This window comes from Lissotriton vulgaris, chromosome 12, assembly GCF_964263255.1.
Source record: "Lissotriton vulgaris chromosome 12, aLisVul1.2, whole genome shotgun sequence".
Taxonomy (NCBI): domain Eukaryota; kingdom Metazoa; phylum Chordata; class Amphibia; order Caudata; family Salamandridae; genus Lissotriton; species Lissotriton vulgaris.
The window spans coordinates 270,502,513-270,574,601 of record NC_141700.1 but is presented as its reverse complement, the minus strand read 5'-3'; positions in this window follow the sequence as shown (position 1 = coordinate 270,574,601).

The window sequence follows — 72,089 nt, the reverse complement described above, 5'->3', positions numbered from 1 at the left end:
AAAGATTTTTCACTGTTAATGTGAAATCTGGGGGTGCAGGTGACAATAGTTAGTTTACTGATGCAGCTTCATTCAGAAGCGTCAACCAGGGTCTGTTTTGGAACTCATGTGATTGCAATAATTCTTTTAAAATGAATAGGGGAATTGGGCGAGGATGCATACTTGCACCTTTTCGGTTTACGTTGTATATAAATGTGCTGGAGTCCTTTCTATCCTCTATGGGTTGCTGTATAAGCAAAATAAGGACTATCTTTAACTAGGAACATCCCGTTAGACTGTTTGTCATTAAATGGCTTGTTAAAAATGTTGTGTCTGTCTCATCTCGAGGTTTTGGCTGAGATTGGTATAAGTCACATTTTTGTAAATCCAGGTGTAATGGAAGCATATCTACAGGTTGTAACAAACTCATAACAAAGATTTTATTTAACTTGCTTTAGGTTAAACACTGTACACTTGTTGCTTTCCCTATGAATGTTTCATGGGTTGAGGAACTCCTTTGTTGCCCATGTGACAATTTGCCATCACAAAGCACACAATTGTCCATGTTTTTGTAAATGCCATACCATCCCGGGCAAATATATTTTTTGCCTATACTATATACCTCAAATCTGAGGTAATGTAGACCAGGTATTATGCATATTCAACAATTGCTCTCATAGCCATTTGTTTGACTGTTATGAATTATACTCAGACTGCCAGTAGGATAAAAATGATAGATGCTTGTGTTAGAGAACATTATGAGACAACTTTTTTACAGTGCTTCTGGTATGTAAATAGTATGTATTTTACCGATTTTATAATGATTGCTTGTGTCTATATTGTATTGATATCAGTGCACTTTTATGGCCTTTGTAGGCAAATACAGTAGATTGATAGATTTTTTTAATTAGTTTTCTTTTTTAATGGTCTTTGATTGGACTTAGGCTACTACATGTTACTGTACTGGAATCTGTAAAGAGGTTTTAGAGAATATTAATTTTTATGCATCTTATAACAAATTTTATTTAGTTGCATCAGATTTTTATATTTTTATTTCTATTTTTGATATGTGTTTTAGTGTTATAAAAATATTGCATTTTGTTACATATTTTAAAATCATTTATAGTGATACAATAACTTTAAATATGTTTTTATATTTCTTAAATGTACTAATAGTTACACAAGTTTATATTGTGTTTTTGATTTAAAATATTTTTATTTGCATACTAACATTATAGGGTATAATGTATACTTATATTTTTATATTAATTACCAAATACTTTAGAGATATATGTATTTTTCGTTTGTTAATTAATAAATTCATATTTATATTAATTTTCTGTTATATATTTCTGTAAAGTACAATGGGGTCTCTTAGTATGGCGGGCGGATCGCCACCGCCCAAACTGTGGTGGCGATCCGCCCGCCATAACACACAACCTGCATGCCATTTACCCTCCGCCATATTATGATGGCGGGGGTACCGCGGCGGATAGGAAGACCGTCTGCCGCTTTTCCACCCGTCCACGAGTTGAGTGGGCGGCAAAAAGGTTAAATATGGTGGTGGTGTCTGCAAGACACCGCCATCCATATTACACTGCAGGCGAAGAGCAGGCGGTGTTCACAGTTGGGGGCCCGTTCTGGGCCCCCAGGATGTTGGGGGGCACATGGGGGTACATGTTGTACCCCCTGCATTTGCATGCACAAGGTGGCAGGCACCACGCAGTGCCTGCCATGTTGTGCATGTACATGCACAACATGCATTTTTCACATTGCGGCAGGTGCTGCTTACAGCAACGCCTGCCGCAATGTGAAAAATGCAGGATGCGCCCGCCAATATGGCGGGCGCATCCTAATTGGAATTGAGGGACCGCTGCACATATAGCGGGCGGTCCCATTTGTTGTTACGATTGCATCGTAATAGACCCCTATGTTTTTGTAAAAAAATTTAAATTTTATTTTAAACTATAACAATGTTAGGTATACTTAAATACATATACTTACAAGTACCATGCCAATATTTTGGACGACAATATTTTGGTAGTCGATATTTTGCACTTTACATATTAAATATGCAAAATCAATATTTTGGTTATTGATATTTTGACACCAATATTTTTGTACCACCATGTTTTTATGGCCAGTATTCTGTCATACAACCTGCTCTGCATTCCTCTGTCAGTATGTGCAGATAGAGGTGCAGAGTGCTGAGGTGCAAGACTCTGTTATGAAGAGTTAGCTCGTGTATGAAAGTTACTTTTACAAATGCAAATTAGGTTTTGGAAAATGTCAACATTTTCATAATAAGTTCAGCCTAATTTATATATTAAAAATTGAATTTTATTAATTATGAATTATTTTCTTTTATTCTATCTGTTAGTTCAAATTCATATTTACTGACAATACATGGTTGAATTGATAAAACAAATCATGTTTTTGAAGAAAAGCAATAATATGTAACAAGTTAAGTGCAATTTTGCTGAAAGTTGGAAATTTTCACTATGTACTTAAGAGCATCCTAAAGTATTGTATTGTATTGTAATTGCATTTATATAGCGCTTACTAACCCTGACGAGGCGTCAAAGTGCTTTTTTGGCGAGTAGCACGCTACTCCGGGACCCATAGAGGATCAGTGTTGAATCAGTATAGTGAAACATGCAAGTAAGTTTTAAATGGTGGATAGGTTACTCAGTTATTTGGATTCGGAAGGATAGCAGAAGGTTAGAAGAGGAAAAAAAAGGTTTGTATTTATGTAGCGCTTGTTACCACTGATGGGGTGTTGAAGCACGCTACTCCGGAAACCCATAAAGGATTAGTGCTGAATTAATATGGTGAAATATGAAAGTAATTTGAGTGGTGGATATTAGTCAGTTATTTGGAGTGAGAAGGATAGCGAAGGGATAAAAGGGAAGAAAGGTTTTCATTCATTTAGCACCTGTTACCCCTGATGGGTGTTGAAGCGCTTTTCTGGCGAGTAGGACGCTACTCCGGAACCCATAAAAGATTAGTGTTGAAAATTAGTATAGTGAATTATGAAGTAATTTGAGTGGTGGATATGTTATTCAGTTGTTTGGATAGAGAAGGGTAGGTTGCGGGATAGAAGAGAGAAAGAGGTTTGTATTTATATAGTGCTTGCTACCCCTTGATGGGGTTTTGAAGTGCTTTATTGGTGAGTAGCACGCTACTCTGGAACCCATAAGGATTACTGTTGAAGTAGTATGGCGAAACATGAAAGTAATTTGAGTGGTGGATATGTTAGTCAGTTATTTGGATTGAGAAGGGTTGGGGAGGGGTAGAAAAGGGAAAAAGGTTTGCATTTATATAGGGCTGGTAACCCTAATAGGTTGTTGAAACGCTTTATTGGCGAGTAGCACGCTACTTTGGAACCCATAAAGGATTAGTGGTGAATTAGTATTGTGGACTATGGAATTTGAGAAGTGAACATATTAGTCTGTTATTTTGATTGAAAAGGATAGTGGAGGGACAGAAGAGTGAAAGATTTTCTTTTTTTTTTGTTTTGAGGTCATAGCAGTAGGAGGAGGCTTTTGGATGAGTAAAAAGGATTTTTTGAGGGGAAGAGTCAGAAGGAAGAGTTTAGAAAGGTTTGTTTTGGGGGATCGGTATAGTAAAAGATGATGCCAGATGTCAGATGATGCAAGGAGGGGAAGAGTAGGAGAGAGTCTAGAAAGGGTTATGTTGGGGATCATAGTAGTGGTGTGGGGTTTGGGATAAGATAAATGAGAGAGTGGATGTAGAGGATATATTGATAGATGTATATTGTGAGAGATAGGGTAGTGCATTGGAAAGAGTAGTAGAAAGAAATGTGAGATGAGTCAGAAGGTTGGGCTAGAGGATATATTGAGAGAAGTATAGGCTGAGAAATAGGGTAGTGCATTTGAAATATTAAATTAGAAGAAAGTGATAAATATATAGATCCATAAGTACATTGAAAGTATATAGATGCATAAAAGAAGTAAGTATATTTAGATTAAATATATTGATAGAGGCACAGGATGAGAAATAGGGTAGTGCATTGGATATGCTTTTTCAGGAGAAAAAAAACAGACACACAGATCCAAGTACATGGAAGGTACATAGATGTACAATGGAAGTATGTACATGTAGACCAAAAATGATTTTTATTTATTGATGAATATTATTATTATTATTATTATTATTTTTTTCTTCTCTTAACAACATAATTGTTTTGCATGTTTTATAAAGTAATACACAAAGATAGGTACATATCTATAGTGAAAACAAATGCTTATATACAGAGGGATATGCTGTAAATTTCTATTTCCGTATGGTGCTTATGTGGGGAAGAGCCAGATCTTCAGTAGTTTTCTGAAGATAAGGTGGTTGTCGGTGGATCTTGGATCGAAGCATTTCCAGGTTCCTATGGGGGTATCGGAGAGCCAGAAGAGCCCTTAAATGGTGCATTCTGGCAAACCTAAGGGGCGGTCTAGGAGTTCCTTGTTTTCGTCTATACTACTGGGCAGTCATGTTAAAGCAAATGGGTATTCTAATGTTCCCAGATTATAGTTTAGACAATGCCTTGATTCCATCAATTTACGAAATGCTGCTTGGAGCTGAAGCTCGGCAATGGCTGTTCAGGTTAATAGAACCTAGCTATCACAAAAAAACTAAATTTAAAATCATGATTACCGCATCTCAGACCTGGAGGCAAATCAACAGAAGGCTTCATCTTCTGCCAAAATTTAATTACTATACCCCCTTTCTACAGAACCCTATGTTACCTGAGATTTTTAATGACCTTGTTATGCATAAATGGTTTGACTTAAAAATAAATTCATTTGGTTTATTGTACCATGATGGGCAATGTGCTTCCTATTCTCAACTACAAAACTAATTTAGTCTTGATAGAGCTGATTTTTTAAAAATATTTACAGATCCGCAGTTTCTTAATTACGAAGAACTTAATTATATCAGAATCTATGAGCAAAATAGATTTGTTGGAATGCTGTTGGCTGGGAAATAAGATTGGTATAATATATCAAAAATGTTTGGAGAAGATAGAAGATAATTTAGACATTTACGCAAAAAAATGGCAAATAACTTTTGGCTTAGAAACCGTAGACATAGTTAGATCTCTTGAAGTTTGCAGTAAAGTCATTTTCAATGATCCATTCAAAAGCCAACATTATATGTCTACTTTTAATTTGTATTATTCACTATCTAAATTATCAAAATGGAAAGCACAGTAAGGTGTGAACTGTAGCCGCTGTGGTCACCATGCGGCTGATTTGTGTCATATGTTTTTTTATTGCCCGAAACTGACTTTATTTCTAACCCAAGTACAAGGCTTCCTAAGTACCATTTTGGATGTAGGCATTGTTCTAACGCCTGAACTTGTTATACTTGGAATACAAACTGATCAAATCACCAACAGAACAATTGCTGAAGAAGGGTTTATATTCTTTGCAATGTCCTCTTATCGCAATTGTATAACCTCTCGTTGGTTGGATGTTAAACCGCCTGTGTTTTATCAATGGCAATCAAAATTGTTGAATATTTTTCAGCTGGAAAATGCTGTATACAAATTTAAAGGTCTGAGAAGGAAGATGCTAGGCCAAAAAATATGGCTACCCATCACGAATTGGTTATGATTATGTTAATTTTTCTAGCTGTACTTCTTGTTTTCCGATTTTCTCTGTGTTCATTTAATGACTATGTATTTATTGTAGATATTGTATACTTATTTTCTGTTTTGTTTCTCTGTGCAATTTTTCCACTGCCAATAAAAAAAATAAAAAAAAGTATATAGATGCATAAAGGAGGTAAGTATATGTAGATTAAAGATATTGATAGAGGTACAGGATGAGAAATAGAGTGGTGCATTGGATATGCTTTTTCAGGAGAAAAGTAACAGACACATAGATCCATTTACATGGAAGGTACATAAATGCACAATGGAAGTAAATAAATGTAGACCAAAGATGATTTTTATTTATTCATTTATTTCTTTTCAGCAACATAATTATTCTACATGTGTATACAAAGCAATACACAAAGATAGGTACATATCTATAAAGAAAATAAACGCTTATATACATAGGAATGTGCTGTAAATTTCTGTTTGCTTATGGTGCTTATGTGGGGAAGAGACAATTCTTGAGTAGTTTTCTGGAGAAAGGTGGTTGTTGGTGGATCTCTTGTTGGGGGTAAAGTGTTTCATAGTTTTGCTGCTTGAACAGATAAGGATGTGCCACCCATGTTTTTTCTTGTATCTTGGGATTTTGAGGCAAGATGCCCCTTTAGAGCGTAGGTTCCTTTGTTGAATGTGTTTGGTGATTTTATTCCTGATGAAGAGCGGTCTCATTCCATGTATTGCTTTGTGGGTGATACAAAGTAGGTTGAACATGGATCTTCTGGCAACCGGTAACCAATGCAGGGCTTTCAAGGCAGGTGAGATGTGGTCCCATGGTTTGATTTGCAAGAATAGTCTGGCAGCCGAGTTCTGTGTCCGTTATAGTCTTTTCATGGTCGTTAAAGGTGATCCTTAAGGCTATTGGCGTAATCGAGTTTGAACAGAACAAGGGAGATGGTCGCTTGGACCTTGTGTGGAAATCCCAAAAGAGGGAAAATTTGTTTCAGCATTTTTATAGTGACAAAGCTTGATCTTGCTAGTTTGTCCACTTGGGCATTCATCGACAGCTTGGAGTCCATGGTCATTCCGAGGTTTCTTACTTCCTTCGATACTTTAGGCGGTGATCCCACTTTATAAGCCAGGCAGCAAGCGGGCCGTAATGTTTCCAATCGCCGCATATGAGTATTTCCGTTTTTGAAGCATTTAATTTGAGATGGCTCCAAGTCATCCACTGATCCAAGGCTCTGAGACAACTGAAAATTGGGGATTTTCCAATGTCTTTGGGGCATTCCAGTTGAAGGAGTATTTGCGTGTCATCTGCATAGTTATAGCACGTGAGGTGAAATTGATTGATCAGTACCAGTAATTACATCATGTAGATGTTGAAAAGCATTGGCGAGATGATAGAACCTTGAAGGACCCCTGCTTTTGTGGAGTATGGTTTGGACGAGAAGGGTGGGGTATGGATGACATTAGTTCTCTTTGAAGGTAGGACGTGATCCAGTCTAGAGCAGTTCCCTCAATGCCGGCTTTATAGGGCAATAAATTTTGAATATGTAATTAAATGAGTAGTTGCACGTGTATGGAATTTTAAAAGCAATAATATTGTTTATAATAAGATGCATATATCAGTGAACTTTAAAGTTTCATTACGATATATTGCAACAAGTGTCTGTAGTTTGCCAATACTGCTTCCCTCATTCTCTAATACGTGTAGGTTTTCAGCTGCGCCCTGAGCCTAGTCCATTTTGTCCCTTAATGCCACTGGCCACAGCTTTAAGTTTTGACTTTGGCTCTGCCTTTCAATATCAAAATGGCTTTACAAAGGATCACATAGGAAAAAACTGTATTTACACTGGCAGTCAAGAGCTGTCTAAAAGAACAAGCATTTGGGATTTCAGTGAAATAATTGATGATGTCAATAGTTATGTGGCACGTGAGCCACCAGTGATGCACTAAATGAAATTTGTGATGTCATTGGTGACATCATGTATGGGCTTTGAACAGTGGGTTGGGGTGTTATGTTTGTGAAGTTTGCCCTATGGGTGGGTTTCAGTGATTTCTAGATTAAGGACTATAACCATTCCATCCCAGCAATTAAACCTTCTTAGGAAAATTTCATTTTTTTTATATCAGACAATATGTTTTCTTCAAAAGACTATCTCATTTTCCTTCAAGAATATGTTTTTGAGATTTTTTTAATATAGTATACTTTGACTTCTATCCAGAATATCCTGTGGTCATTGTCTTCAGCTTGGGCTTCACCCTTTGCCCACTCAATGTCCTTCTGACATCCGCAGGGTACAACCTTCAGCCAAGACCGAGGATACTGGGTGAATGGTGAGAACTCTGGTCACACCCTGCACCAATGTTCTTTGCCCAAAGAAATCGAATGTACAGGGACATAACTGTGGGTGCCAAGTCTGGCATTCAGTCATGCACTGTACTGTGTTCCCTAGCTCCCAGAGCCTCAAGGATCAGCCTTCGGCATTGTTCCACAAGATCTAGGTTCTGGCTGTGGCCTTTGGCGACACCAGTACCCTATATCCAGAGTACACAGAATAGCCATTGGCCTTTTGGAGGATCTATGATCACAGTGCTTCCTTCGGCCATGCCCTGTTCATAATACCCCTCCCGAATGCAGTGGTACGAGGTGCAGGTTTTGGCAGATGGTGGCTGCAGAGTGTGGCATCTGGCTATGCCCTGGATGCATGCCCATGTGCCCAGTAGTGACTGGGCAACCGTTTTTAACATTGTCACTTAACAATAATTTCCCATGAGAATTTCAATTGTTTCAGTTGCAGATACAAGTAAAACAAGCATTGGAAATGCAATAGGTCTCGCATTAGGAAAGTTTGAGCGATTGGTATTGTAAATGACACTTTTTTATTTATGTGTTGGTTTTGAAAATAGCAAAATTAATAGCTTTGCCAGTTACAATGTCAATAGTTTTAACTTTCGCAAATGTAGCATTTGTAAAGCAATGTGTGTTGTATTTACGTGACTTAGATGTATTGATATTACAAATAACAATGGCTTTTAATTTTGTAAATAATTAATACTTAAATAAAAGTTATTGTAATTTATAATGGCAATACCTTAAACGTTTGTAAATAACTTTGTGAAGATTATGTTCAGTGTATTTTATTGTGACGAAAATCCAAGAACATTGCATTTGCACCTACACACACACAGAAACACACACACAAACACACACACACACACACACACACATATAGATGTAGTGGTGGTGGATCTGGGGGATATGGTGGTGGTGGATGTGGTGGTGGATGCGGTGGTGGATGTGGTGGTGGTCATGGATGTGGTGTTGGTGGATGCAGTGGTGGTGGATGCGTGGTGGATGTGGTGGTGGTGGATGTGGTGGTGGTGGATGCGGTGGTGGTGGAAGTGTTGGTGGATGTGTTGGTGGATGTGTAGTGGATGTGGTGGTGGTGGGTGTGGTGGTGGATGTGGTGGTGGTGGATGTGGTGTTGGTGGATGCGGTGGTGGTGGTGGATGTGGTGGATGCGGTGGTGGATGTGGTGGTGGTGGATGCGGTGGTGGTGGAAGTGGTGGTGAATGTGTTGGGTGTGGTGGTGGATGTGGTGGTGGTGGATGTTGTGAAAGTGGTGGTGGATGTGGTGGTGGTGGTGGATGTGGTGGTGGTGGATGCGGTGGATGTGGATGTGGTGGATGTGGTGGTGGATGGGGCGGTGGATGTCATGGTGGATGTTGAGGCGATGGTGGATGTGGTGGATGCGGTGGTGGGTGTGGTGGTGGTGGATGCAGTGGTGGAAGTGGTGGTGGATGCGGTGGTGGTGGAGGTGGTGGTGGATGTGTTGGATGTGGTGGTGGATGTGGTGGTGGATGTGGTGGTGGTGGGTGTGGTGGTGGATGTGGTGGTGGATGTGGTGGTGGTGGATGCGGTGGATGTAGATGTGGTGGATGTGGTGGTGGTGCATGCGGTGGATGTGGATGTGGTGGATGTGGTGGTGGATGTGGCGGTGATTGTCATGGTGGATGTGGAGGTGATAGTGGATGTGATGGTGGATGTGGTGGTGGATGTGGTGGTGGATGTGGTGGTGATGGTGGATGTGGTGGTGATGGTGGATGTGGTGGTGGATGCGGTGGATGTGGTGGTGGTGGATGCGGTGGTGGTGGTGGATGCAGTGGTGGTGGTGAATGGGGTGGTGGTGGTGGTGGATGGGGTGGTGGATGTAGTGGTGGTGGGTGTGGTGGATGTGGTGGTGGTGGGTGTGGTGGATGTGGCGGTGGATGTGGCTGTGGATGTGGTGGTGGATGTGGATGTGGCAGTGGATGTGATGGTGGATGTGGTGGTGGATGTGCTGGTGCATGTGGAGGTGGATTTGGAGTTAATGGGGGATGTGCTGGTGGTGGATGTGGTGGTGGATGTGGTGATGGTGGATGCGGTGGTGGTGGTGGATGGGGTGGTGGTGGATGGGGTGGTGGTAGTGGTGGTGCGTGTGGTGGATGTGGTGGATGTGGTGGTGGTGGGTGTGGTGGATGTGGTGGTGGATGTGGCTGTGGATGTGGCGGTGGATGTGGCGCTGGATGTGGATGTGATGGTGGATGTGGTGGTGGATGTGGTGGTGGATGTGGTGGTGGATGTGGTGTTGGATGTGGTGGTGGATGTGGTGGTGGAGGTGGATTTGGAGGTGATGGTGGATGGATGCACACATGGATGGATGCAAATGTGAATGGGTGGGTGAATGGATGCATGGATACGTTTATAGTTGAAGACTAAGCCAAGGCTGTGTCACTGAAAACTATCGAAGCCGAATTGTGACGAGCCCATCAGAAGCTATCAGATCATTTTCATCAACACCCGCCGCCCCCCACCTCCAACTGGGCAATGAGGGCGTGTTTGATGATGCAAGCAGGAGGAAAAGGTTCAGCTACCTGCGGAACTGTAAACAACACCCATTTGAACAACAGACTAGACAGAGCCGAACACGAATCAAATACAGCCCACGAAGTCCATATATTACTGTAAAAACACAGTTGAAGGCAAGCAGACATGGGCTGCAGTCTCCAAGGTTGCTTACCCGTAGAATAAACACAGCTCTACACAGGGTAAAATTAGACATTCAGAATAAAAAGAAACAAGACGGAGGGCATTGCTGTGGGGAGGGGGAGGAGAAATGCGTCTCGGCTGCAGCAGGGGGCGGAGCAGGGAGAGCGGCCTTTGAAGTGCACTTTACACGGCCGGCCTCCAACTGGGCAATGAGGGCGTGTTTGGTGATGCAAGCAGGAGGAAAAGGTTCAGCTACCTGCGGAACCTTAAACAACACCCATTTGAACAACAGACTGTCATTATGGAGCACCACGCCACACTTCTTTTGAAATTAAAATTTGATCCGTTTGCGCTAGCAATAACTTTTTAGTTGAAATTTAAAAATGACGCAGAAGGTGGTAGATATTTGGAAAGTGCAGAAATGTGGCTGCAGAATAGCATAATTCCAGTCAAGCTTAACATTGCGTACCATAGCCTATACGCTATTGTCAATTCGCACTTGCAGCATAGCACTATTACTCTTTTCAAGTGTCTCATCTTTCTACAATATCCGACCCACTGAACATGAATATTAAAGAGACCCCGTCTCCCATTCACAAGGCATGCACTAGACATCTGCACCAGAATGAGAAGTACAGAGGCTAAGGACCATGTATTAAATGAAGAGCGGGAGGTGCATATCTGAAAGGGTGCAGTGGCAAAACAGAGGAGAACAACATGCTGCTCTGTGTTTTCTTTCGACGCTCAGCAGCACCCAACAGTGATCAGACTGGTCAATTTAAACGCAGATAGGGACATAGAGACCAATTATTTTCGAAATAGCACTAAATAAATAAATAAACCTGTGCAAACTGGACAATGTATCCGAGGACAGTAGCGGTTGGTGGTGGCAGTAGCTGCCGGGCGGTGACGTGCGGAGGGGAAGGGTGGGGGGTAGTAATTATGGATTACGGAGGATTACAGGTAAGTAAACATATAAATAAATAAAACGAATTTCTTTGCGTGCACTGCATCGCATTTGGGGATGCAGTGTGCACAACGAAATTCGTTTTATTTATGTATATGTTTACTTACATGTAAACCTCCATAATCCATAGATTTCTACCCCCCACCCTGCCCCTCCCCACATCACCGCCCGGTAGCTACTCCCACCACCGACCGCTACTGACCGAGGATAATAGATGAAGATTTCGGTATGCTCTGGGCTGGGACTGCAGAATTGAAAATACTGCAAGTCCGTATATTGCATTGACAGTGAACATGGCCAGTGTTGAAAACTATCAATGACTCATTTTCCCGATAGGTGGGATTCACATGAACACAAAGCGGTACAATAAGTATGTAAAATGTATCAGCTGGTTTGACAAGAACGTTGTTACTTATGAAAAATCGATTTAGGACATGATTTCCCAACACTTGCAGCTCAAATACAGAATGATAAAGGGAAAGGAGACACAGTTTTGCAATCATGCAGAAAAAAAATAACATAGAAACTGAAGTTCTTTATTATCTGAAATAAGGCACAGCAACATCGAACATAAAAACTCGGACGCATGTCTTATTTCCCAAGGTGCCCTATTAGAAGTATATTTTTCAGAGAGCGTGAGTCTATGCTGTCAGGAACACAATAATGTATCTGCCCAGCATGTGGAGGCTCAAAACTAATCAACGTGCGGGTCTTAAACCTGTTCAAAGATTGCACACAGGCTTTGTGAAAAAACGAGTAAAGTGAAAAACTAATAATAAATAATCAATGAGTGGAAAAAAAATCATTTGACTATTTCTTAGGGAATTTACTGGACTTTCTCAATATGTGCATGAAATGCATTTTTCAGTTGATATTATCATAATTTGCAGGCAAAACGGAGTTATGTGGTAATAAAATCTGAGATAAGAATGGGTGCTCTAGATTTTTCGAACAAATGCCCATTATTTTCAGTAAATACACGGAGTATGGAGAGAAAAATTGGTTAGCTTCAGAGGTCAAAATAGGTGAGATCTGTGTGAAAAGATGTTTCACATGCTTTGTTAATTTTATAAAAACAGCCCCCAAGAAATTTGTTTAAAAAACAAGCCTCCCATAATAGTTAAAGCCGACCTTCAGGTGTGTCTGCCTTAAAGCAACAAGGTGGGGGGTCTTTGTGCTGTGAAGCCTAGCAAGGGTCAGAGTATTAAAAATGAAAAACAAGCAGTATAAAAATTGCAACAACAAACAAGGAAGAGGGAAAGAAAGGATGGAGGCTGACGGGCCAAAAGAAGGAAAGGAAAGAACGAAGGAAGAAAGGGAGCAGGGTGAACAGGGCACGCTGAAGGGCGAGGGAGGTGAGGGAGGGAGGAGAAATGCAAAAAACGTGTGAAGCAGGGGGCGGGGGTAGCGGATACCTTTGAAGTGAAGCTAAGCTTCACTTCAAAGGCTTGTTGGCACAGCGCACACTGGGGAATGACTGTGGGAGGGAGGCTGGTGTCTGTGCACGCGCTTTTAATGGCAATGCACATGCGCATTGAGCGAGCTTTCACGGGCACTTCATGGAATCGCCCGATCTCGGTAAGCTCTGTTTAAGCCCTTTTATATCGAGCTCCCGCTCAATGCGCATGCGCATTGAGATAGGTCGCTCGACCTAAAAACAAACCAATAAATGTCTCCCTCTTTGACAAACCTGCATGCGACTTTTCCTAATCACAGTGAATCGCTCATATAAACAGGCCAAAAAAGCTTACCTTAGTCTTCCCAGCAAACTGCCTGCGGCCATACTTGTTTGCAAAAAGCCTTCCCTTCAGTAGGGTAATTTTTCCTGCATAGGCTTCATCCATACTTGAGGAGACGTCTGCTGCCAGTCATCCTGAGGTTGCAATCACCCCTCTCTGCACCACATTGATTAGGAGTCGATGCAATGTCCTTCATGGAAGAAATGTTAGCAGTGTCCCCTAGGTGACTTCAGGAGCACTTCCACCATATTTCCTTTATTGAAGTTATGTTGGGTGCTTCGCAAGCTGCTGTTATGTTGTGATGCTTCACAAGCTACACTGTTCCAAGGGTCGAAACATCGACGTTACTGTCTTAAATAAGTCCCTACCTTAAATTGGAAATCACCACCATGGTTGGGATCCATACATTCATCGTTGGACTTGAAAGATAAACAATTCTCCGTGTTTACTACATACCACATATGTCATTTATGTCAAACTTGTTCAGCACTTTATCACATATCACTACCAGTCACTAAATATATACTGTACTAGTTTGTTTTTTCGCCGTATGTGTTGCATATCATAGACAGCCATTTCATTAATTTACCTATATATATGAACAGAAAGTAAAGACATTCATTGCTTATATAAACAAGTTGTTGTTCTTGGTGTGATATAGAAATGTATGATTAATACATACATACTTCTTCCCCTTATGTATTAAATACTGTGTGAAAACTAGTTGCATACACCCGACAAAACCACCTTTTTTTTCCAGTGTACTTACCCAGGTTCTGAGGGTTACTGGGTTACCCCACTTTTACTAATGGGATACTCTATGAAGGGCTGGATCATCGGAGATATGTGTTCAAGACACCATATAATTGCAAAAAGTGTGTTTTCCCAGAATGCACCTCAAAATTGGAACTCCATGTTTTTCTTCGAAATTCCCAAATGAAAGTTTGACGACAAATGCCTGCAGAGACTTTGGGGTGCCAGTGCAGTAGGACTGGGCGTTGGGAGAGCTCGTTGTATATGGCTGACATTGACAATTCGATGATGGTAGCCAGAGTGAGAGTGATAGATCTCATGCAAACTGTGTGTCCTGCCCATGCTATTATTACTATTACTATTTTTGCATTGAGCAGGATCTTTGGGGCATATTATCAAGCCTGGGCGATAAAATTATCGCCGATTTATCGGCAGGAAACTGCTGATAAAGTGGCGATAATGGGCTTGATAATATGCTCTATGGAATTCCAATCGAAGCTCACGTTAGATGTCCTTCACATTTAACATGAGCTTCGATTGGAATTCCATGGAGCATATTATCAAGCCCATTATCGCCACTTTAGCGTCAGTTTCCTGCTGATAAAGCGGCGATCATTTTATCGCCCAGGCTTGATAATACATATTACCAACAACTAGCGATAATTATCGCTATGTTGGTTTAGCGGCGATATTTTTATCGCCGAGCTGCGGCGATTTTTATTGCTTAGGAACCTTGCTATTATCAAGGTTTATCTCCTAAACGATAAAAATCGGCCGAAATGCATGAATATCGCTGAAAAGTCAGCGATATTCATGCATTACCGAGCTAATGCTCTTAGCCATGTTATCCACCTACCATTGGATAACATGGCAGGTGCTAGCTTTTGGAGATATTCGCGCTTAGCGCGAATATCTCCAAAAGTTGGTAATAGGAGATAGCGATGTTAGCGACTGTTTCCAGTCGCTAACATCTTGGCTCGCCCACTTTGCATGTCATTAGTGATAAATATCACTGACATGCAAAGCGGGGCCCAAGATGGTCGCTATCTCCTGCTAGCTGTCGCTAACTGGCTGAGATAATTTTATCTCCGCTTTCTTGGCTTTTAAAGCCAAAAAAGCGGAGATAAACCCCCTTGATAATATGCCCCTTAGTTTTTCTGTCCATGGTGGATGGTAGGTATGCGTAAACTTCAGAAGCAGCCAGCTGTGATTCTAGCTAGAATTTTCCATGGGAAAGGCAGAGTAGCGAGCCCTAGGAATGCGTCCGTGCCACACGGGTGCCAAGAAGAGAGCCACCCTCTCTCCGTGCCGCACAACAGGTGAATTCTTTGGTTGGTGCAGGTCAGAACTCTGCTTGTCACTATTGTCATATTAAATGTCTCATATCCTGCAATGGAAACCTTATATGGCACGGTTCTGCACAGTGCGGTCGACAACTGTACCGGCGTCTTATGCTACAGCTGCCAATCCTTTCCACCACATAAAAGGGCCATTGTTGGGAGGTAGGAATATTGATTTCCCTCCCTAGTCAGCAGTGGAGCCCTCGTACGGATCTCATTTAATTCACTTTAATTACATTTTCCCGTGGCATATACACCCAGCTCGCCTTCTCTCTCTGCACATCCCTCGCATCCATTGGCCAGCCTGTAGCGACGGTTTTGCTCAACAGTTTTGGCACTAATGGGATGAGGGCTGAGAACCCTCGGTGTCTGCAGCAATGATTTGTGGGAAATGCAATGAAGGGTAATGCTGTTCTGCTAAAACAACATGTAATTGCAGCTCCAATAAATTCCTTCTGAAGTACCATTTGACAGAGGAAGCTTCCTGTGCCAGCCCTGCATCAAAACCTTCAGAGACCTTGTCCATTTGCTTCCCAGCAGCCATTGCGCCAAAAAAGCGCACTGGAGGTCATTTGCTTCATGAGTTTACAGTGTACTCGATTCCGTAAAGAACGTTCCAGAATAGAATGTATTCTATAAATTCGCCTTTAAAAAATTCCTGAGACATGAAGACTTGGATAAAGGAAATATATTATTATTCTAAAGAGATTGCTCGCCTATTTCGCTTGTGTCGGTGCTCCGGTCGCAGATGCTGTGCCTGGCATCCGTTTTGGGGACATTACAGCTAGAAATGGAGCAACAGGCACAGACGGCTCAAAGAGATCGGGAGGCATTACAAGAAGCCCTAAAAGGCCAAGCTGAGCTCATTACTAACAATCAACAGGTTCAAGACACTGCCATCCTGAGGTTAACAGACACCATAGTTAAAGCGAGAGTCAGACCCAATGTCCCAGGAACAGTCTTACAGAAGTACCAAGAGGGGGACGACCCGGACAATTTTTTTAATAAAGTTTGAGCGAGTAGCTACTCCAGCAGCCTGGCTGCCGGAGTATTGGGGCCAGTATACAGCTCCTCTACTGTCTGGGGAGCTGCAAGCCGCCTATCAGGCAGCCAACCCAGCAGGTACTACAGCCTATGACGATATAAAGAAAGCCATATTAGAAAGATTAGGGTGTGACCCGGAATATTACAGGACCAAGTTCAGGAAAAAAAGATGGGTCCCGAGGGTTCATCCGAGAGCCCTTTATTATAGGAATAGGCACCTGGGCAATAGGTTGTTTTCACCCCACACCTCTAGCATAGAAGAATTAACAGAAAACATATATCTAGAACTGTTCCTCAAGGCCTTACCTATCAGTGCACGTAACTGAGTAAAACAACACCCTAATCTTACAGCGGCAGAGCTCGCATGCTCCTTACACAAGTCTCCTGAGTTTAAGGCTAGCTCTGCACATCCCACCTTTACTCTAACCTGGGAATGACTCATACAGAGAATAAACCTCAAGTAACGCCCCGCCCCTCCCCCCACGCCCGACCATACACAGTGGTCAGGGCCCGCAATGTTATCACTGTGCGGAATGGGGGCACATAGCCAGACAGTGTCAGCACAAAACACCAGCTACTGTGTCAATGGAGGTGGAGTATACTAGAGGACGTATATATGTCACAGGGAAACCACCAAGCCAATATAGGAAGAAGGTATACGTAAACGGGAAAACCCAACAATCTCTATTAGATACCGGATGAAGTTTTGTCGACCAAAAGTTAATATCAGGACCTCAAATAAGGGAGAGCGCAGGTGTGTGTCACCTGTGTACATGGAGACTCAAAAATGTACCCAATAGGTGAGTCTTCCTAGATGTAGAGAATGACCCCACCTAAGAAGTGTTGGAGTCTTACCTTCATTACCAGAGTCAGTAATAATAGGCACCGATCATCCCGGGTTCGAACAGTACTTAGAAAGTGCCAAAAGTTCAACCAAAGCATGGTTAAAGGAAGCTCCCTTTAGCGGGAGTGAGATAGAGGAAACAGGAAAAAGTGACAGACGAAAGAAATCAAAACAAGAAAAAAGGCAAGTGAAAAGGGCATATAACCGTGCACAGATGTCACAACCTGCTTTTATCCTCTCAACCCCAGGAAGAAGCGGAACTAACCAGATGAGTTTTAGAGCTGCCCAACAAGATGATGGCACCCTAAAATATGCCTGGGAAAGAGCACAATATCAAGAGCCACAGCAGGTAGGGGTCACTGTTATATTTTGGTCCTGATAGACTATGCCAGTCGATACCAAGAAGACTTCCCTCTGACTAGCTTAACCACTACCAACGTGGCCCAGGCCATGATCTTTTTTTTTCAATAGTTGGGTTTCCAGCAGAAATATTAACAGATCAGGGAACCCCTTTCATATCCCGTCTCATGTCCTACATCTGTTAGGAGTTAGGGATATAACAAAATAGAACCTCTGTATACCACCCCAGACTGATGGTCTAGTGGAGCGGTACAACAAACCATCAACAATATGCTTTGCTGTGGGAATGTCCTAGTGTACAAACATACTGGAAGCAGGTACTCCATGAGATCTCAGAGGTGGGCGAAGCAGAGGTGCGACCAGATCCCGGTTGCTGCCTCCTCAACATTTGGCAGCTTACAGACCTCAGCCGCGCACTACAGACATGGGCCAGACTGGGAATGGCGGTGGCTAAAAGAAACATTGCAAGGAACTGGGGTATAGGTACATTCCCCACACAAACACAATGGGAAAGTGATATGGACAAGGCAATGGTGGCGGAAAGAGCCGTCTACCTGCATAGAGGTTGCCCCACAAAATGGTCCAGGATATGGGGAAAATGGAATGAATCACGCAGTACTCTTTGTGAGCCACCACGAGCAACCACAGACTCTGATAATTGCTCGTAGGCTCATATTATACCTATGTATTTTGCCGATTATGCCTGGGAGGGTCGGTTGGGGCGGGAACTTATGAGCGAGGGAGGCCAGGGGATCGCTAATAGCTTGCATTAATAGTGGGGTGCCATCCTTATAGTTCTGTATGGTTTGATACTATAGGACTAATTGTCACCAGTAGTATTCACTCAGCACCAGGGGGGAGACAGAAGGAGGGGAGGGACAAGGGATGGATAAGGTCGGATAGATCCCATAAAACTGTATTAATTATCATGATGAAACTGTGGAGATCCAGCTTGTATATGTGACACTATAAATGGAGAAGTTATTGTTCATGTTTGAATTGACATCTGACAATTGTAACTTCATATTACAATGCTTAATAAAAATTTCAAAAAAACAAAAACAATTATGCTTTGTAAGGTCATCTCAGAGACAGGGAAGGACTGTGATAGACGGTTACCTGTAATCCTCTTTGCGATACGATCGCATGAACAGCGATCCACTGGCTTCTCCCCTTTTCAACTAGTATTCAAGAGGAAATCACGATCTTTCCTGGAAATGGCGGTAGAGGAGTGGGAAAGTGAGGAGGAGGAGGAGGGAAATATTTTTGTTTGACTATGTAGAAAATCTAAAAAGCACCCTCTCTCAGTTTAGACAGACGATGTACCCCGGCATTCAACAATATTACTACAACATTGATTTTTAAAAATTGAAACACAAGATCTATGTATTCTATTGATCGCTCAAATCACAGGATATGACAATATTTGGATTTGTATAAAGCGGTACTGGGTTGATTCATATGTATTTTCTAAATGTCTCTTAAATCAATTATTCATGATTGCTATTACTATTATTGCAGCCTTGAAGAAGTTATAAATGTTATGAAACATGTGTCGGCTGTCATGTCTCTATTTCACCGTGCTATTCTGTTCTTCCAGCAACAAGAACCGGACCTTGAAAAAAATAACAGTATAAACATAAAATGTTTTTGAAAAAATCTTTTTCTTTTATGAATATATGTACAGTATGTATTGACTAAATGTCACACTGATTATTACATTTGAGAGAACCCCAGTACAAATCCAAATATTGTCATATCATGTGATTTGAGCAATCAATAGAATACATAGATCTTGTGTTTCAATTTTTAAAAATCAATGTTGTAGTAATATTGGTGAGCGCTGGGGTACATCTGTCTGTCTAAAGTTTTGTACGGCAATCTTTTCGAAGAACCTTGCATCAACTCCCAAGGTAGTGGGGTGTTTCTTTTACCCTGATTGGCACCTAAAATAATTCCTTTTCCTACTTGGAATTTGCCAACACACTGCCCAACTTTACACTTCTTTGTACTTCTGATGTGCAACAGTCTGTGCCACCACTACCCCTGTCTATTTTACCCTGTCTCAGTTATGAGGTTTAGCACATGATCATATGGAAGAAGCACAAGAAAACCCTCAAAAATATTATGTTCTTGGAAGTTGTCCAAGAGAGTTTGAAAAGGGGGACAAAGTACTCATACTACACCTATCCAGAGACAGTAAACTCTTGACCCAGTGGCAGGGACCCTTCGTTATATAAAAAAAAGTAACCCCTGTTACCTATCGTGTGGTTCTACCCCTACGTTCGGGAAGTAGACAAATATATCATGTCAGCCTCCTAAAAAATGGGAAGAGCCAATTCCCCCCACAAAGGGACAGGTACCTATACTGCATGTCAATACCTCCACCCCAGTAGATATTCCTCTGCTTTCTAGTCAAGAACCCATGGGTAACGTTGTTAATATAGGGGCAGTTGTGAATCCCTCACAGAAGCAACAACTCCTCAAATTATTAGAGAGGTATCCAGGCCATTTTTCTACCAACCTGGGTCTAACTCCCCTCGTACACCATGACATAGTGTCCTTGGAAAATCAGGTGGTAAGCTGTACCACATACCAGCCACCAGAAGGGAGGTCGTAGAGGCAGAAGTAACTGCCATGCTAAGTCCAATATAATAGAACGATCCCCAAATGACTGTTGTTCTCCGATCGTAATCGTACCCAAACCAGATGGCAGTCCGCATTTTTTGTATTGACTTTCTGATAGTAAATAAGATCAGCAAATTCGACACGTATCTCATGCCGCATGTTGATGAGCTTTTCGAACAGTTAGGAAAGGCTAAGTTCTTGTCCACCATTCACTTGACAAAGTGGCACTGGCAGATACCTCTGACTCCCTAAGCCAAGGAGAACACCATCTTCTCTACCTCTTCAGGTCTATACCACTTTAAAGATCTCCCCTTCGGCCTACATAGAGGCCCGGCTACATTTCAGCGGCTCATGGATAAGATCCTTAAACCCCATAGGAACTAGGCGACTACCTATCAACACAACATAGTTATTTGCAGCCCCACTTGGGAGGAACACCTGTTGCACATCTCTTCTGTTTTTGATGCAATACGAGAAGCAGACTTAACCAGAAACTCAAAAAATCAATGCTGGCTACGGACAAGATCCAATACCTAGGATACACAATACACGCAGGACTCATACAGCCACAAATGGACAACATCCAAGTGATCCAAAAGATCCCTACCCCCACAACCAAAAGGGACATACGTTCCTTTTCAAAGTTTATTGGATATTATCTCATATTAATATCCCCATTTCTCTGCAATTGCAAATCCCCTCACAGAAATCCTCATGGACAAATATCCATCCTGTATATATCTGTGGAGGCAAGACCATGAAAACAATTTCAAATCCTTGAAGGATTACATTTGTAAGGGGCCAGTTCTCCACTGAGCAGACTTCACCAAAACCTTTGTTCCACAGACAGAGGCCTCCAGGCAGGGCCTGGGTGCTGTCCTGTGCCAGTCTGACTTACAGGGTGCTCAAAAACCCATTTAAAACAGCAGTAGAAAACTGTTTCCTGGAGAGAAGCACTACTCAATGATCGAGAAAGAATGTTTAGCAATAAAATGGGTGATAGAAGCTCTCCAATACTATCTTTTAGGACATACATTCCTGGTCCTTACTGATCATGCTTCCTTCACTTGGTTAGCGGAGGATAAAGATTCTAACACCCGCATCCTATGTTGGTTCCTAGTGTTGCAACCATTTTCGTTTCAGACTCTCCATGTCCCAGGAAAAATGCAGACTGGGGCTGACTACCTTTCAGGTGGTGAGTGAGGGCTTTCTTTAAATCAAACCGTTTTTCTACCCCCTTTTTGCTCCCTATATGTGGTTAAGTGTAACCATAGGACACTCTTTACTTGTTTATTGATCATAACCGGGGAATAAGAGTGTCAATCTACTCTCCCTACCTCTCTTTTTGTTTAAAGATACCTTTCAAGACACCCATCTTCTGATTAGCCACAACAGCCATTCCTAGGGGGACAGCTATGTAAGGAAGGATGAAAACCCAACAAGGAAGATACTCTCAACCGAGTCCAGGAGACAGAGAGTGCTCCAGCATTCCCTAGAAAGAGGGCGGATGAGTGGCCATGCCCCTTTGGATGTCAAAGGAAGAGCGAGAAGAACCAGAAGGGATCCTCTTGGGAATTGGACGAGAAGGAGGAGGTGACCAGCGCGAAGGGGAGAAAATGCACGGAGGAACCGAAAGAGGTCGAAGAGTAAAAGGCGAGCGTTCAGAGTCTAGGATGGACGTTAGCAGCACCAGGAGGTGTGGGGATGGACGACTTCCCTGCCGAGCCAACCCATAACTAGAAGGGAGTAACTAACTGACCCTGAGACGCTGTAGCAGGGGGCCGAGGGACGAGACAAACGCTACAGATCCCGATACCACTACCCAGGAGATGGGTCGTGGTCAGAAGCAAGTACCGACAGCTAAACAGTGCTTTTCTTTGGGCTGGTGGGGTGCAACAAAGTAAGGGCACACCTGTTAATAAAGACGCATGTGGGAGTTGCATGTGTGTATATCGTGGTGCCCTAATCACCACCAACTTCCCACCGCGCATATACACCCCTGACTGGTGAAGGTGGCAGTAAGGTGGGCGTCCAATAAAGGAGTTATTTTTTTTATTAATGCTCTGTTCTGGGTTTCTTTTCCTACCACCATTATTTGAAGCCCTCAAAGACGATGCTGAACCTATTACAACCATTTATTTACTTATTCTTTCTGAATGTAATACACCTATACCCACCACCAGTCTAAACAGTGTGCCTATCCACTCCTCACACTACTACAAGCTCTTATTAAAAGTAGTGCTGTAACCAGGTATTAGTCTATTGGCGCCAGCCTTGCCACAATGCCACAGTGAAAAACCACTTTGGAGATTTTTCACTCACAGGGCTTATAAAACATTACATTACATGCACTACTTTTTAGTGCCAAGTACATTGCCCTATGAGCCTTTAAGGCCAACTTTAGGGGTGACTTACAAGCATTAAAAAGGAAGGTTTAAGCTTGGCAAAAGGTTTATATTGCCAGGTCAAAATTGCAGTTTAAAACTGCACTAGAAACTGCAGGGGCAGGCTTGAGACATGTTTGGCAGTGCTGCTTTAGTGGGTGGCACAGTGAGTGCTGCAGCCCACTGCATTTCATTTACAGGACCTGAATATCTGTCGTACCATATACTGGGGACTTATGAGGGAATTACACTTGCCATTCCTGTGCATGCCAATTTTACCATGCTTAACAAAGAGAGTATTATGGACATACAATATAGACCAACAGAAATTTTGAGTGAACGTTATTTGCTAATGAAGAAAATTGTTTTGTTGCCTGTGTGGATGTTATGGAAAGTAAAGCTTGTTCAGCAGTTGAATGGAAAAGTGTGTGTCAAGAGGATTCAGTGATGGAACAGGTCACAAAATACATAGTAAATGGTTGGCCTACAGAACAGAACAGAACTTGTCCTCTGAGATGCAATCTTTCTCTAAGATAGCTGAGGAGCCTTCTATTGAAGATGGTGTGCTGGTAAAGGGGGACAAATGTGTTTCGCTGATAGCTATTCGGTCACGTCTCATAAAGGCTGCCCATGAGAGACATTTTGGAGTTACGATGACTAAAAGAAGAGTCAGAGCTTCCTACTGGTGTCCTTCAATGGACAAAGATGTCGAGGCAGAGGTGAAGGTGTGCGTGATGTGCAACAATGCATTGAAGGGGGCAAAAGTGATGACGCCTCCATTACAACTGCTCCAACTCCCTGATAGACCGTGTGTCAAGATTGATATGGTTGGTCCTTTTAATTTTCTACCCCACAATCTGCAATTTGCTTCTGTACTTATGGATATGGTAAGTGTCTGGAAGTATGTTTAGTATCAACATCCATAGCAAGTATTGTTTCTTAAGGACATCTTTACGAGAGAAGTTTTCCCTGAGAATATAATTTCAGACAATGGGGTACAATTTGTAAATGCTGAAATGGAGAAATGTCTAAAAGAATCAGGTGTGAAACATCTCAAGTGTTCTCGGTATCATCCCCAAACGAATGAGTTGGTAGAGAGAATGAATAGAGTGGTGGTGGAATACATCTAGGGGCCGATTCTGATTCGGGAAAAACCGCTACGAATAGCCGTTCGGAGCGTTTTTCCTGTACGAATCGTACCCTGCAACGTCCCCCGTACGTACGATGAAGTACAATTCGTACCAGAAGCCGTACTCCGTACCATTCGTACAGAGACCGTACGACTCTAATCTCCGTACGATTCTCCCTCGGAACCCGCTGTACGTGACATCTGTACGGTTCGCGGCTGGTTTTTACGACCCAGCAAGTACGATACGTGTCGGGTACGCACCGTACAACCCTTTTTCTACGGGTGCTGAAAACAGCCGTAAAAGCAGAGTTCGCGCTGAAACAGGTATGGAACGCCCCCCCCCCGGGTACCCATGATTGTAGGGGTATGCACCGTACCCCTGCGATCATGGGGTGTACAAGCCGTAACCCGAGTACGATGGGTGTACGAGTCGTACCCCATGTACGATGGGTGTAAGAGCCGTACCCCATGTACGATGGGTGTACCCATCGTACATGAGGTACGGCTCGTACACCCATCATACATGGGGTGCGGCTCGTACACCCCATGATCGCAGGGGTACGCACCGTACCCCTGCGATCATGGGGTGTACGGACCGTACGGTGTGTATGTGTTTGTCTGCTTTTCCGTACGACTCGCCCTTACCTGACGTGGACCGTACGAATCGCGTCCTCATACCCCGGTCCGGATCATACTCGTCGGGTCGTACGGCATGTGTACGAGTTGTACGGCATGTGTACGAGTCGTACGGTTTACGGTTTCAGCCTTGCAAAACGTACGGATCGCGATGATTCGGACGGATTCACGGAATACGGATCGTACTACGTGACTCGGACGGACGGGTACGATTCGTACGGAGAGGGCTCCGGATACAAATCGTACAGACGTTTTTTTTCCCGAATCGGAATCGACCCCCAAGTGGGCGAAGAATAACATTTATGATGTTGACTGGGCAGTGAAAAGCATTTTGTGGTTTAATCGCACATCTGTACACTCAACTACAAAGGCGTCTCCATTCTTTTTACTTAGAGGAAGACAGGCAACTTCTGTTCTGTATCCTGCATGGTTGGTCAGGTCTATTGGAGTCAAAGCCATTGTAGGTGCTGCTCAAGAAACCATGTTTAAAAGGATACATGAAGCTCAAAGTAAACAAACACTGATGTATGATTTCAGGAAGTGTACCAAACCTCATTCTATTCATGTTGGTTGTTCAGGTTAAGAAACCCTATTTTTTTTTTTTTGTTTTTAAAGGGGATGCCAGCTATGGAGAACCGGTGGCTGTAGAAAAGGTATGTGTTGATGCCATATAAGAGTGGTGGGGGGTCATTGGTGGAATGTAGGAAAGGAGGGGTTTAAATTGCTACACTTCTGTCGAGCATCAGATGAAGGGGGTACTCCTGTCCTAACTTTTCTTAAGCGGTAAAACAAACTAAGCTCAATTCTCCTCACTTCAAGAAATTAACGAGTCACTTCTTCCAACACTGTCATTAACTGGCGCACCCAACTGCAAACAGGTAATGATAGCCAGCTGATGATATAGTGATGAGTGGGTAATTCTCAGTGGCTAAACAAAAGCTTGTTGCCAAAATATGTCATGAACATACAACATAGACCACCATATAAGTTGATGAACGTTACTTTATTTGTCAGCGCAATGAGCCACCGTTGCGTAGCTGCCTCAGGAGTGCCTCCAACTGTTAATCGTGGAATCTTCCTTAAGAGACCACAGCAGTCAGAACTGCTTTCAGGGTGAACACTTCATTGCCTCATAACCTAGAGGACCTGATCTCCACAGAGAGAATAAGCACTTACTGCTGGTAAGCAGGGGTAAAGTGCATAGAATCCTATGGTCAAAAAAACAGGTTCAGCAACAGGAGGCAAAAATCTGTGGTGACCAAGTAGAAAGGGCACATTTCCAAAATGACCAACCCCAGCCAAAAGCTAGGTTAGACTAATCACTACCTTGGAGGGATTCTCTTCTTGTGTGATAGAATGTGGACAATTTGCCTCTTCTGCAGTGGCACCTGCCAGTTCTATGCCTCTCTGAGCCTAAGTGAACCTCTTTATCACCACTGTCCTAAGCCTCTGCACTGGTCTATATGGAATCCTTGTCCTCATCAGTGGACCCAGTAGGTGAGTCTCCAGACCTTCACTTGCTCACGGATGCAACCAGTAAGCTGACAGTATCACCATGACGAACAAGGTGATGTAGCCCACTCGACTTCTTGGATCAGACCTTTTCCCCGAACCAGGGAAAAATCTGCCCATAAGAGCAGCTGCCAAAAGTGGCCACTAAAAGCTGTCAGTGTCAAGAGAAAGGCCTCTGGCCATCAACTGCCAGGTGGAGTCTCAAATCTGGGGCCTTTGGAAGGGCTTACCTCCAGCCTTGGGGCTAGCAAGGAGTCCCCCACTTGCTCTTGAGGCCTCTCATGTATTTTAGGTTTCTCAGAGTGGGGGCTGCACTCTCCGATGACACACACCCTCCTTCCACTCCTGCTATCGCACGGGGTGCTAACCTAAGACTGACCTTTTTTAGCCCGGGGTCTGTCCCCTGAGACTGAACAGGTGACTGGTAGGCCATGATTGCCAGGGGTGAACCACAGCTCCTCTCAAGGGTGACACACTCTGTCTGTGTCGTGCAGGGTCTGTCTGGTGGGGGTCACCTGTCTTCTTTCTTTGGGACAGCACAGGCCGCCCCTCCAGGACAGATATAGCTTTGCCAGGTTCAGTCTGAAGGGGCTCTTTTCCCAGGGAAGATAACCCCTGACACAATGGTCCTCCCAGTGGGGATGTTCTCTGCCTCCTACCCTTTGGTCTCCATCTGAGCCTCGGTACTCCCATGTGGGGGCAGTACCCCCAGAACCCTTAGCTTTTGAAGACCCTGGGCAGCCACCCCACCTAGCTCTTCTATCACTGATGGTAGTTTCTTTCCCAGGATTCAGTCAATGGTCATCTGGTGACTGACAATGACGCTTCTCTTCTCTGGCCATTTCCCTCCCATTCCACTGTGACCAGAGCCATAGGTTGGACAAAGACCTGTCCATGAGCCTGGGTCACTCTACATACCTGTCTTAGCAGACACTGCTATGGTAAACCAAGCCTTTCCACTACCTTTGTCTGGCTGACAAAGGTATCACTCCATACTGTGACAGTAAGCCCATTCATGATGATCTGATGGAATTGGTGGCCCCCACTTCCAGGGATCACCAGATCACCCTCTGGATCTACTTCCTAGAAAGGTACAAAAGTGCATGCTCTACTCTCTACTCCTGGAGATTATCTCATGGCAAGGCCACGTTGACCACCCCTGAGAAGTTCCCAACAACGTGTGCTTTCCCAGTACAGCACATGGGCTTGAAAAAGAGATTCTTGGGCATCACTCAACATAATCTCCCCACCTAGTTAATTTGATACCCTTTCTGGAACTTTTCTGTTTTACCCTGGACCTCCCCCTCTCTGTACTGGGGGGACCTTAACCTCTCTTCTTGGGGTCACACCCAGATTCCTTCATAGACACCCTGGTACTGATCCAGGAATCAGACTCCTTGGCAAGCTCTCTATACAACAGCAAGCTTTGAATCAATCAGGTTTTGACGCAGCTCTGTAAAGCAATTACTGAACATGTGCTCTCTTAGAATTACATTGCACAGTCCATCAAAGTCATTTACTTTGCAACCCTTCATCTAACCATGTAGTGCCTGTAGGAAACCCACCTCTCTGTATAGTGCACCAAAAGGGGGGACACTGTGCAGAGGTTGAAGAAACACTTATTGGTTTAAAGAGGCAAAAGTAGATAATACCAATGCTCTATTTTTTGTGGTATTCTGGGTGAATAGTTAGGCTTATCAGAGGACAGTGCTAAGCATTTGTTGTACTAAAAGAGGCAATAAATTATACACACTCTCAGTAAACACAGTCAAGATGGAATTCGAAAAATAGTGCTTCTTTTTATATTAATATTTAATTCAAGAACTTTGGGTACATTTACATTTACATTTACAAGATGTGCTGCTGGGCAATGACTCACAAAGAGAAACCTCGTGGTCAGAGATAGGCACTTTGGAGCAACAATTCTGGAGCTGCTGGGCCACTTCTGAGGTGGCCCTGATGTCCCTCATTGGGTGCTGGTTCGCTGTAAAGCTGGACTCCACCTGCTCCCAATTTCGTAGGTTTCTGCAGCAAGGGGTCATGTACCCCGGGTATTCATGCCTTTCAGCTCCGGTGGATCCTGGGGCCTCAAGATTTGATGCAGAAGCCGAGCCGACCCTCCAGAATAAATGTACCTTTTGGTGGCCCTCAGAAAAGTCGATCGGGCTGGGGGAGCTGGATGGCCCTGGACCAGACTTTGCTGATTTTGGACCTGCATCTGCAGGGAGATAGGGTTGCTATCTCAGGGAATTTCCTGGGTGATATGTGAAGTTCTGATGATCCTCCAGGGTTTGTGGAGGGCACACACTGACAAGATGTGCTGGAGGATGGCAATTGTTGAGTTCTGTGGTGGCAGGCAGGAGTTTGCACCCAAAGTCCACCAAGTGGTCTGCAATTCTCGGTCCAACAGTGTTTCTTCATTCATCTTCTTCTTGTGTCAATGGATACTACTGTTCAGGATCTGAGGATGCTACCTAAATACTAAATCTAGGTATGTTTACCAGGGAGTGACAGCTAGTGGCAATGGGCCCCTCAGCTGGGGTGTCTACACCTTCTACCACACTGTGAAGTCATCAGTGATGTTATTTGAGAAGTCATCAGTGATGTCACTGACCATGTCATGAGTGATGTAATATGTTAGGTCATAAGCAGTGCATTGTGGGGGCGTAAGTTATAGTTAGTTCAGGTAACTTTAACTGCCGAATTTCACTGGTTTTGTACGAGTGAAATCTGAGCCTAACTATAACGTCCTTGTAACGTTTGGATTTTTCAGTGACTATATCTATATTTATAGGGCGGTCACCTCTGAGCAGTTTTAGTTAGGTCAGCTTTTCCATAGGAAAATAGAAAAAGCATTTTTTATGTTGCTAGTACCGGGCAACAGGGGTTTCCCCGGAAGGTTCTAAAGGTGAGCCCAGTTTTGCAGTGGTGGGAGGCGGTTTTGTTACTGTAGGCTGGTTTTGCAGTAGTGCAGCAACATCAGCCCCCAGTAGCGGCAACATCGGCCCCCAGTAACAAAAGCAGCAGGCAAACATTTCTAGCCTCCCGGGCTAGGCAGTTCTTCCCCAGGGACTGGTCTGAGAAAATTGCCAGGGCTGCGTTGGGTTCCCAGATCAGCTTTACTGTCCCTGAACACTGGGTATCGTAGCGCTTGAATTGCAATTGCCACCATCAGTGTTTGTGCTCTGCATTTTTGTAGCGCTATTTAGCTTAACTCTTAGCCCACATCGCGCGAGTGATTTTTATTCCTGTTGCGTGAGTTAATACTAAATTGCCTGCTGCGCTATTCACAATTGTTGCTTCTGCCTGCTTCTAAGATTATCTGTGCCTCTGCCCACATTTCTGAATTAATTCCCTGCTTGTGCCGATCTCGTCGTGTTTGTGCTTTGAATTTCTGGCCATTTTGCTTGTTGTTGTGCCTGCCAGCCCGCCCCTCCACCCCGATCACACCTCCCTGCGGCCACTCCCTCGTTCCGCCCCCCTCCTCCATCCATTTATGACTGATGGACCTACGCGCAGCGTCCTCGCGCAGCGGCCGCGCCAAAGGTGCGCCAATGGTAAGCCCGTCTATGCCCGCCAACGCCTGGACCGCGCCCAGCACCGGTCCCCCTGGTCCCCGCCGCACCCAACCCACTAGAGTCACGTATGATGCAGTAACTCTCCTCGCCCTCAACCCCGGACGCACACCACAATGTTGCGATGCCACCCCAGGTCGTACCCACGGCCCATTCGCCTGCCTCTCCTGCAAATTCAACTGCTTCAGAACCCTCACCAAACCCACTTCCTCCACACACAGCTCCGAATCTAACCACCTGAAGTGCATCCTGCTTAACACCCGCTCGGTCCACAGACACGCAACGGAACTCTGGGACCTACTCGCCACTGCGTCACCGGACATCGCTTTCCTTACTGAAACATGGATGAACGCATCATCAGCACCCGACATCGCCATAGCCATACCGGACGCTTACAAGATTATCCGAAAAGACCGCACCAATCAAACAGGAGATGGTATCGCCATCATCCATAGAAAGGTCATCAAAATCACGACCAGCTCCGACGATAATCTTGCAACCGCCGAACATCTCCACTTCCAGATCCACACCGACCCTAGGACCACACTTAGAGGCACCCTCATCTACAGGCCCCCAGGAACCCGCACTCAATTCAGCAATGACATCACTGACTTCATCAGTCCACATGCCCTCACCTCCGAGAACTACATTCTACTAGGAGACCTCAACTACTACCTTGAAAACAAACACGACAGCAACACCTCCACCCTTCTGGACAACCTGGCCAACCTCTGACTCAAACAACTTGTTGATACCCCCACCCATATAGCCGGACACACGCTCGACCCTATCTTCACCTCCAGCAAGCACATCTCCTTCGACCGCACCACAGCTCTCCACTGGACGGATCACAGCTGTGTTCACTTCAGCTACAAAACCACCCTGACCCACAACCGCCCACAACCTATTCCTCGGAGAAACTGGAACAAAATCACCTCCGACCAACTCCTCACTTCACTCAACCAAAACCCTTCCACCCTCTCATTGGACCCAAACCAAGCGGCCACCAATCTCAAGCAATGGATCACCCACAGTGCTGACAAATTAGCACCCCTGAAAAAAGCACCAGATCAAATCAGCCAGCAAAAAAGCTCCCTGGTTCAATGATGACCTAAAACAATCCAAGAAGCTATGCCGCACCCTGGAGAAAACATGGAGAAAAAACCCAAACACTGACAACATGGCCACCCTCAAGGCTGCCACCCGTAAACACCACCAACTGATTCGAGCCACCAAGAAATCAGCATTCAAGGATCGTATCGACAACAACACTCACAATAGCAAGGAACTCTTCAACATTGTCAAAGAATTCACCAACCCCACCGCAGCATCTAACGACATCACTCCCTCCCAAGACCTCTGCGATGCGTTATCCTCCTTCTTCTACAACAAAATTGCCGACATCCACAACAGCTTCGAGAATACTCCCAGCGATCAACCCTCCCCACCCCCCTCAGATCCTACTCCGCCAACTAACATCCTTAGCGCCTGGAACCCAATCACCACTGAAGACACCATCCGCCTAATGAACTCAATCCACTCTGGCTCGCCAACCGACCCCTGCCCCCACCACATCTTCGACAAAGCCGACTCCATCATCGCACCCCATCTCCGTGATGTCATCAACTGCTCGTTCAACTCTGCCACCTTCCCAGAAAGCTGGAAATATGCCGAACCCAGCACCCTTTTGAAGAAACCCACAGCAGACCCCTCTGAACTTAACAACTACCGACCCATATCCCTCCTCCCACTCCCGGCCAAAGTCATTGAGAAGGCCGTCAACAGCCAGCTCGCCGCCTTCCTTGAATCCAACAACTCCCTCGACCCCTCTCAGTCCGGATTTCGAGCCAAACACAGCACCGAAACCGCCCTTATTGCAGCAACAAACGAGATCCGAACACTACTGGACAACGGAGAAACAGTGGCCCTCATTCTACTCGACCTCTCCGCCGCTTTCGACACAGTCTGCCACAGCACCCTCATACAACGCCTCAGCAACATCGGCATACAAGAAAAAGCCTTGGACTGGATCATCTCGTTCCTAGCTGGGAGAACTCAGAGAGTCCGACTTCCCCCATTCAACTTAGAGGCCACTGAAGTCATCTGTGGAGTTCCACAAGGATCATCACTCAGTCCCACCCTCTTCAACGTTTACATGAGCCCACTCGCATCCATCGTGCGCCAACACAACCTCAACATCATCTCTTACGCCGACGACACCCAATTAATCCTTTCCCTCACCAAAGACCCCAACATCGCCAAAACCAATCTGCACGAAGGCATGAAAGAAGTAGCCGAATGGATGAAACATAGCCGCTTAAAACTCAACTCAGACAAAATGGAGGTGCTCATCCTAGGATCTTCCCCCTCTGCCTGGGACGACTCTTGGTGGCCTTCCGCTCTGGGCACAGCACCCACACACACACAGACCATGCACGTAACCTTGGCTTCATCCTAGACTCCTCTCTCTCGATGTCCAGACAAGTCAACACAGTCTCATCCTCCTGCTTCAACGTACTTCGCATTCTCAAAAAGATCTTACGCTGGATCCCCCTCGAGACAAGAAAGACGCCACATAATGCTTTTGGTCATTTGGCTGTCCATTGTGCTTAGCAAGAATTGCATCTAACACAACAGGGCTAGCATCAACTACATCCTCTGTATGAAGCTTGGGATCAAAGTTGGCTATTTCAGTGGCATTTTTGATGGCTTACTTGATTCTCTTCAAACTTTCCTCGCATTCACATGACCACTGGAACACCACATTCTTTTTCATCAATCCCTGTAATGGTGCACTGACTGTGGCAAAGTATTGTATGCATCTCAAACAGTAACTGTCCATCCTAAGGAACGTAACATAGAAATGTCCTGTGCAGCATCAGCGGTAGATAGCACTTGCACTTTGGCTGAACTAAGTGTCATCTCCCAATCAGAAAAGATATGGCTGAAGAATTTAAATTTTGTCTTATGGAATTTGTCAATTCAGTCAAACCAGCATCATTTAGCAAACCACATACTTGCACAAGGGCTTTGTCCCGATGGGAATTCAGCGTGCCTTAGACAGCTTTGCTAGTTTCTGTAAGAAAAGGGGGCTTGAAATTAACACACAAAAGACAAAGTATATGGTCTGCAATCCACCTAAGACAACTCGCCCCAACCCCTCTCTAAATGGCACTACTTTGAAGAGGGTTACGGTATTTGAATATTTGGGTGTTCACCCTTACAGATAGTATGGACTGGGGCCCCCAGATTGCTAAGGCCAAACTTAGATTGGCATAGATATCTGGGGGAGTCCTAAAATTACATAGGGAGTCCACCTCCAAACCAGTTGCCTCCATTGTTGAAATTTATAAAGCTCAAGCCAGAAGAGCTATAACCTATGGGGCCGAGCTGTGGGGCCATTCATCATCAGAATACATTCTCAAGGAAGAAAACTGTTTTTTAAGATCATTACTGGCTCTACCAGCCAGCACTCTCCTTATTCCATTGAGAATGGATCTAGGAATTAGACCAATAGATGAAGAAATCCGTCTACGCCTATTAACATACTGACGCATACTGTGGGTCACCCCAGAATTGAAGCATTTCAGAATAGAAGTTAAAGTACTCATGGGTTTGCCTGGGACAGAAAGACTACAGTGGTTTGCCTATATAAAGAACCAGAGCAAGAGATTGGGCAAATTGGAGCTATGGAGTAACCCTGAAGTAGCCTGCGCAGAGATGTCACGCACTGACCTGATGGGACTACATCGAAAACATCAGATGATGGATACCCTTGGCAATTCTGTGCTGGGCTCTTTAACAATAAAGTTCCTTAGTATTAAAGAGGAGTATAGAATGGAGCCCTTTTTGGACATGATTTTGCCCATTGCAGTGAGGAAACTCTATGTACAATTTAGGCACGGTACATTACCACTTAGGGTTCTCTCTCATAAATGGTCCTAATCTAGGCTCCTTGAATGTCCAGCCTGTGGAGAACTGGAGGAAACTGAGCCCCATGTTTTCTTTTTCTGCCCGCATTACAAGCTCATTAGACAGTGTTGGCTTGTACAGCTATGCAGAAACTTGGGGTTCAAACATTATCAGCAGGCATTTAGAATTTTGAAATGTGAGACCTCTCCTCCTATCGTATTCTCGGTTTCCCGTTTCCTGCTCGCCATGTGGCGCAGGCGCTGGTCATTTATTAATAATACCTCTCGATGAAATTGTTATCCTCAGCCCATTTTCTGGTGTGTCAGATCTGTCATGCTTGCTATGCACAGTCTATGTTGTTTCTCTTTTTTAATATTTTAAATATTTTTAACCTTTTGTACAATGCTTTAAACTATCGTCTATGCTTTTATAATCTCTAGCTGAGTACTTTTTTAATATTGATGTAGAATGTGCTAATTTTATTTTTTTATTGACTAAATGTTTGTATCTTTTATGGTCTATGACTGAAACAAAGATTATTTGAACTGAACTGCTTTGTCATGTTCTTTCTGATTCGCTCCAAAGAATAATATGTCATCAATACAGTTGAAGGCATTCACAACAGGCTGTATGATACATCAAATGAGGTCTTGGAAAGTTCTGCAGCAGAGGATACACCAAAACTCAATCGCTTATAGCAAAACAGATCAATGTGTGCAGAAAAGTTCGTAATGTACCTGCAGTTCTCTTCAAGTTCCAATTGGCAATATCCTTTGTTTAAGTTGAGTCGAGAAAAAAACTTTGCACCATTAAATTGAGTTATCGTATCAGCAATGTGTGGTCCTGGATTTCGCTCTTTCTCGATTACCTTGTTGGCCTGATGCATGTGAACGCAAATGTGTACAGCTCCTTCACTCTTTTAGGGACTACCACTATGGAGAAACCCATGGCATTGAACTAGTGGAGCGTTTTATTATATCATGTTTGAACAACAAATTAAATTCTGTTTCAACTGCTTCTTGCAAGTTAAATTCAATTTGTCTGTGTCTTTGGGAAATAGGATGAAGATCCTTGTTTATATGTTACTGTACTTTCATAGTCATGAGTTATCCTAACTCACTATATAATTTAGGAAACTGACAAACTATTTCATGATGAGCATTTATATTGTAGTTCACTGATATTAGTCCTTTATCAGCAGTGGTTTTGAAACTGAGCAGACAGGCACTTGAAGCCGTAACTTGAAATGCAGGAATAGACGTTTGTGCCACTGGTTTCTTGTGTAGCCACAAAAGAACCTTGACTTCTTAAAGGTGTCGACTTCACCCATGTATATACTTTAGTGTTTGCTTGCGTACATTGTGGTAAAGGAGAGAATTCACAATATTTTTCCTCAGGCATAATGTTGATTGATGTACTGCTATGAATAATAAAAGGTATCAAACCCCCATTTATCTTCAGGGTAATTTTCGGACCTGTTTGTAGGTCTTTGGTGCTTGTTCATGTCGATCGTTCTTTCGTCTGTGTTTTTTCTCACATTCAACTAGAACCACATGTGCATGTCTCTCTGAAGTAAACATATACATTGTGCAGTTATCATTGTCACTTTCACTTGAAATCGATACCGAGGAACTATTTGACTATTATTTTGATCTCGATCAACTTTGTTTGGTGTTGATTTTCTTCAGCTAGTGTGACTGTTTGGTCTTGTGAGAACACATCTAATGACGTTGATGCAACACTTGGTCAGCCATTTTGTTTTGATGCTTTTGACTGCGGCATAATATTGTCCCTAAATACCTTTCGAAAAAATTCACATTTTATCTGCCTAATAGAGCGTTAAGATCGGCTGGATCGAACCTAATTAAAATACCAAAATTTGATTATAAAACCAAGGGTGGCAAATCACTCAGCGTCCTAGCATCCAAGGCTTGGAACGCCCTCCTCAAAGTACTTCGACTTCAATCCTCAGAAATCCATTCCAGAAAATCACTGAAAACGTGGATTTTTAAGGCAACAGATGCATCAGTCCTAGCAGCAATCTAATACGTCATCTTTTTGTCTACTCATTCTCCCTAGCGCCAGGATGCTCCTTTCGGAGCGACAGTTAGCGCTTTACAAATATATAAATTATAATAATAATAATTTTGCAATTATATATTCAGTCCAGCCCAGCATAACAATTTATACACAAATTTCAATATTCTGGCCCCTGGCAGCACCCCACTCCACACCACAAGACTCTACTATGGCCAAAGTTCTGTACCTCTTATGCCCCAACAGAACAAGCCCTAGAAGCAATACCCTTGTATGTCTAGAGCGCCAAACTCCTCCAACAGCATATTCCATTCCATAGATATAGCTGTCTTGCGCAGTCCACGTTGTTCCTCCCTTTTTAATTCTGCACTTTCCGCCCTACCGCATTGCATTAGCTCATCATACAGTCCTTCAGGGATGGTGGTCTGGCAGTTTTCCATTGCATTGTAATGTTACGTTTGGCCAATATGAGTGCCAAATTATTGAATGTAGTGACTGGGCTAAAGAACGGTGATGGATCAAACCCAGATATTTTGACTGGGTGTGAGTGTTTGATTGGTTCAGATGCTCCGTCCATACCACCCCCTTTTGTACCGCTTTGGCCGCCATAAGTATGGCAGGGTATGCTCAGACGTGAGTCCCTTGCTCACTTTGCCACTGGATTCAAGCAAGCCAGGCTGAAGACGGCTGGAATGCCAGAAACCGGTCCTCGGAAGCTTGTTCCTGGTCCAGGGAAGGCATGGCTTGGCAGTTCGGGCTGGACTGTTCCCATGAGGCACAGGGTCAGACTGATTTGCATATAGCCATGTCTGAACTGGGGTGGCAGAGTGGGCTAAAGAACGGTGATGGATCAAACCCAGATCTTTTGACTGGGTGTGAGTGTTTGATTGGTTCAGATGCTCCGTCCATCACCACCTCCTTTTTTTCCATTTCTTCCCTTTGGGGCCCAGTCCCAACAAACAGTATTCCAGCCTGTCGTTATTTCTCACTGGGGCTAAATTTTTTAAAATCTCACAGACTGTTACTCAGTAATGTCGCAGTCGTGGGCAATTCCACAACATGTGTAGCAGATCCGTTGCCAGTGATTGACATCGTGAGCGCACATCCGATGCGTCTTGAAACATAGCACTCAGTTTACACGGTTTCAGGTAGGCTCTATGCAGGAGTATGAGTTGTATAAACTTGAATTTCGTGTTTCTCAATACCTTTCTAGGGTATTCTAGCATTGCACCCCATTCATTGCTACTGAGCACTCGGCCTATATCTACATCCCATTTGGTACGAAGGCGTTGGAGAGATACCGCTGCTACTGTACGGATGCCTTTATACAGCCATTTGGTTAGGTGTCGACCATTTAGTACATATGTAATGAGAAATATTTGCGTGTAGAATAAACAGTGTGTCGGGCACTCCGTTTTCTCGAATGAACACATCATGAGGCATCAGGGTACCCTCTTTGAAAAACGCACCTACTGTGGTCACTCCTTCATCTTCCCATGCCCGCATTCTCCTATTAGTAACCCTGCCTAGCTGTGTGGGGATCCCCAGGAGAGGTATAGTTGGAGCTTATGGAGTCACTGTATTGGTGTACCGTATGGAATTTCTCCAGAACAATAGCGCAACTTTCAGCAAATGAGGCGCCGTTGGTGGAATCTTGCTGTTGGGCAACATCAGTATATGTATCTCACCCCTTTGCCAATCTAGCTGTGACATGTTTATTTCCTGCAGATTCCGCCCCGCCAACCAGTATGCCAGCCACTGTAACTGACTCGCGTAGCAGTAGGCTTTCAGGTCAGGGACCCCTAACCCTCCGTGGTTAGCACCTAATTGTAATTTTATAATCCCTATATGCCGTCTGCCTTTGCCCCATATCAACTCAATCAGTAGATAGGATAGCAATTAATTTGAATATCTTGGACGGCACTAACATGGGTAAATTAGTGACAAAGTACAATAATCTAGGGAGCACCACCATTTTGGCAATCGCACAGATAGTAAAACTCTCATGAGAAATATACCACAGAGTATTAAAAAGTATACTAAGAACAGGGTACACTCAATGCAACACTTGTCAAAAAAGACACTATTCGCTTAAAATAACCAAAGTCTGATGGTGCTAAAGATTAAACTGCCTGCAGTCTTCATGATGTAGTGAAAACATTACAGATAGCCCATCTTCTGAAGCAAAAGACACCTGTGTATATAGGTTAGTACCTGGTACACACAGTTTTCTATATTGTGTATACATTGGCATTCTGTGACAATCCTGTCTAACAACTCAAGGCTGCTTATGATACTTAGTATGTAATATGTAAACCTCTGTGGAACATGCTGACCACAAGGTGTAAACTATTACCTGCATACAGAGTTACTCTTTAATGCAAAGATTTATAACATATTCAATACCTCTACACACCTATGATGCATTAGGAGCACATGCATTTTTTTAAGCACTTGAGTCCATTAGCTGGACACAGGCTGTACAAACGTAGGAAGAAAAGTAGAATGGAAGCTACACACCACTATATAAACTATAGAACAAAATAACATACTCATTTGATGATGCCATCAATGATGTCATTTGAGATGTCATCATTGATGTCATAAAGTATATCATAGAACATGTCTAAGTTCAAGTTCAGTAATTCTTTATTCAGCCAATATAGACCATAAAAGCACATTTTAGTGAAACACATACGTCACCTAAAATCAAGATAAATACATGATTACATTAGAAGAAGAGTTAATACATATTCATTTTAAAACGTATGCCAATAATATAAAACATTTGAGCAAAAATGCAAGGTAAAAACTAAACATTTAAAAGAATAAAGGGGCATATTATCAAGGGGGTTATCTCCGCTTTTTTGGCTTTAAAAGCCAAGAAAGCGGAGATACAATTATCTCCAAAAAGCTAACACCTGCCCCTGAGCAGTTCTTAGCCATGTTATCCAATGGGAGGGGGATAACATGGCTAAGAGCATTAGCTCGGTAATGCATCAAAATCGCTGACTTTTCAGCAATATTCATGCATTTCGGCCGATTTTTATCGCTTAGGAGATAAACCTTGATAATAGCAAGGGGGCATATTATCAAGGGGGTTATCTCCGCTTTTTTGGCTTTAAAAGCCAAGAAAGCGGAGATAAAATTATCTCCCTATTACCTAGCTGTCGCTAACACCAGTTAGCGACAGCTAGTAGGAGATAGCGACCATCTTGGGCCCGCTTTGCATGTCAGTGATATTTATCACTAATGACATGCAAAGTGGGCGTGCCAAAATGTTAGCGACTGGAAACAGTTGCTAACATCGCTATCTCCTATTACCAACTTTTGAAAATATTCGCGCTAAAAGCGAATATCTCCAAAAGCTAACACCTGCCCCTGAGCAGTTCTTAGCCATGTTATCCAATGGGAGGTGAATAACATGGCTAGGAGCATTAGCTCGGTAATGCATTAATATCGCGGACTTTTCAGCGATATTCATGCATTTCGGCCAATTTTTATCGCTTAGGAGATAAATCTTGATAATAGCAAGGTTCCTAAGCGATAAAAATCGCCGCAGCTTGGCGATAAAAATATCGCCGCTAAACCAACATAGCGATAATTATCGCTAGTTGTTGGTAATATGCCCCACAGAGTTTCAAGGAAAATATGACCCACCAAACTAAAAGGCCTCAACGAAGGTAATCTTCCAAGAAAGACAAAAATGAATATAGAGTGTGAGTGCGTCAGTGCATTAACAAGGACAGATTCAACAAGCTCAACCATTAACAATAAAAATGCCAAAGTTAAATATATGCAACAAATGAACTGTGTGCACAAAAGCAATAGGGCCCTCTATTCCATTAATAACCTTCCCCTCTTTTTAAAGGCTCCTGAAAGGAAACTTGAAACCCAAAGCAGACCATAGGGGAAGATGACATTTGTAAATACTACAATGTAGGCCCTACTTGTACAAATCATAGAACATGTCATGAGTGATGTAATAAGTGAGGTCATAAGCAGTGCATGACAGGCTGTAAGTTCTAGTTACCTCTGCGAAATATAACTAGTGCATTTCAGCGTTTTTTAACATTTCAGAATTTTAATGTTGTCACTGACATATTCACCTAACTATAATGATATAATGTAACTATGTATATAAATTTTAACCACTACAGTGTCAGAGTGCACCAGAGCGCAGCTGGTGGCAGTTACTGTATGACGGCCTATACGCTCTAAATTCAGTTAATCACTTGACTCATAACGAAGAGGACGGCACTCCCAGCTTGTGAGCACAAAAGTTTGCTTATTTTCAGTGTAACGCATCAACGTGATTTAGGCCTGACCACACCATGGTCACTCGCCCACCCCTCACCAGGCTGATTTTGGCCCTAGGGACCCCATTCCACAGGGTGCCACAACTACAAATGGGAGGGGGGCACCCATCCCTGAGCATTAATGGCCCTGGTATTCCATCTCCAGGGCTGGCTCATAGGCTATGTCCCGGAGTGCCTACCCCTGGGACATAGAGGTTTCCCTGCTCACACTGGTGGGGGCAGGGAAAGCTGATTTTACTCTCGATTGGCATGAGGAATTTGACAACTCACACCAAGAAAGAGCACGCACCAAGTCATGAAAAATGCTCCCTGTGAGCTGACTTTTCATCTGTTTCCCTGCCCAAACAGATGTGGGCAGGGAAATAGGCGAAAAGATAGTCCCCTCCCATATAGAGGTGCATTTTTAGCTTCTCCCTCCAGGTGGGTGCAATGCCAGCTCCTGCTGGAGGAGGACAGTTGGCTAGGGCATCAGGGTCCTTGGGACTCCACCTGTGCCCCCCAACCATAGTGTGGTAGGTGCCCTTGGTGGGCCCCGGTGAGCCGGGCTGCATTCCACCATCCTCATAAGTATAGTGGTCACACTGGGGGATGGGGTCCCCTTGGCAAAACTCGGAGTTTGATCTCTTCTAAACTCCAGATTACAGGGCTTCACCTGAAATCAGGCATTACTGAACATTTATTGGCTGTGAACTTGCACGCCCAAAGCTTGACTCCAAAGGTAATTTTTTCATGTAGTTACTTATTACAGAACCTATTACCTTCACCGATCTTTTGTTTCTTTTCGGGCCAGAGGTGGAGTGATAGATATTATAATCAATGAACCAATATCCAATTTGGAAACCTAAAAATAAGGAGCCCTGATTAAGTTATGATTGCGACGAAATACGTCTTGGCTATGCATTGGAATCACAATAAACAACTTGTTATGAACAAGACTGAAGAAACCACGTTTGAAGATTACATTTTCATTACAGTTACATATAAGTTGTTATGTGTGCCAGATGAACGTAAATTATACCACATGCCCCCCTCCCCTTAAAAAATGCACCGGGCCCTGGGGGTGGGGTCCTAGGGGCCCAAACTGGCCCAGAGAAGGGGGCTGCGTGTCCCGTCCCCAATACAGATAATGCCAGGCCCTGCAGTTGGGACACTTGTCCCACTCCCCCTGAAACATGTTGCTGGACCCCGGGAGATGGGGTTTGTGAGCCCAAGAGCGGCCTGGGGAGAGGTGGCCCGTGCAGCCCACCCCCTAAAAAATTTACTAGACCCCAGGGAATGGAGTCCCTGGTGTCAAAAGTGGCCTGCAGAGGGGGTCCACAGGTTGGCTGCCTTTGGGGGGTTGGCCACAGGGCCTGACCACAGGACAGCCCTTCTGGTCCACTCCCACTGCGAACCGAAGGCCGTGTGTGATGTGTGGTTGGGTGCATGAGGCGTGTTGACCACAGGGCGTGGCAGCAGACCAGTCCATGTGGCCAACTCCCTCACTGAGCATTGCCAAAGGCCGTGAGCAGCATGGCGGCCACCCCACCGGCAGGGGATTCATGTATGGTAATTAAATATTACATTTTGTTAAAAAAAAGTTGAAATTCAATGAAAAAAACTGAGGTTACAGGGGTGTTATAGTTAGGAAATAGCATTAAAAATAGAAATTCACTGAAAAAACAAAGGTTACAGGGACGTTATAGTTAGAAATACAATTTGAAAAAACCTTAGAAAGTCACTTAAAAAACAAAGGTTACAGGGACATTATAGTTAGGTTCTGATTTTACACACATAAAACCATAGAAATTCAACAGTTATAGTTATCTTAAGAAACTATAGCTTGTGCCCTAATCAATCAATCAATGAATCAGGGGTTTGTAAAGCATGCTACTCACCCGTGAGGGTCTCAAGGCGCTGGGGGGAGGTGGCTCCGGATCAGTCGAAGAGCAAGGTCTTGAGGTCCTTCCTGAACCTGTGCAGGGTCGGGAAGCATCTGATGTTCACAGGGAGCTTGTTCCATGTTTTGGCTGTGATGTAGGAGAAAGCTCTCCCGTCGGTTTTGCTCCTGCGGATACGGGGGACCTCGCCAGGGCGAGGTCAGCGTAGCGGAGGTTCCTCGTGGGTACGTTGGAGGATACTCTCTCACTGAGGTATTTGGGATCCGATGTTGTGGAGGGATTTGTAGGGGTGGATGAGGAGTTTGAAGGTGACCCTCTTCTCGACGGGGGCCTCGTAGGTGTTGGGTCATGTGCTTGTTGCGAGGTGTCCCGAGGATGAGTCTGGCTGTGGCATTCTGGATGGTCTGGAGCCTGTGCAGGAGAGTCTTGTTTATTCCGGCGTAGAGGGCGTTGCCGTAGTCCATTGATGAGTGCCTGGGTAACGGTCCTTCTGTAGTCTGGGGCGGATCCACTTGAAGGTCTTACGGAGGATGCAGAGGCAGTTGAAACTGGTGGAGGTGATGGCGTTGATATGGAGGTCCATGGAGAGGGAGGATTTGAGGATGATGCTAAGGTTTTTGGCGTGGTCTGTAGGGGTGAGTGGGCTCCCTATGGTGGAGGACCATCAGGTGTTGTCCCAGGCGGAGGTGCATGAACGAGGATGATGATCTTGGTCTTCTCTGAGTTTAGCTTCAGGCAGCTGTCCTTTATCCAGGTTGCCACATTCTTCATACCTTTCTGGAAACAGAGTCTGGTGTCTTGGGGGTTCTTTGTGAGCGAGAGGATGAGCAGGATGTCGTCGGCATAGCATACAATGCTGCTGTCTGACAATTGTGGCCATGTAGATGTTGATAAGCATGGAGCTGAGTGATGATCCCTGAAGAACTCTGCAGTTGATTTTCATGGGTTTGTAGAGGAAGGGAGGGAGTTGGATCCTCTGGGTTCTGCCGGAGAGGAAGGATTGGATCCAGTCGTGGGCGGCTCCTTGTATTCCTGCGTAGTGCAGTCAGGCTGAGAGGGTGTGATGAGAGCTGTGTCGAAGGCTGCAAAGAGGTCTAGAAGGATGAGGGCTGTGGTGTGTCCTTGGTCAAGTAGCGTGCAGATGTCATCAGTGGGGGCTAGGAGGGCGGTCTTGGAGCTGTGGTTGCTGCAGAATCCAGACTGTGAGGTGTCCAGGATGGAGTTTTCCTCTATGAAGGTGGTCAGCTGGGAGTTCACGAGTCTCTCAGTGACTCAAAGGGGAGGAGATAGATGGGCCGGTAGTTTTTCAGGTCTGTTGGGTCGGCCAATGGTTTTTTGAGGAGGGTTTTACCTCTGCCCTTTTCCAGTCATCTGGGCAGATGCCTGATCTGAGGGAGGCATTGATGGTGCGTCCTAGTTCAGGTGCGATGGCGGTGGCGGCTCCGTGGAAGATGTGCAGTGGTGAGGGGTCTGTTGGGGCTCCTGAGTGGGTTTTCTTCATGGTCGCTGTGATGAGTTTGACGGTAGCGGAATCCCAGGACTTGATGGTCGGTTTGTCAGCGGCGGTGGGTGGGGGAGTGGTGCCCGTCGTTGGTTTGCTGAAGTTGTCTTAGAGGGCCCAGATCTTAAGATGGAAGTAGGAGCTGAGCTTGTCGCAGAGTTCCTGTGATGGTGTGATGTCTGAGGCTTCACTTGTGGGTTTTGCGAACTGCTGTACGACGTTGAACAGTTCCTTTGCGTTGGTCCCATTGGTCTTGACTTTGTCTCTTATGAAGGTCCCTAAGGTAACTATAACTTGCGCCCTAGCCATGCACTGTTGATTACCCCACATATTACATCAGTCATTACATTTTCTATGACATCATTGATAATATCACTGCAGCATTTGCATTAAAATTATTGATGAGAAAACTGTACATGACAGGGATGGGAGTTATAGTTGCATTTGACACAATGTGACAAGTTGCCTTGCTGCGTTGTGCTGCATGTGATCATGATAAATGTGGCCCATAGTTTTTTTCTGGGTGAGGTGAAGGGGGTGACTACTCATTTGTGATTTAGAAAGGAAATTATTGTTGAGAAATATTGTACTTTTTTGAGTCCAACAAAATTGTATGAAGGACAAAGCAAAACTAGCACTTCTTGTGAAGTTAAGCGCCTTCTGGTTAAACCAGTTATTTCAAATAGAAAACTCTTCAAAATTAGCATAAAGGAGACTATATGCAATGAAAATGGAAATGAAAGTAATTGCCAAATTCTGAAATTAAATGCATTTTGAAAAGGAGTCCGTTGTCATGTTCCTTTTATGAAAAACCTATTGCTTTTATATTCCTTAATTTACAATACTTCAGTGAGATGATACAGATAGGGGCCATTAATAGCTCATTGTCAGAAAATGGGCTGTTGGTTGACTGGGCTGTGAGTCTTGGTCAAGCAGGAACCACAATCCTTATCAGGGTGCAGCACAAGCCAACCCTAATCAACCTCTGCTCAACCCTCTGGTTGCTTGACACAGAGCAGTCAGGCTTACCTTAAAGGCAATGTGTAAAGTATTTTTGCAACACTTCAAACTGTAATAAAGTAAAAACACCAAACAAAAGGAATCCCACATCAAAGTAACAAAGTAGAACTTTCTTTAATAAATAAGGTAAGATCAAAACAACAATAATCCAATCAGTAGAACCTGCGATATGCAATTTTAAAGATTTAATTAAAAATAGCACCAAAAAGCACAAAAGTACCAAATTTGGCTATCTAGTTGTGCCAGACCAGGTCAAAAATCACAAGTTCAAACTGACTGTGCTGAGACCAGGCTGGCTACAGGGACCCAATTAGGTCCACTGAACAAAATACCTTAAATCCTGGTATGCGGAGCCTTGCGAGGATCTGCATCAAAGATGTGTCACTGAAGCGATGCATCGGTTCCAAGATGCGGCGATGCTGCGGTGCGAGGTCTGACGTCGACATTGAGAATCTCATCAATGCGGCCTTGCAATTCAAAGTCTGGCGTCAAGGTTGCTTTGCGCAGTCGAGATAATGTGTCAGTTCTGAGAAGCAATGGTGCAGATCCCCCAGCGGCGTAGATGCTGCCGTCGATGAGGGATGCGATAGCCCACGCTGAGAATGCAATGCACAGCAGTGGTTCCGATTGGCTGCGATGTGGGTCTTTGTGGCAGGTCCAATCTATGTAGCAGTGGCGATACGTCAGTACTGCTCAGGTTTGTGCTGCGCAGCAGAGGAGATGTGTCAGTTTCGAGAGCTCACAGAGTCTGGCAGAGCACCTCAAGTCCACTTCCAAGGGTTCACGACTGGGGTGGCACTACTCGACAGCAGTGGGGGTTGGCCTGGCTTGTAGGTGGCTAGGCGGGAGGAGTGGGAGGGTAGTAGGGGGGTGCACGGGGCACAATGTAAAATAAAAAAAGACACTAACCTTGTTGCCTGGTCCTACGTCTCTGCTCCTGCTCTCCTCTGTCTCAGACTCCAGGAAACAAAGCTAGGCTCCCCTGACCAATCACAATGCTGCAATGCAGCGTTGTAATTGGTCTGAGTGCCAAGGTTCGCGCTCAGCCAGGGTCTAGTGGCCTGGGCATGTTCTCCATGCAGGCTGTAATTCAGCCTGCATGGGTAACAGGGAAAGTGTGCATGACTGTTTTAGGCAGCCCAAGATGGCTGACCATACAATCATTGCGCACTTAGGAGGGTTCTACTACTCCTCCCCTGCTCTGCAGCCCCGCCCCGCCACACACACCTGTCGCAGCAGGAGGACGAAATAAAATGATAATAACATTACGTTATTATCATTTTATTTTTTCCTTTTTTTACTGTTTCAAGGTAGTGGGGCGTTTCTCCTTAGCGGAGGAGCCGCCACTGCTTGTCACAAATGGCCGTGTCCAGGTGCAGGTTCAAGGTTGTTGGAAGCATATTGCGCCTCTGAGGCTTCAGATTGAGAGGCCAGCTAACTAGCCTTTTGAGTCCTTCTGGGTTCTGGGTTTAAGTGGTGCAGGTCCAGTTCTTCTCACCCAGGCAAGATGGCAGCAGGTCAGCACAGAAAGGCAGCAGTCCTTCAGAGCAGGAGTCCAGCAGAGCAGCAGTCATTTCAGCAGCACAGCAGTCCTTCTTCCTGGCAGATAGGCTGGCCTTTGAAGTGCACAGGTGTCCTACATTCCTGGCTTTGGCGTCAGACTAACTGCAGGGGTTATGCAGCCCTTTGTGTGAAGACAAGACACAGCCTATTCAAGTGTAAGTGGAGCCAGGCGTAGCCTTTCCCTCCCATCCTGTCAGGGATGGCCCATCCAGTGTCACTTACGTTCTGCAAGGGGTGTCGCAGTCTGGGAGGAATACACAAAGCCCAGCTATCAACTACACCCAGTCATGTGACCCCGCGACAAGCTGCAGGCACCAAATAGCCAAAGCAGAAAAATTACAACTTTCTAAAAGTGGCCTTTTTAAAATTATAATTTAAAATCTGACTTCACCATAAGTTAGGATTTTACATTACAACTCCAACGACACCAAACACGAACTGCTTACCTTTTCCCAGTTGGAAATCACACTTATAAAATGTTAGAAGGTAACTCCAATGTTACACTATGCAGGGCGAGAGTGTCCAGTGTGAGTTAGCCCTATGTATGTCTTTGACTATGAGAGCGTTTATCCTCCTACACTATGGGTTTTGACTAGGGGATCGCTCATCTTTGATGAAGGATTTCCTTTTGGTTACATCATTAAAATGCTTGGTAATATGAACCTCAAAGTTAAATAGATTATCTGCTTTCTCTCCATGCCTGTTGAGATGGAAGTTCATTTTCTCTTGCAGGTGGCATCCAAAGTATGCATATTACAACTGAAGCCATTTTCCACTGTTAGGCCTTCACCTGGAGAACTATTGGTAAATTACCATATCGCCTTTCTATACAAAACCACTATGTATCTTTAGGGCTCGCCTGCTGTGCGCATGCGCACAGCTGGCAAGCTATATAGGGGCTTACCCAGTGTTTAACCACCACTGGCGATTCCTTGCAGTGCACGAAGCGCGTGCACAATGCCACCAGCCGCCTGCCTGCCTGCCTCGCATTACCACATCAAAGGCAGCCCTCCCAGCGCATTTGTCACCCCCTAATTATTCACGGCCTGCCGGCCGTACTTTCAGTTTAGTCTCCTTTTATAACTTGTTTAACTTGTTGTATTTTGCTGACTGGGTTCCGATGATCAAAAGAAAATTTGAAAAAGCTTTTCCAACTAGAGGAACGAATGGAATGTACCGGGAAGCTGCAGTTTGTTGCTCGACATAGAGGTTATGTATGTGGGAGGAGGTCGCGCAAGAGACTTTGATTTTGCACTTCAGAATGAGAAACTTCCTGACCCATTTTCTTTCTCATGATTGTAGACTCATGGTATGTAACAAAGATGTCTGCACATAATAAGGAAGTTATGTAACTTATCTGAAATCTTTCAATCCGTTTCTTTTTTCCGACACGAAAATACATTAGATAGCAAGGTTATGGACAGCGTGGTATCTGTTTCCCTCTTTCAAAGGGGTTGGCTGGGTGATTGATGGTATGTTTGTTTAAACTCCCTGCCATCGGTTGATATTTAGTTCTCTAATGAGGCGCTTTAACTTCCAGTATGTGTGGTAACTCCTTTCACTGCACATACGTGAATGATGAGTTTTGGTGCAAACCACACACCTACAATTTTTCCCAGGTACTTTTCGGCAGGTCAAACCTGCCAAATGAAATTGCGAGGAAAATGCAGAGACCTGTTGGTTTTGGTGCTCCGAGTCTCAAAATCTACTTGTTACGCCTCGGGGAAAGACCTAGAGTAGATGACCATTATTATATCAAATAAATGCTAAACATATTGGCACAAGATTTTATTGGGTTCGATAATTATGGCTTCCGACAGCAGGGCACTTGTAATGAGCGCCTGAGGTCCTCCCATGCCTTGAGCCGTGTATTGTTTTGATGAGATGATATCATAGTACAGGGCTCAATAGTATTGTTGTTTAGGAAATCAAGGTTGGTGGAACGTCTGCTATACATTTTCTGCCTTATTATTCAGATTTCGAGGATTTCGAGGCAAGCACTGAGTCTCGGACTGCAGACCTCTTGCTGGCTCCTGCTCATAAATTCAAGAGGTTGGGGAAGAGATAAGAGTCAGGCCGTACATTCACCATATTTATCCTGTAGACTGCCTCTGCTTGGAATTAAGTGATAAATGTGGATATCTACCTGTGCATTTTGGATGGTGCTCATCTTCAGCCAAGTGTACAGGTGCATAAACAAGGTTTATCAACTAACTTCAGAATGAGAGATGGGTATTAAATCCGGAGTGGAGCGGTGCCTCGGCCACCAAAGTGTTGCCAAAAGAGAGAAACGTCTTGGGCAGTCTTCTTTACTGCTGCCTGTCTCTTACTCACTCCGCCTGCCTAACCAGTAAGGCTCACCCCAACAGCCTCTTCCATTTTGCATCACAGCTCCACCCACCACACAGCTCCACCGATGCACCCACCACACAGCTCCACCGATGCACCCACCACACATCTCCACCGATGCACCCACCACACAGCTCCACCGATGCACCCACCACACAGCTCCACCGATGCACCCACCACACAGCTCCACCGATGCACCCACCATACAGCTCCACCAAGGCACCCACCATACAGCTCCACCAAGGCACCCACCACACAGCTCCACCTACACAGCTCCACCGATGCACCCACCACACAGCTCCACCGAGGCACCCACCACACACCTCCACCGAGGCACCCACCACACAGCTCCACCGAGGCACCCACCCCACAGCTCCACCGAGGCACCCACCACACAGTTCCACCGATGCAGCCACCACACAGCTCCACCGATGCAGCCACCACACAGCTCCACCGATGCACCCACCACACAGCTCCACCGACACAGCTCCACCGATGCACCCACCACACAGCTCCACCGAGGCACCCACCACACAGCTCCACCGAGGCACCCACCACACAGCTCCACCGAGGCACCCACCCCACAGCTCCACCGAGGCACCCACCACACAGCTCCACCGATGCAGCCACCACACAGCTCCACCGATGCAGCCACCACACAGCTCCACCGATGCACCCACCACACAGCTCCACCAACACAGCTCCACCGAGGCACCCACCACACAGCTCCACCGAGGCACCCACCATACAGCTCCACCAAGGCACCCACCACACAGCTCCACCGATGCACACAGCTCCACCGAGGCACCCACCACACAGCTCCACCGAGGCACCCACCACACAGCACCACCGATGCAGCCACCACACAGCTCCACCGATGCAGCCACCACAAAGCTCCACCGATGCAGCCACCACACAGCTCCACCGATGCACCCACCACACAGCTCCACCGATGAACCCACCACACAGCTCCACCGACACAGCTCCACCGATGCACCCACCACACAGCTCCACCGAGGCACCCACCACACAGCTCCACCGAGGCACCCACCATACAGCTCCACCAAGGCACCCACCACACAGCTCCACCGATGCACACAGCTCCACCGAGGCACCCACCACACAGCTCCACAGAGGCACCCACCACACAGCTCCACCGAGGCACCCACCACACAGCTCCACCGAGGCACCCACCACACAGCTCCACAGATGCACCCACCACACAGCTCCACAGATGCACCCACCACACAGCTCCGCCGATGCACCCACCACACAGCTCCGCCGATGCACCCACCACACAGCTCCGCCGATGCACCCACCACACAGCTCCGCCGATGCACCCACCACACAGCTCCGCCGAGGCACCTACCACACAGCTCCACCGATGCACCCACCACACAGCTCCACCGATGCACCCACCACACAGCTCCACCGATGCACCAACCACACAGCTCCACCGATGCACCCACCACACCGCTCCACTGATGCACCCAAGACACAGCTCCACTGATGCACCCAAGACACAGCTCCACTGATGCACCCACCACACAGCTCCACCGAGGCACCCACCACACAGCTCCACCGATGCACCCACCACACAGCTCCACCGATGCACCCACCACACAGCTCCACCGATGCACCCACCACACAGCTCCACCGATGCACCCACCACACAGCTCCACCAATGCACCCACCACACAGCTCAACAAATGCACCCACCACACAGCTCCACTGATGCAACCACCACACAGCTCCACCGACACAGCTCCACCGAAGCACTCACCACAGAGCTTCACAGATGCCCCCACCACACAGCTCCACCGATGCACCCACCACACAGCTCCACCGATGCACCCACCACACAGCTCCACCGATGCAGCCACCACACAGCTCGACCGATGCAGCCACCACACAGCTCCACCGATGCACCCACCACACAGCTCCACCGATGAACCCACCACACAGCTCCACCGACACAGCTCCACCGATGCACCCACCACACAGCTCCACCGAGGCACCCACCACACAGCTCCACCGAGGCACCCACCACACAGCTCCACCGAGGCACCCACCATACAGCTCCACCAAGGCACCCACCACACAGCTCCACCGATGCACACAGCTCCACCGAGGCACCCACCACACAGCTCCACTGAGGCACTCACCACACAGCTCCACCGAGGCACCCACCACACAGCTCCACCGAGGCACCCACCACACAGCTGCACAGATGCACCCACCACACAGCTCCACCGAAGCACCCACCACACAGCTCCGCCGATGCACCCACCACACAGCTCCGCCGATGCACCCACCACACAGCTCCGCCGATGCACCCACCACACAGCTCCGCCGATGCACCCACCACACAGCTCCGCCGATGCACCCACCACACAGCTCCGCCGAGGCACCTACCACACAGCTCCACCGATGCACCCACCACACAGCTCCACCGATGCACCCACCACACAGCTCCACCGATGCACCCACCACACAGCTCCACTGATGCACCCAAGACACAGCTCCACTGATGCACCCAAGACACAGCTCCACTGATGCACCCACCACACTGCTCCACCGAGGCCCCCACCACACAGCTCCACCGATGCACCCACCACACAGCTCCACCGATGCACCCACCACACAGCTCCACCGATGCACCCACCACACAGCTCCACCAATGCACCCACCACACAGCTCAACAAATGCACCCACCACACAGCTCCACTGATGCAACCACCACACAGCTCCACCGACACAGCTCCACCGATGCACTCACCACAGAGCTCCACAGATGCCCCCACCACACAGCTCCACCGATGCACCCACCACACAGCTCCACCGAGGCACCCACCACACAGCTCCACCGAGGCACCTACCACACAGCTCCACCGATGCACCCACCACACAGCTCCACCTATGCACCCACCACACAGCTCCACCGATGCACCCACCACACAGCTCCACCGATGCACCCACCACACAGCACCACCAATGCACCCACCACACAGCTCCACCGATGCAGCCACCACACAGCTCCACCGACGCAGCCACCACACAGCTCCGCCGATGCACCCACCACACAGCTCCGCCGATGCACACAGCTCCGCCGATGCACCCACCACACAGCTCCACCGATGCACCCACCACACAGCTCCGCCGATGCACACAGCTCCGCCGATGCACCCACCACACAGCTCCGCTGATGCACCCACCACATAGCTCCGCCGATGCACCCACCACACAGCTCCGCCGATGCACCCACCACACAGCTCCGCCGATGCACCCACCACACAGCTCCGCCGATGCACCCACCACACAGCTCCGCCGATGCACCCACCACACAGCTCCACCGATGCACCCACCACACAGCTCCGCCGATGCACCCACCACACAGCTCCACCGATGCACCCACCACACAGCTCCACCGATTCACCCACCACACAGCTCCACTGATGCACCCACCATACAGCTCCACCGACACAGCTCCACCGATGCACCCACCACAGAGCTCCACAGATGCCCCCACCACACAGCTCCACAGATGCACCCACCACACAGCTCCACAGATGCACCCACCACACAGCTCCACAGATGCACCCACCACACAGCTCCACCGATGCACCCACCACACAGCTCCACCGATGCACCCACCACACAGCTCCACCGATGCACCCACCACACAGCTCCACCGATGCAGCCACCACACAGCTCCACCGACACAGCTCCACCGATGCACCCACCACCCAGCTCCACCGATGCACCCACCATACAGCTCCGCCGAGGCACCCACCACAGAGCTCCGCCGATGCACCCACCACACAGCTCCGCCGATGCACCCACCACACAGCTCCACCGAGGCACCTACCACACAGCTCCACCGATGCACCACCACACAGCTCCACCTATGCACCCACCACACAGCTCCACCGATGCACCCACCACACAGCTCCACCGATGCACCCACCACACAGCTCCACGGATGCACCCACCACACAGCTCCGCCGATGCACCCACCACACAGCTCCGCCGATGCACCCACCACACAGCTCCGCCGATGCACCCACCACACAGCTCCGTCGATGCACCCACCACACAGCTCCGCCGATGCACCCACCACACAGCTCCGCCGATGCACCCACCACACAGCTCCGCCGATGCACCCACCACACAGCTACGCCGATGCACCCACCACACAGCTCCGCCGATGCACCCACCACACAGCTCCGCCGATGCACCCACCACACAGCTCCGCCGATGCACCCACCACAGCTCCGCCGATGCACCAACCACACAGCTCCGCCGATGCTCCAACTAAGCTCCACCGATGCACCCCCCAAACAGCTCCACTGATGCACACACCACTCAGCGCAACCACAGCATCACTCAGCGCAACCACAGCATCACTCAGCGCAACCACAGCATCACTGGTTCAAATATGTCCTTTCAATGTTTCAAGCTGTTTTCAAGCTTTCATGCTTTATTACAAATCACAAAAAGATGTTAATATTTCACTTCTGTTCTTGAATTTTCGTCACAATAAAAAACACTGAACATAATCTTCACAAAAGTTATTTACAAAAGTTTAAGCTATTGCCATTACAAATTAAATAAATTATTTAAGTATTATTTTTAAAAATTAAAAGCCATTGTTATTTGTAATATCAATACATCTAAGTCACGTAAATACAAAACGTGTTGCATTACAAATGCTATAGGTGTCACATTTGCGAAAGTTATAACTATTGGCATTGTAAATGACAAAGCTATTAATTTAGCTATTTAAAAAAAAAACACATAAATAAAAAAAAATTCATTTATAAGACCAATAGCTCAAACTTTCCTAATGCGAGCCCTATTGCATTTCCAATGCTTGTTTTTTTATTGCAGATGTGTCACAATTAAGATGGCTGGGGATCACACTTGTAAAGCATTATATTTCAGTTTGACTTTCTGTTTTATAGTTGCAGTGCTTAAATTGGGTGATTCTTTGACCCTTTAGCCCGTATGAAATTGGCAAAAGTTGCTATGACAATTAAACATGTTGACCTCCCTAAAAAATTGGTCAGTACATGTGTTTAGGATTTTTTGCCATGCGCCAGGAACTAGAATATTAAAAGTTCTAACAGTCGGGGGGTGGCTACCAGCCGACTAAGATGGCTGCTTAGCCCAGAAGCTCCAGGGAGAATACAGGCCTTCAATCAATCCGTACATGAATCCAGGAGCACACCGACCCCCAAGAGCCAGAGCCTGAACCCGCGGCCGGGCGGCAACAGCCAGTGAAACTCCGGTAAAAATCCGCAGCCGGGAAGTCGGCATATCACCGAATACGTAGGGACAGCCTAATTGCAAGTGGAGACCAGGGGCTAAAGTGAACAGCAACACCGACACAGGACGCAAGTAACCCGGCCTGCGAACAGGGAAACCTCACGCCGAAAGAAAGCAACCGCGAGGAGCGGCAGCGGAAAGCTTAACGTAGAAGCGGCAGTTAGTAGCAGCCAACCTGAACCACCACAGCATACGCGGTGCAGTGAAGGGCCACAATCTTAGAAGCGGGCCGCAAATCCGAACGGAAACCATATCACCCAGGTCGTAAGGGCCTGGGACCGCAAGAAGACTCGGACAGCGCCTGAACGCGACGCAAGGACTCGGAGAGGCCGACCCGGCATATTAAAGGCGGAAGGTACGTGACAGAGTTCCCCGCAACAGTAACACGCTCATAATCCGCCGAGCCAGGCAAATTGCGGCTAGAACATTGCAGAAGGCCCCATTGAACTATCTCTGCACTACTTAAAAAAGAGAATAAACTGCTTGCAGAAAAACTAGACGACCAGGAAGGGCGCGTACGACGCAATAATGTGTGCATAATTGGAATTCCGGAGACAGAAGGCATGCAAGCAATGGACCTATACGTGGAAGAACTGGTGAAGACGGGACCGCAACCCAAGGGGCTCTCCAATTTTTTCACAGTGGAGCGAGCACATAGAGTTCCTGGCGGCAGGCCGAAACCGGGGGCTCCCCCGAGACCGGTACTCGCACAACTATTTAACTACAGGGATAGAGACGTCACCCTGCACTCCGCAAGAACCTCTCCGCCTATACATGTACAAAATTCAACAATAACCTTCTTTCCGGATTACACGGCAGCAGTGTCCAAACGCAGGAGAAGCTTCCTGGAGGTCAAAAAAGTGCTAAGAGCAAGGGAACTGCCCTATTCTATGCTTTTCCCGGCAAAACTTAGGGTAGTGGCTGATGGACGGACATGGTTCTTTGAGACACCAGAGGCAGCGAGAGACTGGATAGATGGATGGCGACAAGTGGGAAGCAGCAATCGGGGAAACAGAAATCACCGCCGGTGTGAGGGAGAAGAGGAGTCAGATACGCAAGAAACCAGAAACCCGGACCCAGGGCACTCGCCAGGACATGAAGAAGAAGAGTAGGCTAAGAAGCAACAGCTCTAAGACAAGAAACTACCGGCAGACAGTACCATCGTACTGAAACCACGGCTATGGAAGTGGACTATGGCTGGCCTTGGAGGGCAAGAAGGACTGGGGACTCCACTGGTCCTTTCACCCCGGACACGCAAGTACCATAATGTTGGGAGGGGGAGAGCGCTCTGCTAAGTTAGGGTGGCGGGAAGTTGCAATACCGCGAAGCAGGGAGGCAGGGAGGGTGGGGAGGTTTAGGGAGGGGAAAGTTCATAGTTTACATAATTTGTTGGCAATTGTTAGAGGTAATAAAGACAGGGAAGAACGACGATCAGTAGACAGGTTTCTAGCTCAAGCACACATCACACGCTACAGACATTGCTCTATCGTACTCGCGATGGAAGGTCATTGCGCGAATACACATACTGACACACCCTTTATGTCCTCGTTAGAACACCACACTTATGGCCCACAACACACTAGCTAGTAACGCTGACATGACGACGCAAGGGACCTCGGTCACCCCCCCTTAAAATTGTAACCTGGAATGTGAGAGGACTGGGCGACAAGATAAAGAGGGGATTAGTCTTACAGGCACTAAAGAGACACAGCCCAACACTGGCACTCCTACAAGAAACGCACCTCACAGGGTCAGCATGAAAGGCATTGGACAGGTGGGGATACAAAACGGCTGCACACTCCGAATTCTCCACGGGATCTAGAGGCACAGGCATTCTAATTAAAAAGACTTCAACATTCATAATCCTACAGACTAAAATAGATGATCAGGGAAGGTTTGCAGCGGTGCAGGGTCAATGGGAAGACAGGCTCCTGAATATTGTATCGGTTTACATACCACCGGCACTTCACACAGTGGCTCTACCGGCGCTTTGCGAATTCCTACTGGCACTACCAGAAGGGGATCTCATCATAGGAGGGGACTTTAATACCACAATTGATGCAGCACTAGATAGGTTCCCTGTTCGAACACAGACACCGGGGCCTTCACGTTTCCGAGGGTTTCTAGAAGCAATGGGCCTCATTGACATATGGAGGCACACACACCCGGAGACTCAACAATACACATACCACTCTACGGTTCACAACTGTCTATCCCGTATAGACTATTTCCTAATGCTGGACTCTAGACTCCAAAATATTGAGGGCCTCGACATAAAGCCTAGAGGCATATCGGACCACTCCCTGATGATACTTACACTTTCCTGTCGAGAAAAAACCCGCAGACGCCTATACCCCATATACCCAGGGTACCTTATGGTCCCAATTATCAAAAACACACTCCGCAAAGCAACCAAACTCTATTTCGAAGAAAACACGACCTCAGTAGACTCCGAAGTAATATTATGGGAGGCTTATAAAGCGGTATTTAGAGGGCAGGCAATAGCGTCAATTACTGGGTATAAACGGGATCAACAAAAGGAACTGATAGAGCTGGAAGTGGCTCTTTGGGCGGCAGAAACAGCACACTCTGCAGACCCGACCCAAGACACAGCCCACACCCTAAAATTACGCCAGCAGCAATATCGAGATTACCTGGAAATACGGACGGTTGGGAACATTACGACGACGAGAGACAAAGTGTATGACGTAGGGGATAAAGCTGGTAAAATGTTGGCTTGGCTAGATAGGAAAGGGGAAGGCGTACGAAGAATACAGCAGCTACGAACGAGAGAAGGGACACTAGCATCACACCCAGAAGACATAGTACGCATCCTAGCAGATCACTTTAGGGAAGTATACACCCCCACTATAGACCTAACAGAAACGGACATACTAGAAACCCTCAGACACATTGAAATGACCACCCTTACACCGGCAACGGCCTTGGAGTTGGAAGCGGACTTAACGCTTGAAGAACTCCAAACTGCAATACATTCAGTAAAATCCGGGAAAGCACTGGGACCGAACGGAATACCCACAGAATGGTACAAACTAATGGCGGAAACGATGGGCCCGCATCTCTTAGCCATGTACGAAGAGAGTTTAGAAAAGGCCGAACTTCCATTAGACCAACGTACTGCGACGATAGTGGCGATCCCAAAGCCTGGTAAACAGCCAACAGAATGTACATTGTATCGCCCAATCTCATTGCTAAATGCAGAGGGCAAAATACTAGCAAAACTATTAGCAAATAGAATGATAGCCCATCTGCCACAACTGATACAACCGGATCAATTGGGGTTCATGCCCCACAGGAACACAGCCCTCAATTTTAGACGAGTGCAAGCACGGGCCACAGATCTGACAGAACCGGCTGTGATATTGTCCTTAGACGCAAAAATGAAGTTTGACATGGTGGAGTGGCAATATTTATTTGGAGTCTTAACACATATGGCTTTTGGCCCCAACTTTTGTGCATGGGTAAGACTCCTATATACTAAGCCGGTGGCTCGAGTGACGGCTAATGGCCACATATCAGAGGAGATAGCCCTTTTACGGGGAACACGTCAAGGATGCCCCCTATCGCCGTTGCTATTCGCACTAGCGCTGGAACCCCTGGCGACACTAACTAGGAAAACCCCGTTGTTAAAGGGGATCAGTTGGAAGGAGGGGTGGAAGGACCGTCTCTCACTCTACGCGGATGACATGTTGGTCTATCTCACAGAGCCAGAGAGAGGCATACCAGAACTACTTAATATATGCAACACCCATGGAAGATTCTCAGGATATACAATAAACTGGTCTAAATCGGTTATGTACATCCTGAAGAGACCGAAGCCAATACTTTCGGCAGAGTGTTCATTGCTGGCTACAGAAGATTTGTTTAAATACTTAGGAATACACATCACTAAATCCACAACAGACTTTTTCTCTAGGAATTTAGCTCCCCCACTAGAGCGGCTAAAGTGTGACGTGTCGCACTGGGCATCACTACCCCTCACACTTCCAGGCAGAGCAGCAAAATGAAGGCCCTCCCTAGGTTCCTATACGCCCTTGAAAATACGCCTGATTTGATCCCACCCCGATATTTTAAGCAAGTGGCGGCACAGGTTTCAGCTCTTCTTTGGGGCAACCGTCCGGCCCGCATTGCTCAGGCGAAACTACATAGCAGCTGGTGCGACGGAGGAATAGCACTCCCAAATCTCCAACTGTACTACTGGGCCTCAAAAGTCAAAGTCATAAATCACTGGATACACATACCCCAAGACGACCCAGCCTACAGAGCAGACAGGGCGCAATTGGGAACGAATAATATGCTAGCGGTACTCTATAACAGAGGTTTAGTCGCGAAACTAGTGGGACATACTAAACATACAGCGCTGATTTGGTATGCGAACAAGCCAGGCTGGGATGGAGAGGGGTGATCACGAAACTGACCCCACTCTGGGACGCCAAGGCATTAAGACAATTACGGAGGAGTAAGGGCTTTACACAGTGGGACAACATAAGCATCTCCACAGTGGGAGATCTATGGGACAAGGGAACAGTGATACAATTTACACAGTTGCAGCAGCAATATAATCTAGGCCCGAATGAAAAATGTAGATAGATGCAAATATGGCACGCTTTACTAACGACAATCCCACTAGATACTGAAGTCCCTGAAGCTTCCCCGTTAGAGGACCGATTACTGACGGACCATATGCCCCAAAGTGCCACTTCTTTCACAAATCTGCCAGACCCCACAGGTATATTGAAAGGGAAATGGACTGCAGCGGTAGGTGACATGGAAGACCCAGAATGGAGATAGGCCTTGGCGTCACCTAAGGAAGTGGGCATCTCTGCCAGGCTGAGATTAGTGCAACTTAAAATCCTGCATAGAATATATTATACTAGGACAACCCTACATAAAATACAGAGAGCACCACACCCATTTTGCTTAAGAGGCTGCGGGGACGAGGAGACCTTTTTTCATACAATATGGGACTGCCCAATAATAGCAAACTATTGGAGACAGGTACTACGCACTATATCACAGGCAACAGAAACAGCACTCCTACCAGAACCAAAAAGATGTTTGCTAAACATATGGGAACCTAACGATCTCACACGCTATGGGCAGATATGGACTACACTGGGGCTATTAATCGCCAAGAGAGACATTGCACTTAAATGGGGAGCGGCAGAGGTGCCGACACTGGCTGCATGGTGCAGAAGCATGGACCTAACAACGATCATTGAACGTACAGTGTATGCCACCAGGAAGTGCACGCGGAAATGGAATAAGATATGGGCAGCATGAAATGCGTTTAGAGGGGACATTTGTGATCCGCTGCCAGAATCAGATGGAGATAGCTTAGATGAAGAGATAGAAGGGGAATAATGAGAGGGTTAGAAATAGGATGAGAGACTGACACAGTATTAAGATACACATATATCTATTGGAATGATTACAATAGGAGGAATGTGGTCTAAGTCAATAATGGAATGTGATTGATTAATGTCTGTATTGCCAATTTTACTGATATGTAATAAAAAAGAGTTTAAAACAAAAAAAAGTAAGCAAAAGACAGGCCAGAAGATTAATGTCTAAAAACTGCTTACCAAATAAATACAAAGGTGAACGATAAAAAAAAAAGTTCTAACAGTCTTCAATATTCATGTTTACTGTAAATCGGGTGACCTTTGAGGGTGGGCTAATATCCCTTTCGTTTCCTTTTTAAGGACCTGGCAAAATAAACAACACAGGCTCCAATTTTATTTTAATTTTTATCCTTCTGTTAAAGATTTTTGTTTGGAGTTATGAGTTTTCCTTTATGAAAATAAAGGCGATGCACCAATGACGAGAGCATAGCCGATTGAGATTGACGGGGCTGGGTTCAACATTCTAAATTTATTCGGAACCTCTGGTCGATGGATCGTTGGTTCCTGCTTAAAAGTATAGAGGGGAGAAATATCTTGTTCAATCAGATTTTTCAATTCCAGTAAACCATGACTCCGAAGAATCACTGACTCCAGGTTCTAAGTTTAGTTAGTTTATGACAACGGCAAGATGAGGGTGTAAAAATACATTGGAACTAATACAAAACAAAACCTGCGGGCGAAATTCAATCTGTGAAGCATACAAAGAACAACCAACTCTAGTATCAAGATGGAGAAAATAACTGCGCCGACATTAAGAGTCTTCTTCATTAGAGGTTCGTAAGTAAAAAACTCTAATCTGTCCCTACACTATCACTAATGTGACATTCCTACTTAGCATTTCCCAGGCAAGTTCAGGAAAATGTGTCACCGCATGAAGACTTCCTAAGAAGTGCATGGGTCAGGTAGGATAAAGCTACGGAGCTCGTTCTAAGATGCTCCTTCTTTCTCCATCAGGTTTCCTCTCCTAACATAATCCCCTGGGACACTGTACCTAACCCCAACACCAAGATCTTAAGACACACGCATCATCACATCACGAGATCCTCCCATCCAACTAGATGCCTCCTCATACGTAACTTTTCCAGGTAGCTTTGATCCTCCCAGCCTCTGTCTTGATGACCTCAATTCCCAGGCCTTCTCCAGAGAGAAAGAACACAGTCCCACATTATCAGTACTGCCTGTTCAAATGTATCCTCTCCTCCCTAAGCCTAACTCCTAAAACAAAAGTGTTTTTCTAACTAACAAAGAGGAATTTCTCCACCTGCAATAGAAACATGAGAAAGAAAAGATTCTGCATGCACATGAGTTTTACTAGCAACCTGTCTAGAGCACCAGGGAGAAATAAACATGAGGCCTACAAAATCGGCTAACATAAGAATCAATATGAACTTCATTAATCACACATATACACAAACATAATTACTGTGCATGTTTCAATCAGTACGTTACATAACAGTGAATTAATTTCTCAGTAGTTATGTGTAAAATCGAACATTATACTTCATCATGTAGAACACAATTACAATGTTAATTGCTTCATGTTGCACAAAATGTCTCTATCACTTCACTTTGCACCTTATTTCATTAAACATTCTAATAACCAAATGTTAACACACCAAGCGAATACCTGCCCAGTGCAAGCCACTTGTTATTATAATGCACCCCTACAAAATGGAGAGCACCATCACACTCTAACTATCTCCCCTCTCATGACTAGTGTCATCACCATCAATCACATCTCCCTGTAGAAAGAACAGAACCTAAACAGAAGTCATAGGCAGTCTTCCCAGTAAAACGTTTCTAAGTTCTTGAGATTCTCATAGTGACTGCCCTGCAGTCTCTCTATTCTCCTCTCACGTTGCCTAAGACATCTCTTAACCTGTCTTGCCTTATGCCACTTATATGCTCTTATCGCACCAAGCAAGAGAATCACAGAAATCACACCTATTATGATTGGCTTCAAAATGTAACCAAGAAATCCCTTCCCAAGACTTTGCAAAACAACTTCCAATCTTTATAAATCCTTTACCAACCTTATTCCAAACTCCATCTGCTGCCATCTCCTTTATCTCATGATGTATCTCAGTGATGTTACTTATATATTTCCTCAGATCCTTGCTATGGTCTGGAATATACGTACAGCACTGTTGAACCCTCAGCATTTTACTGACCCTCTTTTGCTAACAATACATTTAAAGCAAGATGGTTCTGCATCACCATCTCTCCATCTACAAGTAACAAGGACTGAGCTGTATTCTCTGATAACTTATCCACAATAGTTGACTACCTTCTAATCTTTTAGTCATTCAAAACCAATCCCAAACTTGGTATCATTGCTCTAAATACATCTCCAACAATCTCTCCTTCAGTTGTACCTCACTCCCAAATCTTCAACGTGATATATCTTGGGAACCACAACAGCTACATAACATGTGCCATACTTAAATGTAATGAGGACAAGTTGGAGGTCCTCCTCTATGGGTCCTTCTCTCCACATTTTAGGGATGACCTTTGGCCTACGGGCTACCCCATGCCTAAGTCAACCGGGAGCCCTGTGGAGAATCTGAGGGTCTGGTTCAGTGAGGACCTCCGATTCTCACCTCATATAAAACAAATTGGCTGTTGTGTGCTTCAGCACACTGAAATTACTGAGGAAATTCCTGCCATTGCTGCCCAGATCAGCAAAAGAAATGGTGACTTGTGCACTCACTCTGTCGGTGTTGACTACGCCAATGCCTTATAGATCGGCCTTCCTGGCTAACAGCTAAAAAAGTTACAGATCATCCAGAATGCAGCAGCAAGAGTGATGCTGGGCGTTCCAAGTAGGTCCAGATCTGCATTGGCTCCCAGTGGGACAGCGTGTCCTATTCAAGGTGCTCACTCTAGCCCATGGTGCCTTATACAAATCGGGCCCCATACCTCAGGAGAGGATTTGATTTCTATGTGCCTCATAGACATCTAAGCTCCGCAGGTCAATGCCTTGCCGTTATTTCACACGCTACCGCCTTGCTAGAACGGGGGCAGCTCCCTCTCTTTCAGGGCGGCAAAAGCCTGGAAGGCCCTTCCCTATGAACTGCGCATCACCCAAGACCTTAGGCTGTTTACAAAGCAGTTAAAAACCTTGCTCTTTAACTAACATCCAGCCGCGTTCTTTGTCCTTCGTCTCCTCCTACTGGCTTCCGCGCCGGGACACTCCTGAGTATCCGTGCGCACTATAAATATATAATAACATAACATACCATTTCAATGGCTTTCATACATATGCATTTTTCCCACACACAAAATACACATTCAGCACCGCTTGTACTGCTATTTGCAAAAACTTCTTTGCAGTGGCTTTGATTGTGAAAATGTGATCACACACACTGTCCAACAAATATCTTATCATAATAGGTCCGTACTTGTCTAATGCAAAGTTTTAATCGCTGCTCAAAATCTAAAGCTATTGTACCATAACTCCATTGCGCCTTATGTGCTAGTTCCTCCTTGGCCCACTGAAATTTTCCTTCTCTACTATTAAGCTTTACTGTCAATTGCCTATGTCTATCCTCTACTTGATCTACAAACTACTTCACTATATCAGCCAATATACAAGTCAAGATGTGGTGGTGCGCGTAAGCTGTATCTAATGTAACAGTAGGTATGAAATACTTTGCTATCCTCACTTCCTGCTTATAATAATAATACTTATTCAGGTGCTTGTAAAATGGAACCTCTGAAAGCAGCACATCATATTTGGAAAAATAATATTCATAATGACCCTTACCATAAAACATGCTAAGCTAAATGTAATATCATGCGTCAGAGGCAGGTGGTGATAACAGTCCCCAGTGTTGAGGGCACAAGAACTTCAAGCCTTTGCTGTTCCTGAGACTTCTTGAACAGGGGGCAAACGCTACCTCAAGCCCTTGGAGAAACTCGCAGAAGTAGATTGCAGGAAGTTCAGTCCATTTCTTTCACTGCCCAAGACAGAAGCAGCCACTGCTTCTCCAGCTCTTCTTCTTGGCATTCTTCTTGGTCCAAAAGAGTTCTAAAGTTCAGGGGTTTAGGCCCCGCTTTTTATAGCCCAAAATCCTTTGCTCTCTCAGTCACAGAGTGTCTGTGCCCAGCCAGAAACAATTCTGCCCTTTCTGGTGTGGCTTCCTGGAAGGCGATGGAGACATCATTGTCAGAGGCGGACTAGGCCCATTCAGTTGAAAGGAAATCTCCTCCCGCTACTCTAAATGCAGCCCAGGTCTGTTCAGCCCTTTCCTGACCGACCTAGACTATCTGGAGCCGCGGCTCTTCCCCAGCCCCTGTCATCCAAAACCCAGACAGTCAATCTACAAACCTAGCAGAGGTCTACTGGATTGGCTGAGCAAGAAAATACCTATTTTCCAAAAGTGGTATTTTCAAACACAGAATGTAAAAATCACCTTCACTAAAAGATGCATCTTCATATCCTGAGTTCAGGCATACTAAACTTTATTTCTCTAACTAGTTCCCGGGGCCAGTTATGTTTATAAGCTGTGATAAGCAAACTCCCCATTCTGTCCTATGGGAGAAGGTAGCATTGCAATAGTGAAAAACAAAACTGTCAGTAATTCCCTATCAGGACATGCCACACAGATTTCACATACACTGCACCCTGCCCACAGGGGTACCGTGGGCCTAACTTAGGGGTGACTAACATTGCTGAGTTACATTTTTATGGACAGGCAAATGCAAGGCCATGTTTAGAGACTGAGAGCCTGTGTCATGGACTAATGGATACAGCACATTGAAAAGAGTAATAAATACTTGTATGAGCACTTTTGCAATATACGAAAGAACTGACCTATGGGTGTCCACATTTAGAGATTGCTCGCATAAGGCAGTTAGTGAACTCACGTCTATGCCTATTCTCTTCCGTGAGTTTTCCTTTACTGCAAGGCTGCTGTTGTAGTGTGGCAACTGCCACCAGTATGCTAGAACACTATAGAGGGGCAGGAATGGTAAAGTTGCACTATGTCACTGTGGATGGTGTGGAACTTTAGGAATTGGTTAGAGTTGGGAAATAAGTTGTACAACTATGTTATTGCATCTGCTGTTTGAATTTTGAGTTCTGAGTTTCTGCCCCCACACTACCTCACTAAGAAGCATTTGACTGCACACCCTGGTAAACTGAGTGTTAAATATGGAAAGGGTATCCTTTTTTTGCAAACCTTCTAATTGAGTTTTCAGGTTCAAGCAGAGTATACGATAATAACATCAATTGCGATGAATCAGATTTTGGTTACATTTTGTTGCTGGAGTATAATGCAGTTAAGTTGTCTGAGTGTATGGGTGTGTTGTGCCTGATGTAAGCAGGATGTAGGTGTGCGGTTAACCTGGGTCTATATTTATAGTTCGTAGTCTTGGGCTTCGTTAGTGTATCTCTTCTGTGTTGTTTTCAATAAACCAACAGGGGGTGTAACTTGGGAGGCGCAACTGGGGGTGGGTTTTAGGGCTTATGATGGCGTGTTGTTTTCTGGTGGACTGGTTGCACGTGGACTTTGTGTATATGATGTGTTGGGGTGATAGAAGATGATTGTGTAATCTCTATGTATGGGGGTTGGAGGGGAGAGCGGGCGGGGTTTTCTGAATGTGTTTGTATGCTGGATGCTAGAAGTTGTGGGGTTTGGTGCTGCTAGGGTGGCCGTCGGGGATTCAGTGGGTGTCTTGTTTGTTTGTTTGTTTGAAGTTTTGGAGGAGGGCTGCCCATTCCATGGATACATAGCGACGATGTATCCCTCGCGCTTCTTTAAGTCTGATCTCGTCTTCCTCTGCCACACCCCATTTTATGACGACCCCCCTCCATGCCTCTATCAGAGGACCTGTGGGTGAGCGCCAATGTAATGTGATGCTTCGTTTTGCTAGGTGCAAGGTTAACAATGTGAATCGCGCTTCTATTTTCCTCCCTTTCTAGCACTTGAATATACCCAGGGCACATGCCTCCCATGTGTTGAGGCCGGCTTGGCCGTGGTTTCTTGTAGTGTGTTGTGTATTTTTGAAAAGTATGGCTGCAGCTCTGGACTTGTCCAGAGCATGTGTTTTATTGAATGTGGCACTGGGCAGGTGGCATGGGCATTCAAACTGTGTCTCAGGGTAGAATCGCTTGAGCCTCGCTGGTGTCAGATACGCCTGGCATAGTATATTAAACTGGATATTTTTTAACCATTAATTTCGCGATCGTTTCTTGTGGTGCTCTAGGGCTGCCAGCCATTCTTTATTGTGTAGTGTGTGGCCAAATTCTTCTTCCCATTGTGATCAGAGCCAGGGGCGGCCTTAGGCATGTGCAAGCTGTGCACCTGCACAGTGCCACCAAACCACAGGGGCCACCACTCCAATATATATCCTTAATATAATAATCCTCTGAGGATGGATACATATTTACGTGGCGGCCCCTGGCAGGGATTTGGCAGCCTCCGGCTCTGTTCCACTTCCAAACACCCTGACCCCCCCTCTCTTCACTGGCCTCCGCGCTCCGCCCCGCACGGACCCCCTCTTACGGGGCCCCCTACCTACGCTCCCGGCCCAGGGCCGCCACGAGCCTAGAGCCGCCCCTGTCGGAGCCTAGGGAGCGGTATGGCCGTGAGCTCTATCATGGATCTGTAGATCCATGTGATGAGATGGCGGCCTGTGCCCATGTTCAGTATCGCGTGCAGTGTGGGGTGTGTCTTAGGCTCTAGTTCCACTAGGTTCCATGCCTTTTTACAGTCAGAGATGATTTGCCTGTGTAGGAGAAACTGACGGGTGGGGAGCCCGCTCCCCTTCGTTAGACTCTCGAAGGAGGCGAGTTGTGCGTCTGTGAACAAGCACTCCACTTCTGTGAGTGAGTATTCTGTCAAGACATGCATGTCCCTGGATGTGTAATGGCCCATCCCCGGCGGAGGCCCGCTAGTGGTAGTAGCAGGAAGTAGAGTGGTGTATTGCGGGATAGGCAGTGGAGTCTCAGCATGCAGGACCTGTCTACCTTCACCTGCATGGGGTGGGTTGGGTCCGGTCTAGTACCTGGGAGAAGAATACAGCGTATTGTTTGGATTGTCAGGGGTCCTGATTTTGCATCTGTTTCCTCTAGATGGCGTCCGGCTGTCCAGCGTGACAGTCATTGTAGCTGAGCTGTGAGAAAGTAGGCTGCAGAGGATGGGGCGCCTAGCCCTCCCTGGTCCCTCGGTAGTTGCAGCGTTGCCAGGATTACACTTCGGCGTCCTCTCCCCCAGATCAGTGATACTAGCAAGGAGTTTAGCTCCTCAAAGAAGGCTTGTGGAGGAATCACTGGGATGTTTGCAAAGAAGTAGAGGAGGTGGGGCACCACCACCATTTTTGATAAGGCCACCTTCCCTATGGGGGCGTGGGGTAGCGCACTCCAGAAGATAATCTGGGTTTTGATGCCCCTTAGAGCTCTGTAGTGGTTGCCCTCAAGGAGATCTTTCGGGTATAATAAAGAGCCTGATTCCCAGATATCTCGGAGCATCTCCGTTCCATTCCTGCCTAACCGCCGCAGAGTTTATTTCCAGTGGGGGGTGTCTGGGTGTAGGGGATAGATGGTAGACTTTCCCCAGTCCCCCTGCTTTCCTGAATTGTCCAGTGTGGCCCAGAGGGGAGAGAGGTCCATGGTGATGCCCATAGATTAGTAGGTCATTCGCGTACAGTGTCATGCTGTGGGTGCGGCCCTCTAATCGGATGCCCAATATTTTCCCCCTCACGAAGCCTGATTGCCAGTGATTCCATTGCAAGGGCAAATAGTAGGGGAGATAATGGGCACCCTTGGCGTGTCCCGGGGGTCCCCTGGAGAGGGGGTGAGATATGATGGCCAATGCAGACGTAAGGCCTGTGTATAGCAGTTTGATGTGTGCCGTGAGCTTGGGACCAACCCCTGCCCATCCTCGGACCGCAAACAGGTACTGCCATGCCAAGGTGTCAAAGGCTTTTGCTAGATCCAAGATGAGGCACACGATGTTTGGGAAATGGCCCCTTACACCGTCCTGGACATGGAAGAGACTGCAGATGTTCTGTGAGGTGTTTCTTCCAGATACGAACCTGCATTGGTCAGGGTGTACGAGGTAGGGGAGTGCCCCTGTGTGCCTTTCTACTAGGATCTTGGCCAATATTTTGCAGTCTGGCGTTAGCAGTGTGATTGGCTGGTACAATGATCTAAGCAAGGGGTCTCAGTCCGGTTTAGGGAAAGTCACAAGCGTGGATTCACGCATGGACTGAGGGAGTTCCCCGGACTCCAGGGCTGCTTTGTAGAATGTGTCTAGCTTCAGGGTTAGCTGAGAAGAGAACATGCTGTAGTATTCTAATGGAAAGCCGTCATGGCCGGAGGCTTTGTTTTTGGCTAGGTTGTGGATCGCGCTTTTGATTTCTGTCCGTGTGATATGTTCATCTAGAGAGGTCCTGTCTGAGGTGGTCAATCGAGTCATGGTGATGGGATTCTGGAGCTTGTTTATGTGTTCCTCTCTATCTGGTGTTTGTTCCCTGTATAGTTTTGCATAATATTCGGTGTCGGCCTGCAGGAGCTCTGCTTGTGTATAAGTGACGATGTCCGCTGAGTTTGTGATGCTGGTGACTGATTGTGTGTCTTGATTCTGCCAGATTAGCCAGGCTAGCAGGGTCCCAGTTCGGTCCCCCTCTCTGTGGGTTCTAGCTGCGTATACGCGGAAGTTGCATCTATGCAGGTCTGTGCAGGCCTCCGCGTATTTTGTCTTAGCTTCTGTTAATTGTGTGAGGGGTATCGTGCTAATGTCTGAGTCTTTGGATAATTTCGCCAGGCATATTTCTGTCATGTGTATTGTTTGCTCCAGTGTCTTTTGCACCCCTGTGATTTGTCTAATGCAAGCTCTCCTCATGACCACCTTAAATGCGTTCCATTCTAGTGATCTGGATGGCAAAGTGTGTGTGTTTTCAGTAAAATAGTGTTGGATATTTTCCCTCTGTTCGTGCTGAAACACAGGGTCCTCAAGGCTGTCCCGTGAGTTTCGCCACGTGGGGATCGGAGGGAGGGGCAGCAACCATCTGGGGGTTACGACATGCACGTCGTGGTCTGAAAGTACCCTGTCCAGGTAGTCCGAGTGCTGGATCATGGGGAGCATTGTGGGAGTGCATAGGAACTGGTCCAGTCTTACCCATAGGTTGTGAGGTATGGAGTGGAAAGAGTAGAGTTTAGTTGTTGGGTGTCAGGTTAATGACAAATGGTTCAACCATGTGCGGAAGCAAGTTGTTTGCATGTTAGTGTATGAGGTTGGGATGAGTGGATGGGATCTGTCTAGATTGAGGTCTAGTGTGCAGTTATAATCCCCACCTAGAATCCATGGGGAGGCGGTAACTGGGGCCAAGGCTTTTAGATAAGGTCTCCCAGAACGATGCTTGCTCCGAATTGGGTGCATAGAAAATGCTGATTAGCACTGGTTGGCCATCCAATAGACCTTCCAATCATGTGTATCTTCCCTCAGTGTCTACTTTTCTACTGGTCTCTAAAAAGGGAATTCCGGCCTAAGTCATATTAGCACCCCATGGAAAGGGTATACTTAAGCCAGTTTACAGCGCCATAGTTGGATGGGACCTAGGTCTGTCAGTACCACACACCTGAAACTCAGCTTCCACAGGAGCAGAAGAACTTTTCCCCAAATCCCAAACTCCACTGCATGCTCATTATATAAATCCACTCACAGTAAAGAGGGGGAAAGGGGATTGGGATGACAAGAGAGACTGCCACTGCTGTGCTTCTTCCTCACTGGATAACCAGCGAATGTCTTCTAGGGCACCTGTAAACACAAAACACAATTTTACTACTTCTTTAAAAGACTCCCTCTTAATCTCTCTTTTACCCTCTCTTGCTACTTGTAATGACCTGTTATACACAGTGGACTAGCTGTTCTCCTTTATGATTGAATGAGATATAAAAGTTCTTTGTAGTACATTCCTCTATATCAATTCTATGTTCTTTCTTTTTCTGTTACAGCTCGCTGACTAGGAGACTCTTGGTGGTGAGTACAAATATATATATATATATTTATATCTACAGAGAATTATTCAATTGTAATTTCTGTTGTTCTTATCCTGAAGGTAGACTGTTATTAGAGGTGTAGTTCTCTACTTGTCTCGAGACCTAAATGTAGTACAAAAATCAAAATAGTTCAAATGTCACTTTTTTCCAGAATAACATATAACTATAGCCTCCAGAAAATTGAGTCACAAAAACGGAATGAAGGAAGGAGTGAAGAATACTAGAAAATGGTCTGAATTCTATTTATACAGTTGTGACTTACTTGAAAATCCTCTCACTCTCTCTCTTCAACTTCAATGAAGAACAGCCAATCACAGGCGCGGAAGGCGGGGCAGAGCCAGAAACAACCAGGGAGGCGAGAGGTTAGCGCTCTAGCTCTCCCCTACTCGAGGGTATAAAGCACCTCGTCGGCCCAACGCGCAGTGTTGACGCGCAGTGTGGCGCCTACTCCGGCGCCTAAGACGAGCCAAAGACCAGCCCGTCTGCGCCCGTCCGCGACTGGACGGGGCTAGGGCCAGGGGGATATGGCGTCCACATGTGTTCTCTCCGTGCCGACTTTTCGCCCTGCACTCACTTACTCTAGACAGTCCTTATTGGATCTGGGCAGGTATGTTTCTACTCTGTGCCACTATAGGGCTGATTGCTGCTTAGAGGGGCCTTTTACCTGCAGGGCTTGCTCTACACAGTTTACTAGCAATACTGTAATAAGTCCTTGCTGCAAACAATCGATCTTTTCTGACCTTACTGAACACTCGACCAGGATAACAGCTAGCCCTCCCAAAGATCCCCCTCTAAACTGTAAGAACCTTTTGTGCAATGTACGCTCATTAGTGTCTCACTCCATTCAGGTTTGGGACCTTATCACTTCTGAGAGCCCACATTTTTGTTTCTTAACTGAGACCTGGCTTAGCATTAATCCCAGCTCTAGGGAATCTAGGAAAGGAGCACTAGTTTACCGGCCTCCGGCACTGCTGGGAACTTCTCTATCCAACTTGTGGAAGCACTTGCCCCCCATATGCAAATTAACTCTGATTTCATTGTGGTAGGGGATTTTAATGTCCATTGCGATATTGCGACATGTCTTGAGGCACAGACCCTCCTGGCTGACCTATCCACACTTGGTTTTAATTTGGCAAATCAGGGACCTACACATGTAGCGGGTCATACCCTTGATCTTGTGCTATACAATTCCTCCTATATAAATTGTCTCCCTCCTTACCATGTGGTCTGGACTGACCACGCCATTATCGAATTCTATACTCGCTCCAACCATAAGACAAAAGGCATCCGGAGGAGCATGGCAGATGTCCGAAGACCCTGGAACAAACTAACTCCTGAGGGTTTTAGGGAAAAATACTCAGAACCCAACTGGGCTGAAGTTGGGGACAATGTGACCTCAGCTTTAAATAAATTTAATGAAGCTATAACTACAACCATTGATTGTGTTATTCCTCTGAGGACATACAAACCACGGCCTGCCCCTAAGCAAGAAGTGTGGTTCACAAATGACCTGAGACAGCTAAAGCTTACTACGAGGAAGCTAGAGAAACGATGGAGAGCCACTCGGAAAGTTGAGGACAAAGACAATCACAGGGCCTCCCAAAAAAGCTACCATAAAGCTCTTCGGGCTGCGCGGAAACATCATATCGCAGCCCAATTATCAGCAGCTGGCAAGAACTCCAAAGTTCTCTACCAAATACTACAAACATTCACTAAGCCCTCGGCCTGTGAAACGGATGGGATTGAGTCCCAGGAACTGTGTAATAATATTTCACAGTTCTTTGTCAGAAAAATTGATGGCATTTATGCTAAGATCTTAGCCTCAAAATCGACTGCTAATAGCCTTGACTGAGACCCATTTCTCTCCTCCCTTTCTTAGGGAAGCTTACTGAGAAGTTTGTGAACGGGCATTTGTCTAGATACATCGAGAGCGCAGGGGTGCTTGATCCTTCCCAGTCGGGGTTCAGACCCAGGCAGAGCACAGAGAGTGCCTTACTGTCCGTCGCTGACGATCTTCATATGCTACAGGATAAAGGGTTTTCCGTTATCCTGGTGCTCCTAGATCTGTCAGCGGCGTTTGCCACTGTCTCACATGAGATCATGACCTCCAGACTAATTGACATCGGTCTGGAAGGCAAGGCGCTGGCCTGGCTAAGGAGTTTTTTATTACCAACCGCACTCAGAGAGTCATACTGGGTCCATACCAGTCAGAGGAGGTTGAGATCTCAAAGGGGGTGCCACAGGGCTCCTGTTTGAGCCCAACGCTTTTTAACATCTATGTGGCACCCCTAGCTAACATCATGAGATCTCATGGGTTCATCCCGGTATCGTATGCAGACGATACTCAACTCCTCTTTCCCTTTAAAACCATGACCCCTGAGGTGCGTAACTCCTTTGCACAGGGAATGAAAGAGGTGGCACATTGGATGGCAGCAAATTTCCTTCAGTGTAACGTCTCTAAGACTGAGGTTATGCTCTTTGGGGAAGCCAAACGACTCTGGACTCCTGACTGGTGGCCTCAAGACCTAGGCCCAGTCCCTGTACCTAGAGTCGTTGTGAAAGATCTAGGAGTTAAGTTGGATCAGGAGCTTGCCCTTAAACATCATGCCAATCAAGTTGTAAGCTCCTGTTTCCATGTGATTGGACTTCTCCGTCGGGTATTTCCCATGTTACCTGATACAACAAGGAAAACACTAGTACAGTCGCTAGTGCTAAGCAGACTGGATTATTGCAACGGTCTGTTGCTGGCCGCCAATGAGGATGTCATGGCCAGGCTACAAGTAGTGCAAAATACAGCTGCACGGCTTGTTTTCAATGCCCCAGCCCGTACTCCCTCTATGCCACTTCTAAACAAACTCCACTGGCTCACTGTAAAACAGAGGGTGTTGTTTAAAACATGCTGCACCATTCACAAATGCCTTATTGGCAAAGGTCCCGACTACCTGACCAAAAAGTTCATTCCCTATACCCCCTTGAGGTCTCTGAGATCTGGAGAGCAACAACTGTTATGTGTCCCCAGGTTCTGGAAATCTAGACAAGGGGGAAGGGCTTTGTCAGTAGCTGGGCCAAAGCTCTGGAATGATCTTCCCTATGACATCAGAGTTTGTAAGGAACATTTTCCTTTTAGGAAAAAATTAAAAACTTTTCTGTTCAACTACTAGCTCTGTCAGGGCATTTGTTATACACTGGTCAGGGCTTTTGTTCACAGATGC